Below are 72,089 nucleotides of genomic sequence, written 5' to 3'. Positions count from 1 at the left end.
CTTTGACCCCTTTTCCTTTCCAAAACAGAAGCTCTGCTAGGGTTTAGAGCTTCATCATCTGCAAGCTAGCCCAAATCCATTTTTCTGCTCCATGTAAGTATTTAACTAGCTCATACTAGTCCCCATTAATCACTCTTCGTATTCGAGTTAGGGTTTCATGGTAACCCACTTCTTAGTCTGTTCCATTATTTCTTTCAGCTCTTTAGTTCGTTCCTAGAGTTGTTGTGCTCTCTACGCTTGGTTGCCAAAGCCCCTTATTAACCCCTTTCCAGGTAACGAAAGCTAGGGTCCTTTGAGTTTTATAGCATATGACTGATTTTATTGGTGAGTTGCATTTAGAATGACTGATTGATGTTGTGTATGTATGAAATCTGAGTTGTGCATGTCCTTGTTGTGCTTCTGGAATGGTGCTCGCGAAAAAAAAGGGGAGAAACCTGTTAAACTCGCCTGGGCGAGTGTGTCTTTCGCCCAAATGACGAGCCCTCGCCTAAGCGAGGAGCATCTTGCCTAAGCGAGGTTAATAGTGGCTCGCCCCTTCTCGGTTTCGAGTTGGTCGCTTGAGCGAAGGCCTCTCGCCTGAGCGAGATGGGCTAGCCTGAGCGAGAGCTCAAAGTGCCCACTGCTCGAGAACTCGCCCAGGCGAGATCCTTTAGCTTGAGCGAGAGATCCCTCTCGCCTGAGCGAGAGTATCTGGCCTAAGCGAGATTGACAGTAGTGAGTTGGAAGGTTGTATATTTTCTTGTTACAATTGTTAATTTCGTGAATTGCTTGATTAGTTCCTCTCAAGGTATGAAACATATGGATATGCATGGAAGTCTCTATTTGTATGGACTGGATTCATGAGTTTTTGGTATGATTTTGGGTATGCTAGACGTATGGTTGGTTTCATGGATTGAAAATGATGGTTGGTATTAAAGTGGCTTGATATTGGTATGAGATGAGGTTCCATATTCATGGTTTTGGGAAGAATGAGTTGGTATGGATTCAACATGTGATAACGAATGAGGCTTGATTATAAAGGTTGGCATGAGATTGATATGTATGATAAATAATTTCTTGATTGATTGAGTATGATTGGTATGTGGTCAGTACGTAAACCCATGAGCCTCTAGATGAGACCTCATGGTAGTGCTTCAGTGCTAGGGACGTAATTCCATGACCCCTGTTAGTGGGAGTTCATGGTGGTGCCCTATCTATATAATTTGGTAAGGATTCAAGGTAAGGTTTCATCCTGACACTCTAAAGAGTCAGTTAGTCTCATTTAGAGTGGACTGACTCTTGTGGTGAGAGTAGCAGGAGGCCTTAAACTCATTAAGGGCTAACATTGTGTGGGGGGGATTGAGACATTGTAACACTTGTAACACTTAGGTTGGGGGTGAGCAGCTCGGGGGTGAGCAGGAAAATCCACCACAAGTGGAAGCATCCGCTGAATCCGACTAGATTATATGTAATCTGGATGAGTCGAGTCTGAGTCTAGTGTATTGTTTGAGAAGTCATAACATGATTGGTTGATATATACTGCTTGGATTGTGTAATAGCCTGTGACTGCATGATAAACGGTTTCTACTCTAGCTTACCCTGCTTGTTTGTTTGGTTGCCTTGTATGTGGTCATTCTCTTTTTGCGATGATCATCAATCTATTGATGTGAGCATATGCGAGAGGTTCTCGCGGTCAACATGGGAATGGTGACTCTACTACTTAGCCGCCTAGGCTGGTTCCTGCTTAGTGGATTTTCATTTAGGGCTAAGGCCCATGTATTGTCTTCTCTTGGAATTTACTTAAATTATTATCACTCTCACTCTCTTACATTACTTTGTATCTAGCATCGTGGTGTGCCTCCATTATCGTTCTTTAAGTACTTGGGATATCTGTAGGAGTGACATTTTACTCCATTGATCTTGTTTCTTTTAGTGTATAGCGTGACATTTCCTTTAATTAGCTTTATTAATTAAATTGGATGTTACAGATTTCCAATTAAATTAAATATATAGATACAAAGCTCATTTTTTTTAGTTTCTTATAACATAAAAACTTCTAATTTGCATAATAAACAAAACAAATTTTGATGACAAATATTTCACGTAATACAGTTGATGAAAAAATCAGTATTGAACATCAAATGTTAAGAAGAAATAAAAAAAGAGAGAAAACCCTTAATAAGAAAAACGATAAAAGATAGAAAATCCAATAGATACATTGCAAGATTAGTCATTTTATTGTGTGTAGAGAGCATTTGTATATATGTGAGCGTTTCATAAATGTGTTTTTAGTTTACAAGATGTTTATTGTATTTAACACTTCAAACATTTAAAACTTTCACAATTAATTCCTCAATTTATATCCAAGTTGTCTAACTATTCTTAATCCTGTGGTTCCTTTTAATTAACAATGACATTATAATTGCTTTTTTATCCATTCTACTTAATATATGCTTTGTTGATTTTGTTTAAATTCCTTGAGTCAAGGCTTTTTAGAGAAGGCTGATATCTCTTGAATTTGATTTGAAATTGACCTTTTTTTTTAAGTCTTTTTTTTTTCAAGATGTATTTAATCCTTTTATCCTAACATCTATCATCCTAACAAATCTATAAAACCTTAATATCATGTTATAATTCCGATTCATTTATATTTTTTTCGATTATATATAATATTTTACAACTCAAAATTGATTAATGTTCCGTATTATTTGTATCTAACAAATAAAGAAAAAAACAAGAGGGGATCCAAACATAAGAAAGAAGAAGTTGTTTGAATAGAAGGAAATGGAGTGAAAAGTTTCTAGTAGATGTGATTGATGTAATATAATAAATTTTTGACATATATTTAAAATAAAATTTAAATCAAAATAAAAATTATTATCAAATCTCAACAAACACAAAACTTATATATATATATATATATATATATATATATATATATATATATATATATATATATCAAATCAATAATATTTTAAAATAATAAAATTTTAAATTAAATTACTTTATAAAATATAAAAAACTTAGATTAGTTAATTCAATTTTATTTATTATTTATATTACTTATTTTGTTATAATATAAAGTATATATGCATAGTTATATATATATATATATATATATATATATATATATATATATATATATATATATATTTATATCAAAATCAATAATATTTTAAAACAATAAAATTTTAAATTAAATTACTTTATAAAATATAAAAAACTTAGATTAATTAATTCAATTTTATTTATTATTTATATTACTTATTTTGTTATAATATAAAGTATATATATATATATATATATATATATATATATATATATATATATATATATATATACACACACACATTAACAAATAATAAATTAATTTAATTTTTTTTTAATTTTTTTATTTGAATGATTTATTTTGTAATATAAAAGCATGTCTTAATAAATATTAAATTAATATATTAAAATTATTTTATTTTATTTTATTTTATTTATCATTCATTTATTTCTTTTATTATAATATCGAGACATATATTAATGAAATAATACTAGTATAATTATTAACATATTATAAATTACATTTATAATTTAGTTAATTATATAAATTTTAAAATGATAAAACATTTAAAATTAATGTATTAAGTTTTATAACATTATGTTAGAAATACTTTATTTTTATTATTATTATTATTATTATTATTATTATTTATATACATAATCAATTATGCTAAAAAAAGTACAATGTATTATTATTCACTCTGTTCATAATTGTTTAAAGAGTCCAAAAATATTATTAACTATCTTTCTTTTTTGTTTTCCGTAGTTCATGTTTAGTTTTTTCTACTTTCACTGCTCTTTGTATCCTCATAGACTATTTTACTTGATTTTGTATAAAGATGGTGAAACAATATTCAAAATGTTCAACACATGTAGATTTTAGGATTATAATAAGCAGTAGTTGTTAATAATCTATAAGCAGTAATTGTTCCTGATATTTTTGTAATCAACTTAACTGTGATATTTGGTTACTAATTATGTAAAGAACTACCATGTCAAACGTGTTAATGTTTCAATCAAAATTAAAATTTTATGTATAGAGACAACAGACATTTGAATATTTGGGTTTTAGTGTCTTAAAATAATATCGTTGCTATGGTATATTTATCACTTAGTTTTATCTTAATAATTTTAATAAATAATTAACAAGTTAAAGTGAACTCTACTAGTTATATTGAAAAAATTATTATATATAATAATAATAATAATAATAATAATAATATAAATGAGTATAAGTTTTATACGGAAGAAAAATGAGAAACAAAAACATGTAAACATATATTGCTTTAAAATTTCAAGTTAAAAATGAATTGAATTCATATTTTATTAATGTTATTTTTAAGTTAAATTAAAAAATACAAAAATTATGACCTAGATACACGTGGATTTCAAACATAAAAAAGATATAGTCTTATTACACAAATCATAATTTGAATTTCTCAGAATTAAAAATTTGAATTCCCGTCAAAACAAATGTTCATATATAATAGTATAAAAAGAAGATTCTTCTTTTTGTGTCCACATTTTAAAATACTGATTTTACCCTTTAAAATATAATTATTTATTAAATTTTTTAAAATTGACTATTACTTTTACAAATTTTTTATAAAATCGTTTATCTCTACTTCTTTTCTTCTTTATTTATTAATGATTATTCTCTCATATTTTCTAATATATTTCACTTTATTTTTAATATAATTTTATTTTATATATTAACTTAATAATCTTACAATATATCACATATTATAATATATAATATATTAACTTAATAACCTACTGATATAAAATAAATACACACAGGTGCGATATAAAATGAATACATACAGGTACGATAGCGCCTGTATTTACTCTAGCACGTGTAATTTGAATCCTACTACAAGCAAAATTCATGGTGTAAAGACATTGATAAATTTTATCATATAGTTGCCCCAAAAAAATGAATTAATTCGTTCAAGCTATTTTTCTTGTGTTGTTATTCAGGAAGCATATTATAAACTTAAACCTATAAAATTAGATTGTATATATTTAGATTTATTTGTACACTATATTTTAATTATATTTATTGTTGTTGTTGGCCTAGACTTTTCAACTAGAACTACCATAATTTTAGACCTAATAGCCCGTCTCTACTTATAATGACCTAAATTCGGAGGGGAAAAAATCTAATTTTTTCAATTTATTGAAAAAAACTTAAACGAAAATTTTCCCAGTAAATTTTAATCAAACCATAAAACTATAAACTTGAGTCAAACCAACAAAACTAGAATATTATCTGTATTTAGATTTATTTATACAATAGTATTTAATTATATTTATTGTTGGTGTTGGCATGGACTTTAAAACTAGAACTACCATAATTTTAAACCTAATAATAGTCCTTAGTCAGTCTCTTACAATTACAAAATTTTGAAGCATTTTGAATTTATTGAAAAAATTAAACGACCGTAGATTTGAAGATTTTAAGAAAGATGGTGAATAATAAAAGACAAAAGCATAGGAAAATACGAGAAAAAGAAATATCCATCAGAGGAAGTAAAGACGCAACGAGAAACCGTACATGACGACAGGGAGCAACGGACTGTCCCGATAGTGCCTCTGTCCAATCGAAGCTCGACAACGTTTTGACGAAACCACTCTGGTTTTTGAAAACCACCTTCCCATCAGGTTTTTTCCCACTTTCACTTTTTCTTTTCTTTTCCTCGAATATAATAATAATAGCCAATGATTTTCCCTCTGTCTAATTTTTATCTTATGTTTTGATGTTCACTTTATGAAAAAAAAAAAAAAAGAAAGAAGAAGAATGAATCACAGGGAGACTCGTGGTCAAGGCTCATATGTTAAATGTTCGTCTCCCCACACACACACACCACATACCTCTCACGTACGTGAATAAAGATGTTGATAGCATATTATAAATCACAGAATTCCACACGCAGAAACAAGAACACCGAGAGAGAACCATAGAGAAAAAACTTACCGATAGAGGGAAATCGAAGGGTGCTGTGCTGCTACGTCGTTTTTCTTGCGATCTGTTATTTGATGACTGGAATTGGTGTGGGAATTGTGTTGTTGGTGTGGTGGTGGTGATCGAGAGAGAGAGAGGGTAAAAAAAGCAGCAAAGTTTTGGAAGTAAGTGTTTGTGTGGTGGTAGAGTATGGGGAGAGGAAGGGTGCAGTTGAAGAGGATCGAGAACAAGATCAATAGGCAAGTCACGTTCTCAAAGAGAAGGTCTGGTTTGCTCAAGAAAGCTCATGAGATCTCTGTGCTTTGTGATGCTGAAGTCGCCCTCATAGTTTTCTCCACCAAAGGCAAACTCTTTGAGTACTCCAGCGATCCATGGTATGTGTGTGTGTTCTTTAACCTCACGTACCTTCAACCCTTTTTCATTTCTCTTACTATAATCTTTGCTTATGGATCTCTGTGATATATATGTTATGCCTCTTCTTGATGATTCTTTTATCCCCTTTCTGGTAAATGCTATTCTTCTGGTTTATTACTTTCTAATCCCCCTTTTGGTTTACCAGTAATTAGCCCTGTGATTAGATTAGACACTCAATTCTCAAGTTTTCATTTTGGTAAAACCCATTTCTCAGATTTTCATTATGGTATGATTATCTAGAACTAGCTATATGTTTATTTTTGTGGTTTGATGATTGGTTTTCTTTGACTGGAAAAAGAGTGTCATCATCATCATCATAATCATAATCATCATGCAGTAGCATATATATATACTTTTATTTTACTGTGTAGCGTAAGTTATTTAGCATGAGTTTATTACTATTACGGAGTAGTAGTTTGTGTGGTGTAAGTGAGAATTACATCACTCTCTCCGCATGGCCATATAAAGCGTACGTGATTCGCTATTTGAAAGAAGCAGCCTGATCTGACAAACTCAGCCTCAGACACAAATACGAGAAAGGAGGAACCACAAAAGTGACCGATCACTGTGACACTAGGGTCATCAAAACGCACACACACACAAAACAAACATAAAAATATATGTATAAGCAATTCGATTTTAAAATGGTGCTTCCTCCTAAAATTCAATATCACACTCGAGTGTGCACAACTTTTTACCTTGCTACCTAGTGCAGCAGGTTATAATCCTCTAGCCCGTACCCTTGTCGAATTTGTTACATATCATACGTTTGTTATAACCTGGTTCCTCTCTGGTCCCCAAAGAAGATTTTACTGACATTTTTTTTTCCAGATGAATTAATATAGGTGTAGTGTGGATCCTAGTTAGGTAGACTTCAGTAACACAGAAGTCTATATATGTAGTCCTATTTGCTATTGAATTTTTTTTTGTTTGCATAACATGGAGCATACACAAAATAAAATAAACTGTGCAGTTGTAGTCATTTTTGGTGTATATGATGTTTTGTAACTTACATTTTGAGTTAGAAAACAAAACTTAGCTGAAGCTCACAACTTGTGCTATATTTTGTGTTTGGATTAGAAACATTAGATTTAAGGCCTTGTACATAAATAAAATTATCAGATCTCTTAGATGAAAGGTTCCTATATAGTTTCAATGGTAGTGTTACTATGAAATCAAATTTTTATGTTGTAGTAATAGTTTTGTTGTGTTCATTTTGGATAAATATGTTGTTGCCACGCCTTTTTTTTTCTTTTTTTTATGTAGGACTGAAATCAGTGTCAGAATGTTTTTTAAAACCTTGTATGTGATGTACAAATCTTACCTATATATGGGTCCTTCAAGCGAGGGCTTGTTTAGATTTTATCTTTGATTAAGTGCAACTTGGTCGTTTACCAACATTATCTGAATCATTGTTGATATAATGGGAAAGGAAAGAAAAAAAATATATACAAATTTTGATTAGATGACTTTCTAAGTGAAAACCAAGATACATGTCATTTGATTTTTTCACCAACAGGAAACAAGTATTCCATTTCATATTGTTTATAAAATAATAGAATGAGTAATAACTTTTTAATTGTCATATCTTTATTTTAAATATTAAAACACTACTGATTAAGATAAAACTTAAGAAGATAAAATAGTCATTTTTTTTTTGTTTATTACTTTTTTCAGCAAGTAAATCTTAAATGTAAAGAAAAGAAAATTGAAACTAAATATGAAACATAATAGATTATGATCTATTTTTCTTCATTATATTTATTTCTATTTTTACGTGAAAGAATATTTCCTCCTCTCCATTTTTACCATTAAGCTAAAAAATTCAAATATAGTCTAAAGTTTGGAAGATGAAAAAGGTATTCAACATAATGAGATGATATTTAGCCATGTTCTTACTAGCTTGGTTAGTATTTTGGATCTTACGAAAATTATGGTCTTTATTATAGATTTCTTCTGACAAATGTGGATTCTTGTTCTTGTCCTGTACTTAAATGGACGCAAAAGCAAATTTGTATGCTATAAACATGATAAAGACCTTTTATATAAGGTTGGAGAATTCATTGTCCCATCTCATAATGTTATTTTGTTTTGTTTAATTAAATATATATATATATATATATATATATATATATATATATATATATATATATATATATATATATATATATATAGTTAGAACACACCCAAATTTCCCAAACCACCATGGGTTAAATACAAGTATTGAAAAATGTGATTTGATGAACGATCCTGGTTGGTACAATTTTCTTAAGACAAAGTTTGAATCTTTTACATGTTAATGGAATATGAAGTTCTTATTACTTTTCTGTGTCAACAGTATGGAAAGAATTCTTGAACGGTATGAGAGGTATTCATATGCTGAGAGGCAGCTTGTTGTAAGTGATCAGCCACAAAGTGTAAGCTATCTAACCTTATAATAATAACATAACCTCATTTTATTGATTCAATTTTAATTGATGATAATCTAAGATCAGAAAATTAAGGCTTAAATCCTTTTTTATCCTTTAGTTTCCCGATGTACAATTTTGATCCCTTTAAAATCTTAATTACAGAATTGGTATATATGTTTTATAAAATTAAGTACTTCAATTACCTCACTATTTTAAGGAGGACATGTTAACATCTTTTTATGAACAATTAAAAAAGATATGTTAATGGTAGATTAAAAGTTTAATTTTTAAAAACAAGAAAACTAAATATACAGCTAAAACTCTATAAGCATTGAAAGTATAGTCAAAAGTAGATTAAAATTTTTTATAGGAATTTAGAAAACTACATGATCAAAAGTAGATTTAAGCTAAAAATTCATTGATTATAATTTGATATCTTCCCTTTCTTTCTCTAAACCCAGCGTAGGATTTTTTATTTTTTTTTATCGATTTTACTTACTAAACAACTGATTTTTTTAATTGTATATCTGTTCATCAATTTTGTTTCAAGGGGAAATTTCAACTTACGAAATTCATGTATTTCCTTGTTTTTATCAGTCAGAAATAAAGTAGATATATCTTTTGCAACTTGACCTTGCTACACAGAACATTGCAAGAATCAGATAACACTAACTTTATTATAAACAATGCTAGGAAAATTGGACTCTAGAACATGCAAAGCTCAAAGCAAGGTTGGAAGTTCTACAGAAAAATCAAAGGTACTGAGATAGTTGGAGCAAGGGCTTTTGCGTTTTGTAATCACTAAAATATAAAACAGTAGAATTGTGTAATGGTTTTGCAGGAATTTTATGGGACAAGATTTGGATGGTCTAAGTATCAAAGAGCTTCAGAATTTGGAGCATCAGCTTGATAGTGCTCTCAAACACATTAGATCACGGAAGGTAAAATCATGCAGTAGTAGCATTTTTGTGATAAAGTTTGAACTGAATATGCTATATAGTTTTTCTAACTAGTTAATTATATAATTTGCAGAACCAACTCATGTATGAATCTATTTCAGAGCTTAATAAAAAGGTGAGTTTTCTTGTTTTCATCTTTTTCTTAAGTATATGTTGCAAAATAACCATTGCTCAACGAATCAACAAAAGGTGGAAAACTATTTCTGAAGAAGTTCACTCATGGTTATTTAATAGTCCCATATAAAAGAAGCATATGTTAATATATACATATTTAGTAGTGACATAAGCAACATAAATTTGGCTTTCTGCTGTTATTCCTCGCTCAACAACAACATTGTATTTGTTGTAAAACTCCATCTTTGTGGACATGTTTACGTTGAAAAACACAAATGTTACTTTCTCTCCGGAAGCATCAAACAATAAATCATAGGCTTTCCCTTTTATCTTTCCTTAAATTTTCCTTCCCTTAATTGTATTGTATTGGTAGTAATGATCCAATACAATATTTGTTTGACACTATAGATATTGACCCACCAAAAACAATTTTCCACATTGATTGGAAGAAAGGACAAATAAAGACCAAATGTTTAGTTGTTTCTTATTCCATCCGAATACACATACCTAATATCGTGTCTATTTGCCAACACCCCTTCTTACGAGATTGTCTTTAGTATGGTCTATTTCAAGATATCCTCTAATTAAAGAATGCTGCATTTGGTGGGACATCAACACTCCAGTAGTTCTTGTAGACTTGTCCCAATTGGCTATTAAAATTCAAATCTTGTTGAAAAATAGACAAATTTTACTGTGTATGTTCCACTAGGATCATGTTTCCACACCCACCTATTGTCTTTTAGTCCTTACATTTTGTAAGTAATTGCATCTTCTTTAATAATTCCTCCGCTCAAACAAAGAGTTCTTTATGTTTTTTGGTAGAGTTGTTAATACTGAACTTAGCAAAGAGAGAGACTTGTAGCAGAAAACAATTTACGTATCTAGGAGACCTTTTTTGTAGCATTTTTTAATAAACTAAAGGGAAGAGCAAAGTATTATCATTCAACAGTTAAGCATCAATTTGCACTGTTTTATTATCCAATTAAGCAAAGTATAACCAAAAGAGATGGATCTATCTCTTTTGGTATTACCTTTTGCAATCTCCTAGCGAAAACTTTTTCCACTGAATTGAAAAAAGTTGCATAAGAATTAACATGGAACTATGTTTCAAGTCATTCATTCATTTCAAGTCTTGATATTGTAAATTTTGTACTTATTTTTGTTAGAAATTTAAGTATAAATCTAAGTCTTACATTGACTAAAAATAAGAAAGTAGAACACTATATAAGAATAAAAACTCATAAATCTATTGTCTTAAAGTTTTAGGTTAAGAATGATGTCAATGCTTTATTTGATTGAACTCAAGTCTAATTGATATTGTAAAATGTAACTTCAATTATTACAATAATTAATTGTACTGAAAAGAATTAATTTTCTAACTAACATAACCGTGATATTTTTGAATCTATTGTACACATGGATGGATTTAACTTGGTTAGGTTCAAATGTTGTAGGATAAGGCCCTACAAGAGCAAAACAACACTCTCGCAAAGAAGGTACGGAATTAACGTTGATCATTTACTTCTGGTGATGAAACTCTTGTTGAATGTATCTGAGTATTATATTATTTATATCACTACATTGATTTGAGTGAAAACCAGATAAAGGAGAAAGAGAAGGCACTAGCAGCACAACAAGCGCAGTTTGAGCGACAAGCTGATGAAATGGATCTAGCCTCCTCTGTCCTCGTACCTCAACCATTGGAGACTTCCAATATTAGGTTTGTATATCAAATTTCAAAGTTTAACTAGTAAGATTATTTCTAAAATACCATTCATTTTATTGATGCTACTTATATAAATTTTAAAGGGTAATTTAGAAAATAAGTGTACTTTTAAATAATTTGTTGAGTAGACACCATCTTCTCATGTATTGTTTCACCTTAGATCCAATTTAAATCAATAGTGATAAAATTTGAATTTTCTACATAGGTTTTAGTGTTGTTCTTATAATATATCTTTAAAATATACTAATGTATACTGATCTTGATGTTTTAAAATATATGGTTAAATATATTTTTAGTTTTTAAATTTATTTACGAAATTAAAATTTGTTAATGTCTCAAACTTTGATACATGTTAAACGGTATTTCAAGTAGCATTTGAGCTGCAACGTGGTAAATTCTGTAAATAACTCAAATACGAATCTGAAACTTCATTTAACAAAAAAAAAAAAACTTAATATTATTGGGTTAAAATGATTATATTTATTCAATCTTAAAGTTTGAAAACAAAAATGTATCAAAGTTTGAAACAAGAACGAATTTCAATTTTACATTTAACTTTTAAAACTAAAAATATATTTAACCCTAAAATATATTAAAAACTTTTTTAATATATCATCAAGAGTGTATTTTAAAAACTCCTTAAGAAGAATGCAACAAAATCAGAAAAGAACCTGAACTCGAAAGTGATGCTAATTAAATAGGGTATTTGATGCAGAGGGTCCTCACAAGTAGGAGGTGATGTAGGAGATAATGATGGAATTGTAACTCCAACTCGAGCAAATGCCATTCTTCCACCGTGGATGCTTCGTCCTACAAATGAATAGAAGAGTATTAATAACATAAGAAAATGAAATATGAATATGGCAAATACAAAGCTTACCTTATTATAAGATGTGTGTTGATATGTGAACAACACCCGATGAATTCAGTTGGAATGTCATCGGTATGTAATATGTCTATGAATACAACATTTCAAGGATGCTCAGTAAATTATTATATGGTATGGCCTGTCTAGATACAGGCCTACAATACATATATAGTGGCAATTATGAATCTGTGCTTCTCACAAAAAGTTTAAGTTTCGACCTTTCTTTTGGATCAAAATATAGGATAATTAAAATAAATTATTTCAACTAGAAGATAAATAAATTTTTTTATAGGATTATTCTTGTTTAGGAAAACGATGCATTAAATCTAACATTAAAGAAATAAAAGTTAAATTCATTATACAAAGTAAATTTACTAAAAATGTTTTATTGTTTTTTCTAAAGATAGTATTTGGTTTAGAGTATAAAATAAATAAATTCCATGATATTTAAAATGAAAATTGAGCAAAAATAATAATGAATTGCATTTTATATATATATATATATATATTATTTTTAAGTTCATTGATTTAATGAGATGTCAAAGGAGAATAAAAACGATAATCTTAAATAAAAATGATGAAAATAATATTGGATAAAAAGTTATAATGGATAATCAAGGTATAATTCTTTCTACTTAAAAAAGTAACAACGCAATGATTAGGATTTGATTTTAATTTGATTCACCAGGTGTATGCATAGGACAATTAATGTCATCTATAAGAATTTCTCACTTTGTCCCTTTGGAACAATTAATGTCACCTATAACAATATTTACAAATATTTTTTAACACTAAGTCACTTCTAACTTTCTTAAGTATGTGATGTCACTAATGACTTGGAGATCTAAGTGTAAACATTGATAATGAGTTGATGATCAACAATCAAAATTATATCTCATGATACAGTACGTCTAATTCTTATGTTAACATCTTATAGACTTCATCTTATCTTTGCATAACATCTAGTCTCTACTTAGTGTTAGTCTAGTCTTTGGACACAACTACTCCTGGCTAAACAACTTTTTTACACATAGGGTATGATATAAAAGTTCACAAGTTGTTAAATAAAAGAGGGTAATATCCTAAGATAAATATAAGATGATAAACACTCTTTTAGATTACTCAAAAACACAAATAGTATTTTAGTCACACACAAAAGACTAAGGACTATTTAAGAGTTTTATGTTCTTGTGATTGTTGTAGATGTGTTTTCCATTCTTTCTTCATTAAAGAGATTTTCTTTAAAACAAATTGAGAAAGAAAATAGTTATTGCAAATTCTTTCGAATCGTTGTGAGATAAACACTAACACAAAAATTTAGTTTTCAATGTCACTGAATTTATGTCTAACATATGGCCAACAAATGTAAAAAAAAATGCACAGTTTGCATTTTTGTAAATAAATGATAAATATTTACGTTTGACCTGTAAAGGACAGACGTAAAATATGATTTTTATGTTTGACCCTTACAAGACAAACATAAATTTATATCTGGCAACAAATAGACGTAAATTTACGTTTGCTCTATAAAGGTGAGACATAAAATCCCTCTTTTACATTTGTCCTTTATAGATCAAATGTAAATTTGTTTAAAAGAACTTTCAGCATCTTTTCTCCCTAACTTTTCTCCTTGCACGAAGCTCTCTCTCGATGCCAACAAAGCTTTTTTGCGAGTTAGGGCTTCCATTGGTGATCAAAATTCATGTTTTTAGCCATTCTCGTTTGTGGTTCATTGGAAAACATACTTCCCTCCGATTATTTTTTGCATTGAGGTTAAGTTCATATACTTCTTGCCAGTCTATGCACGTGACTATTTTGTGGGAACTCAATCATAGTTATGCATGAATGACCTCCTTGTTTGTCTTGAATGTGAGTTTAATGATTTTGGACAATGATGACATTGTTTTGGCCAATGACGACAGTGATGTCTAGTGAAGAAATGTCAAGGAGGTGGCAGAGGGAGGGTGTGAGGCTGAGTTAAGGATCTTCGTTTCAGTTCGTAAAGTTTGGAAATGACGATGATGATTGTCACTTTAAAGTTGTGAAGAAGGACAAAGCACTTGGCGAGCTCAATGGTTAGGATGAGATGGCCCAGACCTAGACTTGAAACGAGAACCATGTGTGTGGGTTTTTGCATCTCCATGAAGAGATTCTGAGTAGCATTGAAAAAAAAACTCTAAAATGTATGTTTGTTCTCTCTTCAAGAGACGTAAATTTACATTTGTTATACCTTCAACAAACGTAAATTTTTGTCGGAGATTTTAAGACGTAAATTTATGTCGAGGATTTAACAAACATAAATTTATGTCTCCTAAAATTATGTCTGACCTACAACAGACGTAAAAAACCTAAAATAACAGACATATGAAGTCTTTTTTGTGTTAGTGAAACTAAAGTTTTTCTTTTTCTACTAATGTATGACCACACTTGGAGCTTAGTGACTCATTCATGTTCACATTTCTTCTTTAAGCAACACTTTAATACACATAACACTTATTAGGCCTAGGTAAGATAACCTTTTCCTAAATAGAGAAAATGAGGGAAACATGGATGATGAGAACCTTAATTCATTATTGTTTTGTGTTTTCTTTTATTAGTATTTTGTATTTAGGGTTTAACCTTGCTTAGTGGGACTTTCTTTTAGGTCAATTGACCTTCCATTATAAATAGGGAGTTGACCTTCATTATAAAGGGAGATTTAGAATATACATGGAGAGACATTGTTTAGTGATTCTCTTGTATACGTGCGTGTGTTTTATCTTGAACATGTGGCTCAAGTGGCAACTCCTCCACTTATCTCATTGGTTCTATTGAGTGGCGTGGAGAGAAGCATAAATTCCATTTCTTTGTGGCTTTCGTTCACTTATCTCACGAGTATGGTGAGTGGTGTGATGGTGAAGCTCTCACTTATCTTAATTGATCAATTAAGTGGCATGAAGAGTATCGTGTATCCACTTATCTTGGCGAGCACCCTAAGTGGCGAGGCAACTTCCATCTTCATTTTTCATTCCACAATTCATCCTTAATCGTGTCCTTCATCTTCCACTTAGCATAGTGTTTTCAGTTCAATAAGACATTTCATCGAACAAGTTATGTGTGTGTTGTCTTTCCTTGAAGCAGCTTGTATCAGAAAAATAAGACGATGCATGGCTGAAAGTCTTTTTAGAACAGTCTTCCTGATACACTACAGGCAAAAGTTGACTACCTTATGTTTAAAAGACACAATTATGGATGAAGTCTAATAAGCACATCTAGCCTAAACATCGTCTCTAGCAAAGGCTTTCAAATCATTGTCTACCTTGTCTTTACTTCATTAACTTTGGCTTTAGCTTATGCTTTTGTTGCTACCTTGGTTTTAGGTTATGCTTGAACATGTTTAACATTCAAATGAGCTTAATACCTTCAAGTTGATAATCTCCTAGGCACAAATCTTCCCAACCTTTTTATGGAAATCAAGGAGGATGTCTTGAACAAAGGTTTTGGTGAGAGCAAAGAAACCTTTTAATGGTAGCTATGTTGGGATATGTAAAACCTTAGAAAATGGTGTTTTAGAAGTGATAGTGGTTTAAAGATAGTGAGACTCAATTATATTAATATTAAAAGGTTTTAGTATAAATAGTTTTGTTATGAACAAATTTCATTATTTTAAAACACACCATGTCTATAGAAACCACTTTTCTAGAATTATCTAACTTCTCTCTAGGAGTTCTCGTTCTTTATTCACCTAATTGCAGATCTGAGATAGTAGGAGTGATCCTAGTGGCAAACTCTTCAATTTTGACCGATTAGTTTCTCCATCCGCATAAGTTAAGTTTCAGTCATTTTTTAGTCTTCTTTTGTTTATGTTTCATATGAGGCTTTTTCTGCTTGCATATGAGGTTTTCATCTTCTATATGAGTCTCTACTAATCAATAGTGATCATAACGGTATGTCTTGATCGCTCTTGTGATGTTTCTTTTCGTAGATAGAGCATCCCGTGGAGATAAAAGTGTTTTGGTGTTCTTAGAGTTGTTTGTGTATGTGGAGTACTTTATCAGGTAAGGGAAGCTAGTCCGAGTTCTTTAAATTTGGTGTTCTTTATTGTAATCTAAATAATGTATATGCGTGGTTAAAAATCTAATATCGTGTGCTATCGTGTTTGAATTTGTGATTGGGTGTGTTGAATTGATGAGTTATATGTTGAACTGTTTGATATTTGATTTGTGTTTGGTCTTAATTTGGGGAAAAGTCTGAATATGTATTTTGAGTGTTTGGGTATCAATTATTAACTCTCTAAAACCACTTGCAATCAATAAAACTAAGGGAAAGATGCCTAATTAGTCAATTGCACAAGATCAAGTTCCCCCAAATTGTTGTTTTTGATACACCATCGGGTGACATTACAATGTTGTCAAGCACTAGGCCATTGACTTGGTGTCCTTGGACGCTTCTGTTGGGTTGTCGGGCGCTACTATTGGATCGTCGGGGGCTAGAAGTCAATGGGTTACGGGGGCTGGGCGTCGGACACCACCCTATTTATCCAGTATGCGTTCTCTTGGTAAAATGCAAATTCTCACTTCGTTAACTATCAGATCGAGTTGAAATTTTGACAACTGATCCTAGACACGTGATTCTTCATTCTGACCAATGGAATCTTTGTTTTAAAGTCTGTGGTTAGAGAAATAATTTTCATCGTTTGGATGTACTTTATATATAACTCCATTTGTCTTCTTTTGCCTGTTTTTCCTGTTTAGCTGTTTTTTAATGTTCTATGATTGTTCTAAGTATGCTTATGATGTAGACTATTATTAATGGAAAAGATAATATGATTACGTATATGTATAATGTTTATTATTATTAATTGAAATGATGATGTGGTTGTGTACATGATGATTATGATGTTTAAGGAATTTCAAGGAGAAATTTGTGATGGTGATGGTTGTGGTGATATTGTTAGTGTATGCCTTGATATGCGAGAGTATTAGTAGGAGGTATTCTGAACTCTAATAATCATTCACACTCAAGTAGTGCAGAATGAGTTATGTGGTGAGAGTAGTAAGAGATCCCAGTCTTGGGATGCATTGAGCCCTAGGCATGAATGGGATTAACCCTGTGAGTGGTTGGGTAATAACTCCTCGAGGCTAGACTTTGCAAAGTTTAGGAACCATCACAGGTACACACCTCTTGTGTACCCTATATCAAGGGCATGTATATGAAAAATATAGTCTAGAAAAGTCTAGTGATATGTATGATTTTGTGTAATAATTGTAAATATATCTATTATGATAATATAATTTAGCGTAGTATGTTGTGAATATAAATACATGTTTACCTCTTTTCAGCTAGCTTAACCTTGCACTTGTAGGTTGTTGTGTTTTGTCCTTTTGTGATGATCACATATTCGGTTGGAGTAGACGAAGTTGCAGATTTAGAGGCACCTCTTGATTTTGAGGAGTTAGTTATCTGGGCGATGAGCGGTCTTAGGTTATTTTAGGTATAGCATTGTAATAGGATATTAGTATCCACTAGTGCAGAATTCCCATTTTACCTCGCCTTATATGCCTCGGTTGGCCAGGAACCGAAGTATATAATGGCGCGGTGGCATTTTTGCAATTAGAGCCAAGTTTTAGGCCTCGGTTCTCCAAATACCCGAAGCCAAAGAGGGGTATAGGCCCCGATTCACTCAAAACCGGTGCCAAACAGTGGTATAGGCCTCGGTCTAGTAAGACCCGAAGCCAAAAATTGACTGAACGTTAGCTGTTTGGCCTCGGTCCAAGGAGACCTGATGCCAAAATGGGGTCAATGGCTTCGGTTCCTCTAACAACTGAAGCCATAGGATTTATTTAGGGTTTGAATTTTGCGAACCCTTCTTCTTCCCTGCTACTGCACCTCCATTTCGCATCTCTCTCTCTCGCTCTCTCTCTCTCGCCAAAATGCAACGGTGACGAAGGAACCAACGCAATCGAAGAAGTGAGTGAAAGCAACAATGAACGACGATCACATGGTGAAGGGACATGTGCTAGCCAAGAAAGCGGAGAACAAGCTCCACGCTTGTTGCCCCTTGTTGGGTTCCAATGTCGAAGACGCTGCTCTGTTGTTCCACAAATCCGCTATTTCCTTCAAACTCGCCAAATCATGTCCCGTTCTCTCTCTCTCCACACAATCTCTTCCAAAACTTTTTCTTTTTCCTTTTCATGTTTTTCTCACACTTTTAACTGTTTCTTTGTTCCTTTAGGGTTTCGTGTTTGGCACAGTAAAACATGAATTGGAGGTGTGTGTGCAGGTTCAAGGATTGAGCATCAAGTGCGCTCGTGTTGGCGATATGGAGATTCCAAACAACAAGCGAATTGAGTATTCGTTGCAGTACATTCATGGAGTTGGGAGGAGCAGAGCGCGACATGTCCTGTGTTGGAAAACTGGGTATATGGCACCGGTTTTGAAACAACTGAGGCATAAAACTGGGTATGTGGCTTCGGGTGATAACCGAGGCCAAAAGGGGCTTTTGGCCTCGCCACAATATGCCTCGGTTCCAGACCTGAGGCAAAATATGAAAAATAACCGGGACAGAAAGCCCTTACTGTACTGGTGATTGTAACTTGAGAATGTATATTAATAATATTACTATACTCATTTACGATATATATTGATTTATCTGTTTTCTGAATATTGTTAATGAAATGTTTTATTTTAATAGTATTTAGTTATGAAAATGAGATGTTATAGGATATGTTCCTTGATAAGATTTATAATAACACAAGCATAATCTCTTAAGAAAGTTGTGTGTGTGTGTCATTGAAGTTCATTATGTGTGGTGATGGAGAACCATCCATGAAGAAAAATATATGTATTAGCCTATGACAAGATCCATGACTAAGAAGATTGAAAAAAAAAGATACAATAAAAAATATTCTACTTATTTGGAGAGTAAAATATTAAAAGTTTCTTCTTCTTACCTTTGTAAATAATTGTATAGGTTTAAAATTGTTTGTACTTTTAACTATTTATTTAATATAGTTGTAAATAAATTTGAGCTTCAAATTGGGTTAACCATGGGCCTGAATTTAGGCTACCATGACTAACCAAAGCACCTTCGTCCAAGATTAAGAAGGTGCCACATGTGATACACATGGAAGCAAAGAAGGCGCCACATACATAATAAAAGCTTTCATGGTGAGCTACATTAGAAAGTTGCCTTGCAAGCTATATTAGGAGTAGAGTATCTTGCAGGCTACATACACTTTACATTTAGATAACTTTTGAATTCGAGTTTCATTTAAAATTCGAGCTAAGTCTAGAAGTACAAAAAATATAAACCCATCTTAAAATCATCTCCAAGCAAACATGCATGTACGTTCCCCTTGAGCATTATAAAAAAAATAATAATAACAAGAACTGTACGACACAATATGTGAGAGAAAAAAAATTCAATCAAGTACACAATAACTGATTAAGCTCATGTCGTAATCGATTATCCCAAACAAAAATGTAATTCCATAAAACACAAATCTCTAAAAAACAAATAGATTATTTTATGCATGTTTAATATGTTATTTGGTAACTTAATCCATTATTTGTTATGTTAATTGATTAATTTGTAGTTTAAGATATTAAAACAAGAACTATAAGCACAAAATAAGTACTAAAATTGTTTAGCATAAAGATTGAAATTCACAAAAACAATTATTGAATTGAACAATTTTTTTAAACGTGAGCTGAAGAGAAAATTTTAATGTTCACGTGATTCTTCATTACTTTCAACATTAAGCCTCTTTAATTTCCTCTTGATGCTCTAAAGTGATAAATGACTATTTTACAATGTTTCATTACACTCTTCATTCTTCTTTATTAGTTGGTACTTGTATATCTTGTTCAGCTTAACTAGTAGAGTTGGTTCAAATGTTGAAATGGATTTTTCTAATTTTTTTGTGTTTCATCAATTTACATTTGTTCACGTTGTCCTTCCTTCATTCACATTTGTTATCCTTTTTTTAACCATTCTCATTTTGTTGGTAGAGAAAGGATGGAGATGGTGGAGCAGAGAAAGGAAGATGAAGATGAAGGTGTGAAAAGGGAGAATAAGGTGGCTGGAGGAGAGCAAAACATTTTTTGCGCATATGTATTTGTGATGTGTTGGGTTGTAATTTATGAATGGGAGGAGAGGAGAATTAATGGAGAAGATGAAAATTAGGGAGTATGAATCGTCGATTGGTTCTTCTGATAGTGAATGAAGGAATGAAGAAGATGATGGTCGGATGAAGGTGATAGGCATGCATGACAATATTTTTTATTACGTCAAAAACAAATTTAACATCGTTAGATAAAAATGATTATATCGATTGGTTCATTAAGTGACAAATCTGTAGTGGACTAAACCAGGTGAGACGAATGATTCATTTTTAAAGAACTCTAATTATATCTGTAATGTGTGAACCATAAAAGATCAAATTTTAAAAATAAAAACTAATTTCAAAATCACCTTATACTATTATTATTATTATTATAATAATATAATAATAATAATAATAGGTATATATTAAGATTTAGAATGAATAATAATAATAACATAGATAAAGTAAAATATAATAATTAATAACGTATTACAAATATTAAAAGTACATATAAATAATATTTTTTATAACTTTTGTATCGTCGTTATTATTAATATTATTATTATTTTGTTATTCCCTTGCTTAAAAATTTAGTTTACTTATATTATATAAATCCTCAAACATGTCATAGTAATGAATAAATAACTAAACCAATAGTTCTTATAAATATATTGAACATAAAAGATTATATATTTTTTTAATTGAATTTTAATGTTTAGTTTTTCTAAGAGTGATATTTTATATTTCATGTGTAAATAAAATAAATTATGTATAACATAGATAATCTGATTAGAGAAGACAAGAATAAGCAGTGAACTGAGAAGTGTTACAGATGAACCCAATAAAACTCACATGTCATGTCACCATGTGCCGGCTCTTCTCCTGAATATATTTATTTATTTGCAGGTCCTTTCAAGTTTATTAAATTTTAACCCAACCCAACCAAGGTGAATCCAAAGCAACTAACTTTCAACTTTCTCTGTTACTCTCCTTTCCCTTTGTCGGTCTCAATATTCTCCACTCCATTTTACTGTCACTCCACACAAACCAATAATAATTAATAATAATAATAATATTAGATCACTCATAGGATCAACTGGGTGCATTCCCTTCTTCTCATTCTCGCCCGGAGGCACGTGCATGTCACGTGGCGCGGAGTGACGGTGGCCATTGCTTTTGGTGCCCACGACAAGCTCGTGCCGCGATCCAATCCGAGAAATGGACGCCTCTGCTTCTCCGATTCGGTGGTGAAAAGTTGTTGTGAAAAATGCGGCGACGGGCCGCCGATTTTCGGCGCCCGGTTCGGCGGCGGTTCGCTTATTGGATCTGGTTGCTTCTCGGCGCCTTCTCTCTTGCCGGTCTTGTTTTGTTCTTCCTGCAACATCATCACCGCGAATATCACGTACATCGCCCCTTTCTGGTAAAACGACGTCGCACCCTCCCTCCCCTGTTTTCAACGAATCAATTGTGAATGGTTCTGTTTTTGTAATTATCTAAGTGTTTTATTTGCATTGACATTAGCTGCCGCGTGAAGATCTTAATTCTTTGTTTGAATATTTTTAAGGCAATTGTCAATGCGCGTCGTGTTTTATCTCGAATCTCAAAGCCGTGTCCTTTTTTTTATTCTTTACATGCACGGGTTTGATTTCTATTGAATTGAATGTGTCTATGTGTATGTGTCTACTGTTTTTTTCATTGCTTTTGTTCGTATGTTAATAATCTTCCTTGGACTCTGGTTGTAGGTTTCATGATTTTTCATATCAGTGGTGTTTGTTTCCCTTTTTAATTCTTTTGGGCGAGGAATTTTACGTCACGGTTACTGCTTGGGAAATTATTTCTTATTTCTGATCTTCTGTATAAGTGTATAAAACACAGTGAAGTAAATTTAGGTTGTTGCTTCCATAATTGAATTAATTTGGTGGTTACTTTTAGATGTGATTCATATGTGACAAATCACCTTTTTCTATTTGTTTTTCTGTTGAAGCTTAACCTGAGTTTAGATGGATCTTCCTGTGGTTTGTGATGTTATTGTATAAGGTTATGGTTGATACTGAGGTAATAGTCTAGTAGTTGGAGTGGCATTAAAGTAACTCCATTACAAGTAGTGCTATATAAGCTAAAGGAAGACTTCTTACTTGATTATCCCTCAATATGAATTATGATTTGGCTTATTTTTTGGCATATTAAGTTACGATTTTCCTATTTTACATTGTTATGAATGAGCTATTTTATTGGATGTTAGCCACCCTCTTAGACTCTTTCCCTATTGGAAAGGGAAACTGTTTTAATATTTCTTTTTGGCCTTAAATGAAAAAAATAACTGAAGAACAGATATTGACACAGTATAATAGAACTCATTTACTATTGGTAAGTATTTAGTGTGTGTCTATGGACAAATGTCTAATACACATAACAAAATGACATCCAATTTATTGATCTACGTAGAAATAATAGTTTATAGTGTCTTATCCATGCGCTTAAAGTGACCATTGAATCAATCATGCATTTAGTGTTTGATCTCACCATTCCATTGCAACTGTTCACTTGCGCACTGCCTCTTTTGCAGAAATTGTTTTAACATTGCCAATTCCTTGTAGAAGTCAGTCATCATTTCTTGTGTCATCAGTGATTGTGAATTTGTGACTAATTCCAATAGTCATTCTTCTCTTAAATAATAATCTAACACTCATTTAGTTCATTTCACCAGTTTCTAGTGATAGATCTAGCTATGTTTACGGACACTTTACCTTTAAACATTGAAGAAAACGTCTGAACATTTGCTTTTTGTGTGCAAGCTTCTTTATGATTATGGTGTTAATTAGACCAATAAATGGTATAAAAAAGAAAGCATTGTACTCCCTAGATTTTGGATGATATTATAAATAGAATTAAGTAATTTGTCGTCATGTGATGTGCAAAATGTTAAGTGTTAGACATGGTTACCTTGCTTGTGATTCTTCTTCTAATGTTTGAGAAAAACAATCCAAATATCTGTTGATATGCAGAACAGGGGATACAGGAAAACTATCCATTTTGTATAGACCATTCGGTGTGACGTAAATATAAATGTTAATCATAGAACAATTTCATATCCTTGTACAGCTATTTTTGTGCTCCATACTGCTGAAGAGATGTTATGCTTTAAGTGATATTACTATCTGTTGTTATAATTGTTTCCGTCCCTCACCCCCTCTGAGTACTTATTGAGCAAGCTACTTACGTGAATTGTAGGAGAGAAATGCTAAAGTAGAAAATTCTCCTAAGAGATTGAATTTTACTGAAGAAATTTTAAGTCCAGCATCGTTCTCACGGCAACTATCAGAGCAAATGGTTCTGGCCAAGGCTTATGTGATTATTGCCAAAGAGCACAATAATCTTCACCTTGCCTGGGAACTTAGCTCAAAAATTAGAAGTTGCCAGCTTTTGCTTTCAAAAGCTGCCATGACTGGGGAGGCTGTGACCATGGAGGAAGCTGGGCCAGTTATTAAAAGTTTGTCTTCTCTAATTTTCAAGGCACAGGATGTCCATTATGACATTGCAACCACTATAGTGACGATGAAATCATATATTCAAGCACTTGAAGAACGTGCAAATAAAGCAACAATTCAAAGCACTGTGTTTGCTCAACTATCAGCTGAAGCACTACCCAAGAGTCTTCATTGCTTAAATGTGAAACTTATGACTGATTGGCTAAAGATGACATCCTGGCAAAAATTTTCACATGAGAGTAGAATCTCTCCCCAGCTCACAGATAATAACCTATATCACTTCTGCATATTTTCAGATAATGTACTGGCAACATCTGTTGTTGTTAACTCAACAGTCATCAATGCAAATAATCCAAATCGCTTCGTCTTTCACATCGTTACCGATGGTATTATTTATGGAGCAATGAAAGAATGGTTCCATAGTAATGATTTAAAAGGGGCTACCATAGAGGTGCAGAATATTGAGGAATTTCATTGGTTGAATGAATCTTATGCTCCAATCATCAAACAGCTACACAGTCCAGAATCACGAACCTTTTATTTTGGACCTTATCAAGGTGTAAATGTTGAGCCAAAATTGCAGAATCCCAAGTTTGTGTCTTTGCTAAATCATCTTCGGTTTTATATCCCTGAGATTTATCCATTACTTGAGAAGATTGTTTTCCTTGATGATGATGTTGTTGTTCAGAAGGACCTAAGCCCACTTTTTTCACTGGATTTGCATGGAAATGTGAATGGTGCCGTTGAAACTTGTCTAGAAGCATTCCATAGGTACTACAAGTATCTCAACTTTTCAAATTCAATTATAAGCTCAAAGTTTGATCCACAGGCATGTGGATGGGCCTTTGGTCTGAATATTTTTGACCTGGGTGCATGGAGGAAAGCAAATGTCACCGCGAAGTATCATTATTGGCAAGAGCAGAATGCTGATGGGACACTCTGGAAGCTTGGTACACTTCCCCCTGCTCTTCTAAGTTTTTATGGCTTGACAGAACCACTTGACAGAAGATGGCATGTATTAGGATTGGGTTATGACCTAAATATTGACAACCGCCTGATTGAAAGTGCAGCAGTTATTCACTTCAATGGGAACATGAAACCATGGCTGAAGTTAGCTATAGGCAGGTATAAGCCATTATGGCACAGGTACATAAATGAAAGTCACCCTCATCTACAAGATTGTGCCACCAGTTAAAATGCACTACTTCTCAATTGTTAATGGATTATGCATTCTCAGATCATTTTGATCTATTGATCTGTGATTGCATTGGCCCTTATTGTAGAGTCAGAAGTAGAAAGTTTTGACTTTGCTAGAAATTTTGTTTTGTTTTTCATTTTTCCCATTTATATTTCAATCGGTGTATTGAAATAGAAAATGATTACTTTATACACTAAAGTTTAAAATGCGAATGCGATAGGTGAAGAGATGAGGAGTTCATTCTTAGCCTTTGGGCTATCTTTTCTCATTCTCAAAGTTGTAGATTTATTGGTTCTTTAGTAACTATTTGTAATAATTTTAAGCTCTTTCAAGTAGTGATGTAATGAATGGAAGCAATGTTTTACCATTCTTCTTCAAGTTATTTTTTTATTAGTAAAATGTTTGTAAATTTGGTTTTGACAGTCCTGTAGGAACTTTGCAACTTTGCATACTTAGGAAGAAACTAAAATGAGTATCCAACAGTATTTGTATCGTGCACTGTATTTTTTAAAATATAGTAAATAAATTTTGTTGACAAGGAATGAAATGTTTGTAAAAAAAATAATCATTTTTTTCTTATTAGTATAATAATTACAAATAATTGAATAGGATTTAAAAAGTATATTTATTATATAAATTTAAATTTATAAAAGTATAATTAAAATTTAATAACAAGTTACATTTTACAAAGTTAAATAATAATTTATTTTTATTGTAAAAATATATTAAAGTTATTCATATTTTCATTTAATAAAATATATCATATTATTATTTCAAATAATATATATTAATAAAATTAATGATAATGAAAATTTTAGATCCAATAAAACAGAACATATTCAATTAAGTTAGATATAGTTGTAGATGTATATAAGGAGGAGAAGACAAGTATATCAGTTACTTTCTTCTTGAACTTTTATATCAACATTCCAGATTCTTGTATAACCTGAAAAAGACAAGTATAAATATGTATTTTTGAATGTGCTAAAATTTAAAAAATACATCGTCATGTTAAAGTATAAATATGAATATAATGAAAATATTAAATCATCAATTTATCATTTAATTCCTCAAAGTATTTGTTTAATTGTGTAAACTTGTTAAAGTTTTCCAATTTGTTGAACACTGAAAGCTTTATGATAAATTAAAAAAAAATGCAGACTAGACTTTTCAATCCGCATTGAAAATGTGGTGCAGGCTAGCCCGACCTGCATTGCCACTCCTATATGCAAGCAGGGTCATATAATACAAAGTAGAACCGAATACTTTTGAAATTCGTAGGAGCATGATGTTTTACAATATCAAGATACACACTTCTAAACAATCTTATGTATGTCAAATTGGAAGAACCTATACTATATTAGGGTTGAAGGTGTCGAAAGTGAACAAAGCTAACATACATGTCGAACTAATGGTATAAACATGCATCATGTTTAGAGAGAGGTCTTGTGAAGCATTTGTTTCCATAGACTTGACTCTAGTCATAGGTGGTTAAAGGAATGAGAGACCTTTTAAGAGTGCTTTTGTGAGGTTTGGAAGTTAACATGACTCATTAATGTGTTCAATATCAGAAGAGAAGTAATCAAAGGTGCACACTTTCATAAGAACAAAGTAGATGTGGGACACTATAGTAATAACATATATAAGGGTTCCTAAGAGGTAAAAAGAAATAAGCTAAGTCTTTCTCACCCTTCAATATGAGTTGTTTAATATGAAACCAAATAAAAAGATACAAAATATGTTTAATAGATTTTATATCATACTAAACAAGCTTAGCTCTCTATGCAAGCATTACAATAATAATTCATATTGACAAAATATTACAAAGTTTGCCTAAGCTTTACATATCACACCTTTTAATTCTCAGAACTTCTAAGAGTTTGCACAACATGTTCAAATCATAATGTTAAAGGTGCATAAGTTAGAGTTGGAATAAAATGGAGTGATCAAGAAGAAAACATCTATAACACTCAAGACTAGGGATGTCAACAGGTCGGATCGGGTGTGGATAATGCATATTCGCAACTTGACCCACAACAAAAAAATTCACTCACTACTTGTCCCGTTATCCATGCGGATACCCATTTAAAAAATATCCATGAATTTTAAAAAGCTCGCGAGTAACCATAGATAACCGTAAATATTAAAAAAAAAGATAATTTATAAATTTTTAAAATAAAATTTAATTAAAATACAAAATAAAAACATGAAATAAAATATGAATTAAAATTTAATTTTAATTAAATTTAATCTAATAAAATATAAATTAAATTTAACTTGAAAATATAAATTAATTTTAATTTTAATTTTTTGCAGATAACATATACATGCGGGTACAAATAGTATGATACTCGCATTCAATCCATTTATAAACAAGTATTAAAATACTTGTTATCGGTAGATAATACTAATTATTCGTCACAAATTTTATCTATAGATACTCACATGCATATCATTTTTGTGATCCTTACTTAAAGACTTATCATTAGATACACATCCACCAAGATGTTAAATGTGGAAGAAGCGAAAAATGAATTTTTTTTAACGTAAATGACTTTAAAGTGGACTACAAGATTTCCTTCATCTCAAAAGAATCACTAAATATGAAAAAAAAAAAATGGAGGCAAACGACCTCAATCCCGGCAAAGTTGGGAGACAAAGTAAAAGAAAACCTAAATAATAAGCTACAAATGCAAGAAAGAATGGCATTTTTAAAAAATATGGAACCTCCTAAAAATGTAATTATTACTTATGAATTTTTAAATCAATAGGTAATTATTACCTATAAGAATGTTATTTATATAAATTTTTTTTTGTCTAAAACTCGTGTTTTACCTACATATGTTTTTTTATTATCTATAAATTTTGAAAAAAATATTATATAATGATTTTTCTTGTAATGTTTGTGTATTGACCATTTGGTTAATTGTGTTAGATTTTTTATTTTTATTTTTTTGTGTTTTTCCAGAAAACTAGTTGCTTAATAGAGAGGTAAATTACTGGTATTTGTGCTTGCATGTGATTGTATGTAGAAAATCTTTGACATGTACTATCCTTTTATGCATAATTGTCTAAAAGACATTTGGTGTGGACTTTGGCCATTTAGTATATAGTTTGTTCATGTGTTTCAAGCTTATGGTTTATGTGAACTCGTCTAAACTTGGTTTAAACCAAAAATTTTATTTAGTATATAGTATCATGTGTACTAAGTACATGTTAAATGATCAGCAACAACAATTTGGTTTAAACCAAAAATAACATCAACAACAATCAAAGTACTTTAATAAATTTTCACAAATTCAGTCTCTCTAAAAAGATATTATGTAAAAGAAATATTACATCATAAAATGTTAAATTATTTACAAAACCATCTACCATTTTTTCACCCGAACAAATTATTAAAGTTTGCATATGAGAAGTTTTCCATTTCCATTATATTAAAACTGTTAGTTGTTTGACTTCCTGAAAAAACTAATAGTATAGTTTAAGTTAGACATCGGTACTAAATTTTTTAAATAAAACTTCAATTCTAAGTAAACAACGTTACTCGAACAATTTCCATTCGAACCACACAATGAATGAGAGAACGATGATAGCATTCAAAATAGAGTACACATTATCAATGTTATCTGTTTGCCATTAAACAGAAAGATTGAAATATCGAACAAATGAATCATAGAAAAGAGTTAGGATTATGATACTATGATTCCGATTTTTTGACTTTGATTCTTTATTTCTTTATATAACTTATTGTGAATCATCGATTAATGTATTTTTTTTTATTTTTAAAAAAATCAATGATTCACACTAAATCATATCAGAAAGTAAAGAATGAGAGATAAAATATAATTTTTTATAGAATTAAAGACAAAAAAATCTAGGAATGAGACCAAATTGCAACCTCTGAATATCCATCTTCTGTTGCACATGCTCGGAACATGCCTGTGGTGTTGTAAGGCATGGCAACTTCTCCTGCAGCAGACACAGCAACCAAGCCCACAGTAGCTTTTGGTGTGCGTTCATGCACAACACAGTTAGCAGCTTCTTTCAGAGAAACCCCTTTGAATTCCATCAATGCAGCAACATCTCTTGCAACAGTGCTACGAAGTATTGCTTCACCTTTGCCTGTTGCAGACACTGCACAAAGCTCGTTCGCATATGTGCCACCACCTATGATGGGTGAGTCACCAATTCGACCAACCATTTTGTTCACTAGTCCACCCGTGGATGTAGCAGAGGCTAGCTTCCCATCACTATCAACAGCTACACACCCCACTGTTCCTAGTTGACTATCCCCATTAACCACATTTGGTGTTTCTTTTCCGGTACCATTTTGGAGTGGGTGTGTACTGTAATCGATCTATACATTGTGAAGCACAACAGATATTCATATCACAAGGTGGAAAATGAAACAAAAGGTTAATTATATTTTTAATCCGGTTAACATGAGATCGAAATTCGTTTATGTCTGAAACTTTGATGCATTTCTGTTTTTAAATTTTAAAAATTGGATATGATTTTTCTATTTTAATTGTACTAATCTTATAAAACGCGTTTGACATATCGAAGAAAATTTAATGTAATTGAGTTAAGAGAATTATATTTTTTATTTTTAACATTTGAAGACCAAAATAGGATTAAATATGTCTTTTATTCCTTGACTTTCAGTGAATTTTGAAATTAATTTATTTTAAAACTTTGAATCAATTTAGTCTTCCGAAATACGGGAATTTAGTTCTTTTAATCAAATTTTGTTAGGTTTATTTAATGTTTGATACGCATTTATTTGAGTTGTTTCTAATGTTTGACACATTTTTGCTTTAAATGTTAAGTCAAATACTATTATAAAACACACTTCAAATGCCAAATAAATTTAACTAAATTTGATTAAAATGATTAAATCCACGTATTTCGAAATATAAAGAACTAAATTGGTCCAAAATTTTGAAATGTACTAATTCCAAAATTCACTTAAAATTAAGAGATCGAAAACATATTTATAAATCAAAGTTTCAAATAGAAACTAATCTTAATTTTACATCTAAATTTAAGAATTAAAAACATATTTAGTCATAAATCCTAAGCCTACTTCTCAAGCATACAAACATACCTGGACTATGTTGGCTTTTTGTGCATGGTGTAGTCTCTCAACATTTTCTGCAGTAATAAAATGGGTTGGATCTACAGTCTCAACACCCTGAAAATAAGAATGTTGAGATGGTTGATTTATTATTTGTAAGAATCGTAAGATCCAATAACTAAAACCACACGCACTCTGGCTCTAAAAGTTTTCAATGATTGAACTCATCATAGTAATTAACATTCACACAGAACTTACTATCTATAATTTTTTTTCTTCTCTTGATAGAAACATAGTTTAAGACAATGTTAAAGTTTGAAAAAAGTTGAACCAAAGGAAAGAGTTTATAGATTGAAAGCATAAAGAAAACTGACTTGTTCTTTGGCAAATTCCTCTGCTCCATCAAAGCCCAGATATATGTGAGGAGTCTTCTCCATAACCAATCTAGCTAAAGAAATGGCATTGACAACTGTTTTGAGGCCAGAAACAGCCCCACATTTTTTGGTCCTTCCATCCATAATTGAAGCTTCCATTTCAATTGTACCTTTGTTGGTCAGCACCGATCCCTTACCCGCATTAAACTGTGGAATATTTTCTAATTCACGAACCTACAAAAGTACACAGCAACATACTTGAGAGTGAAAATCGAAGGAGTGCAATATTAGGAATCATAATCCATAAGAAACAAAAATAAAATAAGTGTAGTATTATTTTCACGCCAGAGACACTTTACACCCATTATTTTACCCTTCAATTTTCTTTACAAATATCCCTAAAAGTAGATTGTCAATTGATGCAAGTGGTGTCAAAAAATCATTTTCAATAAAATTATTGCTTTGTTAGCTAGTTCTTAAATTAGAATTAAAATAATGTTTTGGTTAAGTATGCTTTTAGTCACTGAACTTTGATGCGACACTAGAATTCGTCTATGTTTGAAACTTTGATATATTTTGATCTCTAAACTTTAAAAATTAATAAATATAGTCATTTCAACTCAATTACGTAAAATTTATTTGACGACTAAAAAAATGTTAAATTTATTTTACTTGTACAATGCGTTTTCTAATAGATATTAAAGCGAATTTTATGTTAAACGGTATAAAACGCGTTGAACACATCTAAAAATTTAATGTAATTGAATTAAAATGACAATATTCATACACTTTTAAGATTTGAAACTACAATGTATCAAAGTTTTGGACAGAAAAAAAAAATTCTAATATTACGTAAAAATCCAGATACTAAAAAATACTTAACCCAAACTCTTTCAACTTTTCTTGTCTAAAAGTCTAACTAAATAAATGTATTTAAAAAATCCTAAAATAACATGGGACATCCATTATTAAATTAATTACTAATAGTTCACTAACTGTGTTATTTTTATATCATGATAAAACATTTTCAATTTCATTTTATTATTTGAATATTTTTAAGTTTGGTTCACTTTATAGAAAACGAGCACATATCATTTTTCTGCCAATTTGACGAACAAGACATTACAAGAATGATAAGAAAGTGACATGAAAAAACAAAGAACATGTTATTTATCTGAAAAGGAAATGAAAAAAAGATAGAGTTTTGATCTTACCACAAGCTCTACTACATCCAATGGATGCATCTTGGCTTGAAGAGCCTGAACCCCGATTTGCAGGCAGTGGTGGAGGGCTTCTTCTCGAGGCTGGCGTTGCTCCGGCGGTAGCGAAAGTGGGATGTCGCCGGCGCCGCCGTGTATAGCTATAGCCCAACCCATCTCGACTCACTCTGCAAATAGTAGCTACGCAGTCACTCTTTTCCTTCAGCTCCAAAGCACCATTACTTGCAGGAAACGGATAGATTCACTTATTCATAATGATATTATAAAAAAATTGTGGTGTAATATTAAAATCACTTGCCACATGCATAATAAACACGCCACTTCTTGGTAGCCTTTTTTTTATACCTGCTACAGTATTTTTTGTTTTTCATAGTAGTTCTATTAAGCTTGAGTAAGATGATTCATTTAAAAAATTGTTTAATATTTATTTTAAAAATTACATTTTAAATATAGATATATAAAATCTGTATTAATACATACACATATATAATCAATAAAGAGTTTTACTGATATATGTCCTAAACAATTATAATTTCAATGGTTGAATTTTAAGTTTTTAAATTTGAACGTGAAATAACCTTAAATTTTGATATATTTTAATTTTAAATTTTAAAATTTAATAGATATAATTTTTTTAATTCAATAAAATTAACTCTTTTAGATTTATTAGTGTTGTTGAATGAGACAAATCTAAAACATCTTTAACAGGTAAAAAATATCTAACTGGTAAAAAAATTATATTTATTCATCTATTAATTTTAGAGACAAAAATTTAAGCAAAATAATTCACATCAAAATGTGTAATAAAAAAATATAACTAAGCCCTTGAAATTTGTACGAATTATATTTAGTTTTTGTTTGGATAAACTTTTTAGTATGAATTTTTAGAATGTCTCTTGTATCTCTTTCTAATACATTAATTTTGAGATATTAAAAAGGATTGTAATATATTTTAAAATATTAAAATCAATATATATATATATATATATATATATATATATATATTATTGTATTTTGGAGATCCGGTATAAGATACAAAAATTCAATAAAAAAATCCAAATACCGAAAGACTTATTAAAATTAACATACATAGGATAATTTACAGAAAACGTTTCTCATATGACTTTGTTAATATTTTGAAGTATGATATAAACTCTTTTACTATAAGAAAGTTGATTATTTTTCTCTCTTACAACTCTATCAAAAAGTTTATTCAGTTTTTTTAAATCATTACAATGAGGTATCAGTAAGTCTTGTGTTATTTAAATTTAATATTTTAAAATAAATAAAAGGTCTGCGTAAAATAAAAATTAAAATAAAATAAAAAGAAAAAAAACTGGAGTATGACTGTAATCCATGAAAAATTGATGTTAGTGTAATTTACTTTTTTATCTTTAAAATAAAAAATATATTAGCACAAATAATCCAAAAAACTTCAGCTTTTAATTTAAATGATTTTTTAAACTAATGTGGTGCTAATCAAACGATTTACACGAGAGTATAAGAAATAAACAAATAAAGATAAAACTAAATATTGTTTCCAACAGATCTACATGTGTAGACATGTGGCCTGGTATTGGGGTTATAAACTGGTGCAGACATAACTATTAATAATAAAAAAATAACAATTGTGTTTGTTTCAGATCTAGTAAAATATGTTTTAAGATAGATATACATCTGTATTTGATTTTATTTATTGTATATTTTTTATTATATTATATATTTGATAAATCTATTATTTTATTAGCAAATTATTGGACCAAATATTTATCTCTAAACTAAAAGTTATTGGTGATAATTCAAACAATTTTTTTCTACTTAGAGTGTGAAAATCTAAGCACTATTATTGAATTTTAATTTGACTCACGTGATCTTCAGTGGAGGTAATTAATTTCACTTGCAACAAACATGAAAGGTTGAACTTAAACTTTATATTTGTCTTAAGATGAAAATTCTCTTTTAATTACAAATATTGTGGTCTTTTAATCACTTCTCCTGTGATGAAGTGTTTTAACTAGAGTGATTGATATCCCAAAAATAGTTAGTGTCTTAGTCAAGAGTAACTCTTATTCTAAAGAATACTAAAGATCTTAGCTAGAAGTGTTTGTTATTTCAAAAAATACTCAATTATTTAGCTGGACCTATGTCATAGAACAATTGAGGGTGTAACCCTCAAAAACTATAAAAGAGTGAACTTGGAATTTATATTTGTCTTAGGATATTAAGTCTCTTTTAGTTACAAACCTTACGATCTTCTAATTATTTCTATTATAATAAAGTGTTTTAGTAAGGAGTGGTTGATGTTTGAAAATATACTCATTACTCATTGTCATTGTTCCAAAGAATACTCAATTTTTGTCTGAGTAGTAGAAGTTCAAAGAATAATTGATTTGTATCCTCTTGCGTTAATATGGTTAGTAAAACTTGATCGTATTAATCGATAATTAGACTTAATCTCAATTATAGAAGAACATGTATTAAAATTTGAAGTATAAAATTTTCCTTGTCTTTAACTCTTATATTTTACTTAATTGTTTTTTTAATTATATTCTCAATTATAATACTTTTATTATTTAATTGTTTTTTTAATTATATTGGTTATTATATTTTATAATGTTTTTAGAAAGTGGTACAATATCGTCACTGTTAGTTTGATTATTTATTTCACTAAAAAATTATTCTTTTTATATGGTATGATAATTTCTTGAGAAGATATGCTTCTTTCTCCAAATAAATGCAAAGAAATGTAGGAATAAAAGTTTAACATGTTATGTTTCATTTACTATAGGTTGCTATATCTGAGTATTGATCAAATGCGTTTTTATGAACTATTTGGTAACTTGATACGAATTGTTTTTTTCAAATTCACATTTTGTTTTACTTTTACATTATTTAATGACGGAAAGAAAGAATAGATGTTTAATAAAAGAAACAAATTTAGAATAAGAAATTAAAAGTTAAAAATTTGCAAACACCAATCCAAATAAAATCGCGAAAATTGGTTTAATTTAGTTAACATTTTTTATATTTAATTCGAATAACACCACAAACATCTCTAATTATATATATATATATATATATATATATATATATATATATATTCATTCGAATAACACAACAAAGCATTGTCATATTATTTTATAGTTCAATACAATACGTTATAATGAATCCCAGTAACAGCAAATTTCAATCATACCTAAAAATTAAATTTTATAATTGTTTAATTTTTTTAGGAGCTAACATCTTTCTTAACACCACATTTGGAATAGGCAATTTATTTATTTCTTAACATTTCACATTCAATGCAATTTATTTTAGCATAGGTACATTCAACTTTCCTAACCAACCAGACAATAAGAACAAGTTCTAAAGTAAAACTAGCTTAAAGCAAATAAAGGCATGTGTCGCCTTTAATTTATAGTGCTTTGTAATATTAATTTACTAAAATTGAAGAGTAAAACTTCATTGGTGGTTTTTCCCTAACATACCTTCAAATTAGCCAAGCACGTGTTTTGAATTACTAGTTTCCCGCATCCAGAATACCCTGAAAGGACAACTTTTTCCAATCATCAAGGTGGAAATTGGAATGAAATTATCCACTAAAATCATGATATGAAGTTCAATCAAGTAACCTTTATGATCATGATGGCTGCATCCTTGTGCAAAACCTCGTTATATTCATGGCAAACAAAGCTCTACAATATGCAAAAAATTTCAGGAACACTAGATGCCAAATTAGGATGCAATTTAAAAAGAAATATCAATCAACGGTCAAATAATTTTCTTCCGACCCAAAAATAGCTAACCGGAGCAAATTGAAAAAGAAAATGTGGAACTAATCATTGATAAAAAAAACGATTCAGACCTGAACACAATTAGGGCAACCCACTTCCGCTGAGCAGCAGCAACATGTGAGAAGCTCTAGTGCGGCTTCCAGGAACTTTGAAAAATAGGGTTGGACCTATAAAAAATTCCAAAAATATCATGAGGTGAAAGTCTGTTCATTGATTGGTACTTGGGAAAATTGTTAAACCAGAAACTAGTACGACAAATATATTAAGACAAGATAATTTAATAACCAAAACCAGAACAGATAAGTATTGTTTAAAATATAAGGCATCAGATAAGTACTGATGAAAATATAACGCAAGCTAAATATCATCTAAATGGTTAGACTGGTCAAGTTATTCACCCGCACTGAAATTCCACATCCTCCGGGATGTTGATCATATATTAGAATTCTTTCGGGGTAAAATCGGGCATCATGAGGGTTTGGACACTCAGGAGCCAAGTCAGACAAGTTGCAAGTGATGTGTCTGCAAGCAAATGCATGTAATAATATTACACATAAATTAATAGGAATTACACAAGATGAAAAAGAGTAACAGTATAATGCAGTAGAAAGAGAATAAGGTTTTAATGTCTATGTATGCCAGACTAGCAAATTTTCACTTTTCATGTTAAGTTTCAATAATACAGGGTCCAGAGTGCATAAAAAGTAAACTCCAACATCTCAGTTAAGAGAAATTCATAGTCACATCATTCCTAACTTCAAAAACATGCATAAACTCAAAAAGAGAAGCATCTGAATAGAAACTGACAATCAATTATATAATGATTATCTTTTATGAGCAAACTCAAGAGGGAATTAATGAGCAACAAACAACTTGCTAAGATGAAAAGTGGCACTAAAATGATAAGTTCTCCTTTACCAATAGTTTTATATATTTCGATACAGATCTTAAAAGATTGGGAGCTTTTCTTGAGAACTTTAACAAAACTTTATATCTGCTGAAAAATATTAGTAATAACAACAAAGAACATCTTTAGATATGTCTTTATTTCTTTCAAAAATTACACTAACTTCCCATATTTGTCAGACACCTTGTTTAGCATTGTAAATATGAAAAATCCCCATAGTAGCTTTACATACTGGTTAAAGATAAAGGGAGATCACTACATGAAAAATTGATGAACTGAGTGCAATTGAGGACAAAAAACCCAGCAGAATTGGTGTGACTGACTCTATCAATGATAGTGTCAATGGTAATTCATGTGAATGTGTTAGAAGGAAAATGATAAAAATCTAAATGTACGATATCTAAAGCAAAAACAAATAAAATAGAGCTCAGCATATGCAGCCACATGCAACAAAGTTCATGATTAACGGTACATAGAACTTGGATGGAAGGAATAGGACTTCTGTATATCATGCTGATGCCAAAGCTTAAAGATTAACACAAGAAACTTACAAAGGCACTACGTGTAAAATTGCATGTGAAGCAGCATGCAGACCTCCACGGAAATCATAATTTTGCTTGACTACTGCTTCTTTTATAGACGGAGGCACAGGAACCCAAACTGCCTACTTAGAGGCATAGAACATATTGATGTCAAAACAAAAACACATGCCACATGAGAATAATTAAAGTCATTAAAAAAAAAAAAAAACACCTAAAAGTGCTCAAATTACCTGTGACTCGTATGAGTAATGAGGAAGTGCGAGGTCAACAGCATCAAAGATTTGATTGCTTCCTCTCCAAATACGATAAAATCCAAACCAAGTAGTTGTTACTTTGCATATATCAGCCCGAGCATTTGATTTTGGAAACTTGTTAGTTTCTACTTTGAGCGGATAAGCCTGCAAGACAAATGACCTTTCTACATGATCGGATAAAAGACCTAAATATCCCTGTTCCTAATTTCTGGAATTATGTAAAGTATATATTATTCTACATGATTTAGCAGTACATTCAGCTTGTAGGTTTTTACTTTGCTGAAATTAGATACATATAATTCTTACTTGATGCAGTCAGGCCTGAGCAAGAAGTTAACAATAAATCACGGTTTTCTAAAGAATTAGTGAACATGATCTAGCACAAGTCTAAAGAACAAGAATCAATAATGTGCAAATATTAACAATAGTCATACACATAAAACTCATGAAGATAATCCAAAGGATCTCAAGCAAGCAGGAGAATACATACAACATTACCCCCAATGACATGAATATCAGTGTAATCACGAGTCTTTGTATAATACTTTAGATCAGCCTCTTTGCAGAAAGCAGTTTTATTAGACAGATCTAATTTTTCAACCAAATAGGTTTTCCCCTGGCACATATACACAGCACCTTCATATACCTGAATCAAGTTATATACACTTGATGAGACATGGATAAGAAAAAGAAGCCAAATTACTCTTTTCATCTAGGAAGTAGAAGTCAACCTGAAAGAATGCCTTGCTTTCCTCTATCTCTTCAAGGACTTCATTTTTTTTCTGATCTATGACACTGTACCTTACAGTTTCTATTGCTCGGATATTGACTGCATGTGAGGGTAATTTCTGGAACATAGAAGGAACCACAAACAAACAAGAAAAAATAGTAATCTTACAATCTGCAAATATTTTATAGAGCTAAAAAATTATTAAATCAACTAGAAAAGACAGACATGAAGCCTAATTTTTTCAAAAAATAAATCACAAATACCTCAGGACCAATGTAGTTCCATATTCTAGAAGAATCCGATGATAGAATAGAACTCATGTATCCTCTAGCTTTTAGAGAAATTATAACACTTTCCAAGAAAGGACCAAAATATTGTTCATCGTAGTTCACACTTAGAGGGTGTTCATGAGCAGCACAGACCAAATGTTGCTCAAGAATCTGAACAAAGTCTGCCATAATTAGCATAAACGCTTCCATTTGTTCAAACTCAAAATAGTAAATCCAGAAAAAAAAAGGCCAAAGCTAAGAACCTTTTTGTTTTGAGAATCAACATGACAGCATTCAATTGGTCTTTCAAAAAGTTTATTGGGATGTCTCATGAAGTATTGATCAAGAGGCCCCCCAAATGCAATATAGACAGCAAGGGATGGTTTATCTCTCCTCCCACCTCTACCAGCTTGTTGCCATAAGCTAAAAGTATAATTGAATAAAGTACATAAATCCACACATATAAAGCTATTAAAAATGTTTAATAAGTCATCGATGTTAAAACAACTGGGCAAATACCTTGCAATACTACCAGGAAATCCTAGATGCAGAGTGGCATCAATTTCTCCAACATCAATGCCCAACTCAAGAGCATTAGTTGCAGCAACACCACATATTGTACCACCAAAAAATGAACTCTCTATTTTTCTTCTTTGCTGTAAAAGTGAAGCAACCAGTATTGAGTTTAGGAGAACCATATGATGTCCAAAAAATGATCAGCACATTAATTAAGAAAAACAAGAGTTAGCCTGCAAATAAATTAAAATGAGAAATGGACCAAAAAAGAATCAGATGCATGTGGAGAGGTTCATTACTTTTCTACAAAACTTCATTAGTGCCACTTCTCTCTATATATAGACATATATATAAATAAATAGAATTAAGGGCAAACATAGAATCTGATCAACAATACTAAGTTTCAAATTTAAAATATAAAATAAACGGTAACCATGAAAGAAAGATAATAATAAGCTGATAGTCTAAAAGGGTAGAAATCCTTTCAACAAGAACCAAGTCCAAATAGTCAGACCCAGTTAGACTCAATAACTCAAGCGATAGGCTCTATCAAATAACCAAAATTTCAGTTACAGTTTCTATCTAACTTTTGTCCTTTATATTATATTTTCCAACAGGTAAATATCATCATTTTAATCTTCACCAAATATACATTTTGATCTGATTTCAAATCAGAAAAAAAGGAGACCTCTGCAATGTAGCCGCCACGATATGCACATATGGAATCAACCAGATGCGGGGCCGTCTCATGAAGAATCTCACGGCTGCCATTTACAGAAATTCAAATTGCATGAGCATCTGCCTTTAAAACCCACAGAATAACCATTAACTTTAATATGAAAACAGATATCAAATAACAAAATCATAATGTAAGAAAAGTAAATTATCAAATCACAATATTGATTATACTAAACTACACAAGAACATGAAATTGATTTGACATACGTGTAGGATAAAACAAGCTCACAAAGTTTCCGTGATTTACAAAATGCAATACAGCGAAGACCATGCTGAACCATTTCTGCAAAAAGTCGTGAAGCATCCACAATTGGACTGCAAAAAAGAACAAGAGGACACACAAAAAGCATTCAAATTAAAGATACTTTAGAATTCTGCAAATCCTGATATTTATACAAATCATAAAAATATTAACTATTCAAGACTCATCATTTTATACAGAGCATAAGGTTGCTTGCATACATCAAAAGCAATGGTTGCATAGTTTTTTCCATACATATTAGGATTATCACCTTGAACGAACAAAATTAGCACTTTCATCATCCAACTCATCAGTTCCCATGGCAAACTGAGCTTTTTTAATGAACTGTAGTCATGTAGCAACATAATTTATCTCATAAATATGTCTTTAGTTAACAATATACGAACTATTAAACTTCATAAATACATTAAAATTTCAACTTACAGGTTTTGGACGCAGAGCAGGATTCCAAAGGACAAAAAGTTTCCTTGTAGATGGACTTCCATCATTCTGAAATAGCTCCAGTGTAGATAAATTTGCAAGTTCCTAGGGCGCAGACAATTCATGGCTTAATCAAAGTATGGTAGTAAAGCAATTCCAAGAAGAATACCAAATAACCATAGAATTCTAAAAAAGTCAGGTCCGTCTGAGACAACATGCTAAAGAAAAATGTAAAACCAAGTGTATAAAAATGTAACTACTTCCAAGAATTATTTACCATAGAATGCTCCCGAGGATTTGCAGAAGTTGCAGTAGAAAATACGAAAGAAGGAACAGATCCATATACTGCAAGTAGAAGCAAATTGTTGATTCACATTTCCATTTAAAATTTAAATACACAAGTTTATATGGAAATGGTTTGCAAAGCTCTAAACCATGTGAACAGAGTCGTTTTAGCCTCCTCAAAATAAGGGCAGTGTGACTTCCAAACGTTCCCTTGTAAGTATGAGTCTCATCAATTACCACAAACCTATTTGATTAAGATAGAATAAACCTCAACACACCATTAGGAAATATTCCATATAAATACCAAATCAATATGGTTGATCATATATTCCATATACCTTAGGTTTGATAAAATCCGACTAAACTGTTGATGATGGGGCAAGATTGATATGTGTAACATATCTGGATTTGTGATCAACTGCATCGGTATAACTATAAAATGAGGACATTTTACTGGAATCTGCTTGGTCAAGAGAAAAAATTAGTTAATAAATTACCAATCTAGAATTATCACGGAGCAGCATCCTCTCACTCATAGAGGTATCACCATCGTATATACCGATATTAAAGTCATTATCAAATCCTTTTGTCATGTGTAACAAAGCTCTTAGTTGATCTTGAGCTAATGCCTGCATAATGAAATATTTTAGCTATCTAAACAACAATCCCCACAAAACAGAAAAAGAGATATTATGATTATGTGGAGGCATTTAGACTTTAGAATTCAGAAATAAATGATAGACTGCAACAACCTTCGTGGGAAATATGTACAAAGCACATGAAGATGAATTCGTAGACAAAACTTCTAGAACTGGTAGATTATAGCAAAGGGATTTGCCACTAGATGTCATTGTAGCCACAACAACATTTTCACCATGAAGGGAAGCTTGTATAGACTCTGCCTATGTAAACCACACAGCAGAAAATTTTGATTCTGAGTGAGAAACTACTAGTATGGAAAATGCAGTTCCACATATTCATTTTGTACCTGGTGACTGTAAAATTTGGAAACTCCAATACACTTCAGTGCAGATCTCATTTTCTCTGATAGATCAATAGGGATCCCACTGTAAATTGCTTTCCTGGCACATATGTCTTCAATATGCACAATCTGCATCAATCAAACATTCATAATGCAGCATTCAGTACTAGTATGAACTGTTGGGTAGAAGGAATTTTTCTTTTCATGAATCCCGAGAATTAAGATTCCCTGGAATTACTAAATATTGTTTGGTAGGTGAATTGTATTTCCTAGGAATATTTACAGAAAGCTTTTTGAAATCAAAATGTAATGTGTTATTTTTATCAAAATCTTTAATTTTTTTCATCACTTTAAATGATTCAATAATAGTAACATGGTATGTTTTTCAGTAAAAAAAAATTATTTTAATTCAGGAAAGTTAGTTTCCCACCTCTCCTATAGGAATGTCTTTGTGGGAAACTTGGTTAAAATCCGTTCCCGGGAAACCTTTCTATCCGGTTTCCCAACTTCAAATTCCTGGGAAACTAAAATCTTTCCAATTGCCAAACAACATCGTACATATTTATGAGCAAAAAACGAACATTAAATTTATCTATAAATATTATTGTTGTTGAGTATTTGACACATTGCAGTTGTCAGTATGCAAATCATGGTTTGAAGATTTCATGTTATAGTTCCAAAAGCCCAAAAAACTATTGCAACAAAATAGAAAAGACCTGCCCTTCTGATCCAATTCCTTTCTTAAGATGATCAATCATCTCCACAGCCAGTAATGACTTTGTGTCCTGCCAAACCGAGAACAAGTGATGTAAAGCACCGCTATATGATCTACCCTAATAGTAGAATTTTCAGCTATATATAAAAATATTTTTCATCAATATATTTGAAGATACAATAATTGCTAGTAACCATCTCTTTAAAAAAATCAAACCAAAATTCTATTGAAAATTTCAGCTTCAGACACACACCAAATGAAAACATGCGTTTTATTTTCCTCTATTTCTACTATCGTTATCACCTTGCATCAGGTAAATTTTGGATATACGCAGAAGACTAGAAGTTAAAAATAAATATGTAACATGGATTAATGCGTACATGACACCCAATATGGTTTGAGTTAGATTTTGAGGTAGTTTTGCTTCTCTTTACACGTTTGGATTCGTCTTCTTTTTTGACAAAATCATTGTCCTTGACTGCTGCAAGCAACTCTTCCAAGGAAATCCCCATAGTCATCTCATCCCCAAATTCATACTGCAAATAAGAATGCACATTTTTCAGCTCTTCAATACTACTGACGCATTGTGCCTTATGCAGGAGTAACTTAAAAATGTTCATTTACAATTTCTGTTTGTCTGTTTTATTTTGACTTTAAAGTGCTATTCATACTAAGTCATCACACAACTAGCATATGTGACTTTTCAATAAGGCTTAGACTCCAGATTACGGGTGAATTACTTTGTACTTATATTTTTGAAAAACAAAATGCTTTTTTAATAAAAGAAAGCAAATTTATGTTTTTGTGTTTGTCTAATCTGCTTATTTTAAAAATAAAAAGCTTTATGCTTTTATAATAAGCAAGTCCTATCTACTTCTTAAGTAAGTGATTATCTTTAAGATGGAAACGTTTATTTTAAGTTTAAACAACCTGACCTGACCCTATAGAGACTCTGAAATATTGAGCTAAACAGAGTATAAGCCTAGAATATACAATCCTAGAAACCTTTATTTATCATCTTTGGTCATCATGTTACAGTTGTAAATTGAAAGGTTTATACTCACTAGAACCCCTCGTTTTTTGGTTCCACTTGAATCTAACCTACTTCTCTTCCCAAACTCATAGCATTTTAGTCACTGCCTATATATACCATTTTGACTGCATCAATTCCTTCAACTAAGAAAGTTGCATGCCTTACCTACCTAATAACTAGCACTTTATGAATTATAACCATTCTAACATAATCCTAACGCAATGCCCTGTTAAAAAAGCCAACTATTTGTGAGTGTGATTTGTGAATTTAGATTGGGAAAAAGAGTTCCACACTACTAAGTGAAATATCAGTCAAAGTATACGCAGGTGGATGTATAGGATACAATCCAAATTCTATGATACGATGCAAATTCTATGATACTTATACAATCAAAGTTTGGTTCCAGGAGTAAATTTCTATCTATTAAGCAACTTTCACTAAACATAATTGGGTCCACAGTGGATCATTTGTGAAGAATAATGTAACAGAGACATACCCGCAGCTGTTCAAAAGCCCATCCTAAAATTTTACGGAAAGAACTGTCCCTTCTCTTCAATGTACTGACAGTCTTTGAAATATACAACCACTTGCGCACTATTAAAGAAGACATGTCAAGCAAAATTGAAAAACATAAAAGCTATTCTGATAAAATAGAAGAATATCAGTAAATAACAGCAACAAAACAACAGTTCACATCTTCAGTATACCTCTTTTAGGATTTTCTTCAACTAGATCTTTATTGCCTGTTGAATGATTGAGGACAACAATGGTATCACCAAAACTTGTCTTATCTACATCATCCCTGAAACATACCAGCTGCAATGGATTCAATCCAAAATTTAGAACAGGAAAGAGCAACACACAATAACCATTTCCTTGTTGCATACAAAGCATAACAAAAACTATGCATTGAACACGGAATAGTCACTTTAAGGAACACTCCTTATTCCTACAACCTCACCATAACAAGAATAAAAAATAAACAACGAACTTCGAAATACCACCACAAAACTAAAAAGGAGAAACAAAATCAATCAAAATTTACATGAGGACAAAGAAGCGAAAGATTCTTGATGTCGCCGATGCCAAGTTTAACCCCAAACTTAGCAAGCTCACTAAGCGCCTCCTCCAGCAGACTCAAGGTCAAATCTCTAAGCTGCAAATAAATAAACGCGGAAAAAATGTTCACAAATGCAAACGCCTTCACCACTATCTTCAACCACGGTGGACACAAACATATAACACCGTCACTGACACGGTTTCTCAGGCCGCCGCCGCCACCTCCTTTCGAACGAGCTCGTTTCAGCAACTTGCAGTGTCCGAGTGGCAGTTCCGATAAACAATTCACTGACTCCAAAACCTTCGCGAAAACCTCGCAATTGTGCTCGCCAAAAGGACCACCCTCGCAACCATCTCGCAATGTGTTCAGTATGAGATGATAGGGAAGCTCCATCTGCTTCTCACGACCTAAACCCCCTTCGGTTGATGTCTCCAACGGTTTTTCTTTTCCCGACTCGGAATTACACGCATCACTCTCAGTAGCATCACGTAAAAGTGATAAATCCTCCTTTATGGAGGACCACGTAGAATCCGCGAGAACAGAAGTCGAAGTTGAAGCATTGGTAGTGTGAGGAACATCAGGCTGAAGAGAGTGGGATGTTGTAGAAGGTTCCTTTTCCTTTTTGGTGAAGGGAATGAGGACGAGAAATTCGTGGCGTTGGATGGGGTAAGAGGCAATATGAGTCTGCAATCGCAATTTCTCACCCTGAAACAAGCAATGGTGTTAGTTAGTTAGTAAAAGACGTTATGTCACTGATTGTAGAAAAGAAAAGTAAGTGCGACGGTGGGTGAAAGAGAAATGGGAGGAGGGAAATAGTGTGGTGGTGCCTTGAAGAAGAGGTGGAAGTTGGGGGAGGTGGTGGCGGGGGAGAATGAACGGCGGAGGAGAAGCTTGAGGTGGTGGAGGGTTGTGGTGGGAGTGACGGGAAGAGTGATTGATTCGCCGGTTAGGGCACGGATTTGGATTTCCTTGTGGTTGCTCTCTGACATTGTCCTTCTGTTGTAAAACCGCGGGAACTTGGGCCAGACCTCTCTCGCCTGTACTATATGCCGTTGTGTTTTCCAATGGGAAGCCAAAACTTTAGCGGATTACGGCAACCGCTATGCGAATTCATTTACTTTACCGATAACTAACCTGACGTAATTTTTAAATATACGATATTATATTAATAAGTAATAATATTATAATGTTATTAAATTAATATATAAATTAAAATTATATTTATTAAAAATAAAGTAAAATATATCAGAACAGATAAAAGAATAATCATTGATAAATAAAGGAAAAAAAAAATAGAAACATCCGATTTTATAAAAATTTTGTAAAAATAACGTCAATTTTTAAAAATTTAATAAATTACTATATTTAAATAATAAAATTAGTATTTTTAAAAGTAGACACAAAAAGAAGAATCTCCTTTATATATTGTTATTGATATACCAATGTATATAAAAGAATTGTGATATTCACAATTATTTTTCAATTATATATTTTAAATTAAATTAATTATTTTATTAATTTTATTTCTTACATAACTGTTTTTCTTAAATTTAACCTTTTTTATTTTACCATATTTTAAACTTAACGGTTGTTTTAATTATAAAATTACCTATATAATAAATAAAAATTATTTACATAAAATTATGAAAATTATTTAAATTTGATTTTATAGTTATAATAATAATAATAATTTTACTATTTTTCTATTATCATAAAAAAAGTGAAGACACGTGTAATGTGTTTTCACATATTATCATTTATTTTCACTAGTTATTATCTGTCTATTAAATAAAGAAGATTTCTCAATAACAGATAACATCTTCTAATTCAATATAAGAAGAATTTGACGAAGAGTTTTTGCAATTTAAAGAACAAAAAGACATGAAGAGTAATTGTCGTTGAGCGAAGAGTCTCCGTCTATTTTTTGAATTTTTAGTTATTTTCGCAACAAAACATTTTTGGACTTTCTTTTAAAATTTTCAATGGTTACTTAAACATTTGTGGTCTATGTATACTTAGACCAAAAACATATGTAAATAACTTATTTTAATTTAAATTTATTAAAGAGAGGATTATGTTCTTATCTTAGGATAACTGAAAATTTGGCAAATCTTCTATTTATCGATATGTTAGATTATGACGTCTCCATTTTTGTATAATTCTGCATTCTTTCTCTAAATTATCTTTAATTATTTTTACCGAAAGATTCAAAGTAAAAAACAATCATATCTTTACTATAATTATTCAAATGTTAATGGTTTGATTTATGTTAATGCTTGAATGAACTAGCTACTCATCTTATTTCATCAACTTGGATTGGATTGAAAAACTGGTCTAAGTTAAGATCCAATCAGATCATCTACTATAGTTAGATAATAAGAATATATATATATATATATATATATATATATATATATATATATATATATACTAGCGTAAACACAGGCGCTATCGCGTCTTTGTGTACGCATTTTTTGAATTATATTAATAATTGTTGATATCGTAATGTTATTAAGTTAATGAACAAAATAAAAGTATATTTATAAAAATTAAAGTGAAATGTATGAAGAAAATATGAGAAAAATAACTGTTGATGAATAGTATGAGAAAAAAGAAGAAAGAGATAAGTAAATAGTTTTATAAAAACTTGTAAAAGTAACCGTTAATTTTTTAAAATTTAATAAATAATTAAATTGTAAGGAGTAAAGTTGAAATTATGAAATGTGGACACAAAAAAGGAAATCCCCTTTATATATATATATATATATATATATATATATATATATATATATATATATATATATATTTTAACGGGTTACAAAGTTTTGTTCTTAATGTAAATATTCATTCAATCAAAAGTGGAGTTCCTACAAGAGATATATGTCTCACTATTTCTCATGGGAAACTCAAATAAGAGATGAGGTAAAAACTTCCAACGATCAAGGTAAATATTATAATCCTCTTACTCATCTTCTAAACATGTTGAAACATGCATCCCTCTTATTTTCATCATAATACACATGATGCAAATAGGGTTGATTATTAAAGATAGAGATGCAAAAGGAAAAGGAAAAATAGAAGAACATTGAAAATGATTTCAAGAAAGATTCTTAATACACATACTCAAAAAGATGGAAGAAAAAATAAATAAGCATATCAATTTGGAAGTCTTTTAGATTATAGAGTATTTTAAAAGAATCAAATAATATTTGTGATTCTAAAAGACATGTATGGGGTGTTCTTCAAAGAGTTCAAGAGACATATGAAGAGTTTATACATATGCTTATGTAATTACTTGCATGTCACTTCCAAGTGATATGAAAGTTATAACTACTTCACATTGCTCTTTCCTAATTCAAGAGTCACCCATGTGACTCCTCAAATATTGATCTCCTTCATTCAGGGATTATACACGAAACGAGATTATTAAGATTATAAATTAACTAGAATTAAAACATAGGATTAGTGAAACAAAGTGTAATCATTAGTTTAATTAGACTTGTGTTGGTACTATGTGTCATCAATATTTGTGTGTTCACACTTAGGATTTATTTTCTTGTACTAACATTGCTTGTAACCAACTTCAGAATACTTCCTTCTCTTCTTTAGTCGAACCATTCAACTATAAATAACATTTGAAGCCTATTATAAATACACTTTAATTTGTGAGCAGCTTTTAAGTGTCTTAAAATTCTTCTATTTTTTTTATTACAATCTTGGGAAACTTTTTCATTTAGTAAATCATCGTTGCATTTATCATTTATAATTCCATTTCAAAAGTTTGTTATTCATATTTCTTTCCTTAATCCACACCACAGTTTTATACTACTTATTCTTATTTCAACTATATTTTCTTGAAAGCCACACCATGGGTTTGATCCATCTACCACATTTCTATGATCATCCACATCCACATCTTGAACAAATATTTTGGAGGTATCCAAATCTTTATACATACTAGCATAAGCACAAACATTATCACACTTGTGAATACGTATTTTTAAATATCTATAATATATTATATTATGAATTAATATTTTTAGTAATTTTAAGATAATATGGATTTTGAAGAAATATAAGTAACTTTTTGAGTTAGAAATAAGTAATGTGTGTTTGTATTTACGATAAGTTGAACATATCTTTTAAGTTGGTTAAATTAATAATATTTATAATTTTATAGCAATATGAAATTTAAAGAAATATATGCCAGTTTTGAGTTAAAACATAAATATCTTTTAAGAATAAAGTAGAGCACTATATAAGAATAAAGACTCATAAACCCATTGCCTTAAGGTTTTTGGATTGAGAGTGGTGTCAATATCTTTTATGTACAAAGATCTATTTTGTTCACTCCAATAGTATCAGAAATCAAATCGATGCATAAGAAATGAATGCGTTGTCATACTATATAAAATTCAGACTATATCACATCACTTCTTTTACTGGATCTTATGGAGCCTGTTGATGCAGAATAAAATCGAGTTTGATCATAGAAAAGATTCTCTTCAAGTAAAACCAGCTTACCCTTGGACTCAGGTCTCATTGGTGTTGTATCGGTTAAAACTGGCTTAGACGAGTGCAGTGTGTGAGAAAGTAGAGCACTATATAAGAATAAAGACCCATAAACCCATTGCCTTAAGGTTTTTGGTTGAGAGTGGTGTCAATATCTTATGTGGTTGGACTCAGGTCTCATTAGTACTGTGTCTCCCCAGTGAAACTCCCTCTGTAAAACCTAACAAATTTAAACATGTAAAGAAAAAAAATTGCGAGCCAAGGCCCTTTCAACCCCCTCAAGAAGAGTCGCATTAGATCATCAATGGGTTCTTTATTTTTCCAACACCTCTTATCCTTCTAAGAATTACCTCAAATTTCAGGAAATGACAAATGAACAAATTGTTTGAAATATTTGGATTTTAGATATATTGTACCCGAATGCCCAAACAAAAGATTTTGATGTTAGCATACAATAGTGAGGTATGTTATAATATTCTTCATATCTCTGTCTTCTTCAAGTGAATGTAGCTCAAGTAATAAACAATCTAAATTATTTTAATTGAAGAAGATTTATAAACGATTAGACACGTACTTAAACATGTTAAAAATATTTTTAAGAAAATAATATTTATATTCTACTCGTATTATATTAGGAAAAAGATGGAAAGTAACATTATAAATTCCCTAAAATATGATAACAAAACTATCATCAAACTAAATTATTTTAAACGGTATTAAAAGGTTGTTTCACTTACCTATTTCCTAAACTATTGATAGCTAAGTAGTAAAGGAATAGGTCTCGGGGAAATGTGATATACTTTTAGATATTAAGTGAATGAATAAAATAAAAGATAATCAAATGATGGATCGATGATGATATCACCAAAGATATGAATTAAAAGTACTAATATATATATAAAAGCGTGTACGCATAAATTAGAAGCAACTTAGAGAAACAAATCATAGATTATGGTAATACCTAATAGTATGAAACAGAGAGAAAATATAGAAACTAGTGATAACATTTTAACTAGATGTAATAAATGTTATTTAATATTATAAAGAAATGGTCTTTAATTAATTAATATTTTTAAGGTACTTGTTTATAGTGTCTTGTTGACTAATAAACGTGAAATCAATCTTCGTGTCATATATGTTTATTATTTTGTACTGTGATTAAATGGCAACATAAAGAAATACTTAATATGATTATTTGATTACTATAACTACTTGGAAAAAAAATCATGTAATATTAGTTTTTTATTGTAATGAAACTAACATTTGTTTTCATTGTAATTAATTGTATATTTAAATATTTACTAGTAATTTGAATATTTATTAATTTTAGAATAAATAATTATATTTATTTTGACCTTTTAGGAAAATAATATGACGGTCAAATTTCCTTTGAATTTTGAGAAATACTTTATTGTGTCCCAATTCAAAATAAAATACTATTTTATGTTTCTTCTGAAACAAGGAAAAAAATGACAATAATAAGTATGGTCGATGACAGACAAGAAGAGAGAGGCAAACCCATTGAATGAAAGCTGAAACCTTCACCCTTCAAACAATGTATTATGGAAGGTTAATCAATGTCTCAAACAAATTCTAAGTATCAAAATTTTCTAATTCTGATATGAATAACCATCATCATTATTCAGTGCAAAGCATCACATTCAAAAAAAAAAATCTTTCACATTATTTGACCATCATTTAATAATTCTTATAACAATAAAATAATTTTAATAAAAATTAAATTTTATATTTATAGAAAAAAGGAATGAATACTTATAAACAATAATGTTAAATTATAGTAGAAATAAATATATGATGTCAAAATTACAATGTCATACAACAAAAATCTAACAGAAAAACACAACAACTATTTATAACAATATATAAAGAGAATTTCCTTTTTTTATCTACATTTCAAAATATTAATTTTACTTTTTAAAATATAATTATTTATTAAATTTTTTAATTGACCATTACTTTTACAAGATTTTTATAAAATTGTCTTTTTTGATATATTTTACTTTATTTTTAATAAATATAATTTTATTTTATATATTAACTTAATAACATTACACTATCATTACCTACTAATATAATATCACACATATTTACAAAATACGTACAGACATCACGTATGTGTTTTTGCTAATGTGAGATAATTCTAAAACACAGTATATATGTGGGGGTAATCTTTCCCTCACAAGATGATTTAACAGAGGTAAGTTAAATCTAAATCCACTTTCTATAATATGTATACTCATGTATTGAAATTATTCACTTTGTTGTGTTCGCATGCGAATTTCATGGTCACCAAACAGCAAGAGCGTGTTTAAGAGGAATGGACAGAAGAGAATGATAGGAAACTACGAAACGCATGACTTTTGTGAAACATGTTAGAGGATGTGCAAGCAAACAACATTTGTGTTGTCAATCTGGCTGTTTGGTGTTTGTTTTAAGGATATTAAATATTCTGAACCGTCCATTTATTATTATTTTCACTTTCCATTTTTTATTTTTCCTTTTATGTTTTTCTGCCAACCGTTTCTATTGAAACTAGAGTGACATAACTCTGCGTTTCTTGTGCTAAATGGAGTTGCAAATGATCCACAAACCAAGAATGTGATACTGAGGAGCAATTTTTACCTCTGAGTTGTTTCGAACATCACATATCGGTAATTCAAATTGGATTCATATCATTCTCATCATCACTTTTTTCTCGATTCCTTCCTTTGTGCACTGTTTCTGTTCCTGGATCATTTCATTTTCAGAATGAGAAGGGACGCAATTTCATTCTTGTGTTGAGATTTAGAGGGAAAAAACAACAACACAGAAAGTGTAACTTTCAATATCTGCATTTGGGCCATGGGTAAAGTATGCTTCTTTCATCAGTGATAGATATGATTTCGGCGATTTTTTATATTTTTTACTCATTTATTTTCATGCCCCGCAAATTTAGGCTATCTATGTTTTTCTTGCTTCACGTTACAGACATGGATTCTCTAAAACATTGTATTGATCATTATTCTGTCTGAGAACTTGGTATTCTTACCTTTGTGATCTGTATTCAGATGTTGTAGTTTGCACAGATTGCATTCTTGTTTATCAGAAACTTTTCAAAATCTCCCTTTTCTTCATATATCCATTTCATCACTTTCAAACAAGATAAACAGTCAGTGTAATTTGGCAGATTTATGCAAAAACAGAAATTATTGCCCTCAAAACTGAATGTGATTGCCAATCCTTTGGCCCCTTGACTTGGACAATTACAGGTACGTGGTCATTGTCTCCTACAGTTTCTTTCTCCTTAAAATTATTCATAATTTTTTGCAGAATTTATTTAGATTTAAAACGATTTTCATATATAAATTCATCCCTGAATTTCCCACCGGTCGTTTTAAAGGAATCCAAACTAGCGTAGGGTCTAGTGTAAATAAAGTTATTTTCTTCAGTCCTCTCCTCTGTAATGGACTGCATTAATTCTTTGTATGTAAGTGGCACCAACAGAGACAAGGTATAGAGCCTAAACATTATTATTTTAGATACATATTTAATTTCTCTTCATTATTCATATTTAATGTCCTAGGACACGGATAAAAGTAGAAAATACTAGCTGGTTGCTTTACACCAAAATATATATAATATTAATCTAATTACTTTTATTCAACCTCATCAATTATGTTTGCCCCAAATTTTCTGTGATTTCAAGGATAGTGAACTGTAATTGAACTGTGAACTGTGAACTGTTGTTTTCTAATCAAATTCATTCTGCAAATCTCACTGCCAATTTTTCCAATGCAGTGACGTGGTGACAATTTTGGCAAGATGAGAAGTTCAAAAGGACGCAGCATGAAACATGCACATTTGTTTCATCGTGAGGATCAAAGAAGCCAAGAAGAAAAGAACATTGTGTGGGAGAGACTGGAGGGTGATGGTGATAATAGTTTTAGGACAAGGGAGATTCCAGTGAAGAGGTTGTTGAATGTAGGGCATTTTACTAATGCTTCAGGGGAGTTGTCAAAGTTCAGCAAGGGAAAGAACTTTTCAGCAGGAATGAATGTCATGGACTATGATGTTCCTGAACTGGTTGTTTTTATTCAAGAGGATAATGAGAAGTTTGTGAAGGACAGTTGCAGTGGTAGGGGAGTGTCACCAGAGGGCAAGTGCCTCTCAGAAGGTCATGATATAAAGTCATGTCACTTTGAGTCTGACATGATGAATAGAAGAAGAGACTCAAATCTAAGGACTATGGAAGCATTCTCAATCAATTCAAATAGACTAGAATATGCCTCTAAACCTCTTTCCCTTAAGGAAGCAATGGAATTTTATGACTCCAGAGCTTTAGTGATTGATGTTGAAGGGGATTCAGGATACAAGATTTCCACTGATCACCCCAAAAAGAAGACAACACCAGAGACCCTTAGAGAGGTAAGACAATTTAATCTCACACTATTTAGGCATAATCGTGAAGAACAATTGTATTCTATTATAACAAGCTCATTCCAAAATTTGCATTGAAATATTGTATCTTCAACGATCTATAGGCATTAGCAACGGAAGCAGAGTTTTCAAGATCTCTGAGGAATTGGCAAATAAATTCATTTTTGGGTACAGTTGGCAGAAGGGTGGAGTTTCCATGTTGTGCAGATTGTGTGCAAGTTGCTGACACAATCATGTGTAGGTCTGAGATGTGTAACTCACGAAGTCCAACAGGTTCAGGAAAAAGACAAGACAATGATCCTCAAGACACTTGTTTATGTGGTGAGGGCCCTCTATCTGGTGGTCCAACATCATATGCTGTTCCTGCAACAACATCTAGCAATGCCTCCCATCACTCTAATGACAGCATAAGCAGCACACATTCATTTGCCTTTCCCATGTAAGTTTCTTACACTTTAAATTCTGTGTCTCTTTCGGCAATCTATGGTCATAACTATTTAGGCATAATCGTGTTTGATTTGCAGATTACCTGAAGAATGGAATGGAAGCCCGGTGAGAATGTTGGAAGCTGATAAAAGCCAATTAAGAAAGGACCTATGGCAGAAGATAATGGTATTATTCTTTTGCTGCAAAAGTTGATTGCTAAAATTTTGCAGTTCTATGTTTATGCAGAAAAGTTATTATATCGGGTTTAAGTTGATCGTGATGATATCAAATTATTTTGGTATCGATTTTAATGGTTCGTTTGTTCAATGATGTGTTTGTTTATATTTATATTTGTTGTTCTACACCTCCCTCTTTTATAGTTGTATATTACAAACAACTGTGAAAATTTCTCTCCAAGATGTGATTTTACTCAGGCAGATACAGTGCTATGAAGCAGGACAAATTCCATCATGCTAATATTTGAAAGCCTATAAATGATTGCCAATTTTAATTAATCTATTAATCTTCAGAGACCAATGGGTTTATTAGAAGGGAATTTGGAGATAGTGATAATACATAAAAAAATGATTAAAAAAAATATTAGACCCCCGGTTACTATGACTTGACAATACTTTACCGGGATAAAAATATTCTAATAAGTAATATTTTGAATTTCTAAAAAAAAAAAAAAAAGAGAAAATGGTAATATCAAATGGGAATTAAAAAAAAAATGGTGTCAAAAGTAGCATTGTTCTAATTTATATGTATCACTAATAATTCGATGTTGATTAATATTTAAACTTACAAATTAGTTAAGAAATGCCATTTATTTTTCTATCATCCTTTCCGTCTTCTAAGGAAATGTGATACTCCCAAATTGTCGTGATAACAAATTTGAGGAAGAAGTAACTTTTTCACAGTGTAAATAATTATCGTCTATCCTTTAATTATCTGTCATCGAAGAAGACAAAAAGAGTAGAAAATTTTGACTATGACCAGACCTCACTACGGTTGAACCCATTCCGTGTAGATTTGGTTAGGGTTCTCAAATCTCTGGTGTATGAACAATCTAATAAAATGATGTCCATATCTTTATTTATTTTGTTGAAAAATCATCGGTAATTCTTGTATAATCAAGACTTTTTAAAACATTTATTGCATGATGCTTCATTTGTTCTATATCAAGTTGGTTAAGTCAAAATTGAATTGTGTAAATTGAACCATTACTTTTTTAAATGAAAAAAATTATGTTTTAACTATTAAATATAACTTCTAATTTCGTTTTTAATGTGATATCTAATAATTAGTATCAAAACCAAAAATTGTAGAGTATATGATTCTTAGTATGAATTTTGTTCATCAAATATAATTTCTAATTTTGTTGTTAATGTCTTATCTAATAATCGGTGTCAAAACCAAAATCATAGAATATGATTCTTAGTGATAATGTTATTTTCTATCTTTTATTGGTGTTAAGTTTCATGAATAAAATCAACTTCTTCATAGTTTTTATTTTGTTTAATTCTCAAATTTATGTTGTTTTTGCATTGTTTTGTATTTTAGTTGTTTTATGTTTTTTTAATTCTAATCTTTATTATAAGTGTGTAAAATAAAATAATAATAAGTTGAAACTCAAGGAAGCATGATTGAACAAGAAAGATTGATTTTTAGCCAAATATCCATGTCGGAGGGGCACCGAAATTAAACCTAGAACTGCAAACATGGAGAAAGGATTTACCTATAGGTATATACCACCTTGGACCACCCCTGAAAGGCCAAAAAATTATCATTGGGTGCCAAGCTGACTCGCTAGGCGAGCTAGTGGCTCGCTGAGCGAAAATGACAACACATAACTGCAATATTTGAGTCTCTAGGCGAAAATATGACTCGCCCAACGAGTTACTTGTATGAAAGCGTCAATTTTAGGCCTCGTTGGACGAGAATGAAGCCACTGGGCGAGAATATCGATTCCAATACGCGAATATGGTTATTTAATCATGTTTCTACGAAAGTTTTAGGGGATTCCTCATTTTTCACGAATAGAAACACCTCGGATGCTTGAGAGAGGCTCTTGGAGGCTGCTAAGGGTGTTGGGAAACTCTCCTTTCTCCTTCTTGAGTCTTCTTTTTCATCCATAGAGGTTTTACCCCTTTTAGGTTGGAGAGGATGATGGGCTACGAAATTGGAGGCGGAGATGCGAATGGGAGGTGCAATTGGAGCATGGAGCAATATTCAAGAATCTTGGGAGAGGGATTGCTTCTACTTTATGGTTCCAATTTCTTCAATTTTGTAAAACCCTAGATTCTCCACCATGGAGAACAATTTCTATTTTTTGAGATTATATGTAAAACATTGAATTATTGTGTAAAATTATGTATTTAATTTATATGTTTTTCCAATTCAAGTTAGTGTTTGAATTATGCGCTTAATGCTTGTTGTGGTTTGATCACCCATGGCTTGTTTGTGTTTCTTGAGTTGTTGGAAAATGTCTTTTGAACCTAGAACTGAAATTGAATACCTAGTGGAGCTTGTATCTAGGGATAGAACATGATTCATTAGTAATCTAAAGACTCTTGAACCTAATGCATGATTTCACTTGTTGAGGATTCAAGGAATTGGAACTTGATAAGTTATTATAAGCTCAAAGTCACTTGGAATAGGATTTGAGTAATCTTGTGAGTTGATTTTGACTTGAATATGGAACTGAGATGTTTGTGAATTCATGAGAATGAAGTGAATGAAATCTAATCTTGAAAAATTGTAAATACTCTATGTTAATTTTCTTTTTGCACGCCAAGTGTTTGATAAAACTACAAAAAAAGAGTTTTTTAGTGTTTTTGTGAACTTTGTGTCTAATAGAGTTGTGAATTGCGAGAGTTATCATGCGTGCACAAGTTCTTTAGGAGAGAACGATACAATACTTATTACTTTATGTGTGACTCGTGCATTTGTCGTGTTGGTTTTTCACTAACACTTAATATGAATTTTGTTCACCAAAAAAAGTTAGTAACATTATTTTCAATAAATAGAGTTATACCAAAATTATTTAATACTTAGTAAAAAAAATTATATTCCACTCTAATATGAATACCTAACATTATTCATTATACATGTATAAGGGAAGTTATAAATATGGACAATATTACAAAATGAATCTAATTGAACCTATAATAAATAAAACTCACACGCATATTTCAATTCTTTTTAGAAAATACATCAGGTCCTGCATGCTTTTGCTCAAGTGCTCTTGAAACAACAAAGTTTAAAACATAAATGTTTTGTTTGTAAGATGAAGGGATTACAATAGGTCATGTGAGACAAAATGAGTAATATATTCATCAGAATCAGCAGGGTCTTCATGGTCTGGAATTGGGTTGGGTTGCACTTGGTTGGGGTGCACTTGGTCGGGCTGCTTAGTGCTTGGTTGGATTGTTGTAGGCTGAGCAGGTGTAGGTTATGTTAGGTTGGATACAGCTTATCGAAGGACTTGTTGGTCAGAAGGCAGAAGTGTGAGGAGTATGTTCTTTAACGACTGAAATTGACCTTTCAATTCTGCATAAGCCTGATCATTTTCTTACAATCGTTGATTAGTTGATTTTAGTTTTTCATCAGTTTCTTGCGGTCGTTGTTTGACAAAGGTAACTTCTTCAGCACTGGAAGTGGATGTAGTAGATTGGGGCTTCATGCCACTGCTTCCACCTGCAAGTTGTCCTGTCCCATATATTCTTCCTTTATTCTTACACCCGACAACCTCAACCCAACACTTTGTCCTAATCGTATCATCTGCAATAGGATCATCAATGATATCTTATGATCCACCAGCACATGAGCCTTGTTCAGATTTGACCTGTGCAAGTCTATTCTCAAATTGTTCCTATATTAAATAAAATAATGAGAAATTAGTTAAATAAGATAAAAATTAAAGTTTTCTTATAATAAATTTAAAGTGTTTGCTTACATATATCCTCCGAGATCTTTCATCAACAAATTAGTCAGTTTCATAAACAAATTAGTTAACACATGAAGGTTCACAACTCCACCTGATCCAACAATAATCTATACCATTCAGAATTAAGACTAAAATATACATTAAGGAATAAGATTGCTAAAATCGACTTTCCTATTGTCAAGCGTCAAAACATCATTGTTTCAACAATTCAAACCATTAAAACTCAACTTGTCATTAATAATCACGTATATCTTTCTAATACATTATTGTCACTAAAAAAACATTAATAAACCATTTACTTATGCACAAAATTTTAATTAAAATTAAAATTTATTTTATTAGTTTTTTTTTATTTAGTTTTACTTAAGTCCTTATGCATATTGTCACTTTTAATTAATGACGAAATTATTATAACTTTGTTATACATTTGCACTATTTTTCAAAATATAAATTTGAATCTTCCACTATTAAACATAAATTTCATTTATCCGCTATTAAACATAAATAATTACTCTTTATTTCAAAATTTATAAATTTTCTTCCCTTTACTTAAAAAACAAAGTTATATCAGTTCAGAATATGGTGTTCTGAAAATCAAATTTCGACAAGTACGTAGAGGAAAGAAAATCACTAAATATCTTCAATATTTAATTTTCTAAAAATTAAATCATAAACTTTTATAATAAAGTGTGTTATTAAATAATTATTTGAGCCTTAAAAAACAACAAATTCTAATCAAATGACGAAGAAGATAAGTTTAATTGGGTAAAAAAAATCAAGGAGTTTTTTTTTTTTCAGAAAAAAGTTCAACTACCACTATAAAATAATTTTATAATAGTATAGGTAAATGTTATGTACGGAGAAGATTGGTATAGAAAAATTGGTAGAAGAAACGGACAAGAGGAGCAGTTACGGAGTCGTACATTATTTAGCTGTGCTGTTCCCATTTTTAAAAATAAAATAAAATTAGACATTTTGAAAACCTTCCACGTGGCAGCTTCTGCACCACATATCACATATACTTTAGATTGAGATGTTATCACAAAAACTAAAAATTTTAAATGAAAACTTGTTTTACATAATTACATTACATATAAAAGTTAATATAGTATTTTTAATTTAATAAAACTATAAAATTTGAATTTTTCAATAGTAATTACTCAGTTTTTAAATCATTGATGTTAAGAGTTGATGTATATAAATCAACAAAAAATAATTAGTGTTATCTTCAATAAAATAGTTCAATTAATTTATATGATGTTGTTAATAAAAGAAAATATATTTTTGATGAAGGAAGGTGATAAGAAATGTGTTATCAAGTGAGGCCATAGAAATTTGATCAATTCTTGAATTTTTAGAGCTTGAACAAGGTGATAAAAAAGCTTTAAAACAAATTTTAGTGGACTATATATTATTATTATTTTGTTAATAAATGAAGCATTAAACGAAATATTAATGCCCGTTTATTTTATTTTTTAAAAATAAATAAATATTTTTATATACTATTTATGAAATTAATAGAAAATGCAAACTCATTTGTCCAGAAAAAGTATATGCTATCTAACATAGACTTAAATTGCACAAAATTAAATTCTTATCTTATGGAAACAACCGTGTAAAACACACCGTTAACCGAAGAATATATTAACAAAATAATATTTTAATTAATTTAAAAGTACCTTGAATAATATGTAACTTTTTTTATTAATAAAATAATATTTTAATATAGATCATTAAATATGAGTTCCTTCATATTAAAAACAAACTTGTTAAATAGGTGTTATTTTGTTTATGTTGAAAAATTACTTAAGTAAAAATAACTCGTCAAAACAATTATATGCTAGGAATGTAATGTTATTGTATTGAATTATATGTTTCTAATGTAGATGATATTACGTATAAATGTCATAACAATATTTTTCATAATTAATTTTTTTAATTATTGTAAAATGTTTTCTTCAAATTATCTATTCTTTAATATTTCATAGTATATATTAACTTTACAGTAATAACAATTTATTATTACGATAAATTGATTGATCATCAAAATCGAATTAAAATACTTATAAGTATTGATTAATACTGAATAATAGATATTTTAATAATGTATATTTATTGAAGTCCATGGTCAATTACATCCTTTGTGATCTTTTAATGAATATTAGTATTTTAACATTATTATTTTTTTAATTTGACATTATTTCTGATAATTATTTACTTTTTTTAATATAAAAATTAATTTTTATTAAGATTTAAAAAATGTCAAATAATCTTTTATTTCTTTTTTAATATCTCAAAAATAGAAACGTGAATACGTTTGAACACCTACAAAAATCCCTATTAAATCCTACATTTTAGGCATACAAAGAATCTTCTTATTTTTATTATTTCTGATATTATTTTTTATATGCATAATTTTTCTAATTATTTATAATCAGGATAAAACAACAACAAAAATAAAATAAAAACATTTTAATATTGTGTGTTGAGGAGCGTGGCCGACAACTCGACAACGGATTTCATGAGGTTCACCTCTCTCCACCTGCTTTCATTCCCTCTTCAACTCACCAACTGCACATTTTGTTTCCATGCTAAAACAAATGTATAAAAGAAAAACTTAAATATTAAAATAAATAATTTTACTGTTCAGATAAACATAAATATTTAAATAAAAAATTATTATTGATTTTTTTTTTCTTAAATACAATCTCCAACGTATTTAAATTTATTAAAATATTTTGTAGTTTATAACTTCTCAAATCTAAATTGATCATAGTGTATTAAATTTAGTAGAATGTATGACCAATTAAAACTTCAGAAATCTAGAAAGTAAAATAAATTTTAATCGAGTTGGTTTTAAATAAATATAACCGGTTTACTTGTACATACAAGTTGAATATATACTACATAATAAAAGGATTCATTCTCAATATAATACATTTTTTTTAAATCATCTTATGCAATTTTCTTTTTCGTTTATAAAACAATATACACCATTTGACCTACATGGTAAGATTTATTTATATCAAAAAATTAATTAAATTCAAAATATTTTTTTTATCAAGTGATTCAAATATTCTTAAATATTGTCTGATGATTAAGATAATTGATCTATTGTATATTATAAATATATGTTAACAAATGAATGTAGAGGAACATCTTATCTTAGTTTAAGTAGCATAAGTAATATATGAATAAATAAAATATTTAAGAAGTGAAAAAGTATTTTTAAAAAATTCTATAAACAATTTAATTGATTATTTTAAGATAAATAATGATTTTTTCGATTAAAATAAAATATTTTAAATAGATTTGCATGACATTGATAATCAATTATATTTCTGAATAATTTATTACTCTTATATTTATATTTTTGGTTGTTTTCAGAAATAACTTCAAATAAAACGGTTAGTTAACTTTTTATATGATTAATTAAGTTATAATTGAAATATTTTTTAGAAAAGTACATTTGGGATTATTTTAGAATATTAATATTTTTTCAAAATATATCATTTACAAACATATATGAACCTCTCCAAGAATATCTAATGTTTGAAAATATTTTTCTTGTCGATAGATCAAAATCAAGATTGTTTCCTTTAATCTGTGTGATTCATTAGAATCAACTTAGGTGATAACTTTCATAATGTGGTACATTTTATTGATTGGTTGCAAAATGTACATGCAATTGTTTGTAATTCTTTGAAAGAATGCTTAAAAGATTTTAAGTGCATTATCTTAAGTGTGATTCATGTTTCACATGTGCAATATGATTATAATTTAGGTATTTTAAGATAGTAGAAAGAATCACTCTAAAGTTTAGTTAATCGATATTTGATGTTGAATCATTCTAAAAATCTGGCATGTAATATTTTGATGTTACTTCTCCTACACTCTAATGTCCCTTGTTTCTGTACTCTCGTGAGAATCTTAATTCTTGAATCAAGTGACTTTAAAGTTTGTTTTAACAATCTTTCAAAAAGAAAAACATCTTAGAATTGTTAGTCAAAATCAAACTTTAGGTGCAGTTGAATCTATTAATGGATCATCTTTATATTTTTTAGAGAAAAATATCCTTAAAAAAAGTCGGCATGAAAATCATTATTCTTACAAAAAGTCGGCATGAAAATCTTAATTAATTTAGTTGACAAAAGAGTATCAAATATTATTGTTAAATACATTTTTTAGACCTCTTTAAATAATTGAAAATAGGCATGTTACAAAAGATTTATCCGCTAGGAGAATAGAAAAAAAATATATACAAACTCAATATGATGTTATAACAAATAACATATACTTGGCCTGACTTTTAATAAAACTTCTAAAGAGTGTTAATATGTAAGAATGTCAGAGAGATGCAACATGTTTTAAAGATAATTTATAAGGACACAAAAAATGTTAAGAGAGTTATGAAGAACATTTCCATACAATATTTAAAATTTTTCAAAGAAAAAACATAAAAAATATTCACTCATATAGTGATTCATCTTGGTGGTAATAAAAACAAGGTTGACATAAAAAGATATAAACATCAAGATTTTGAAGTCCTTGATCAATAATTGACAACTTAAGATATCAAAGGACATTACCTCCATGAACATGGCATCTTTGTTTGAAAAGTTGAGGAAACACAAAATTAAGTTGAAGAGACTAAAGAAAGAAAAATACAAAAATATTGAAAAGAAAAGAAAAAACTTGTCACTTAAGACTACAATGTATAAGAGAGATCTAGAAGAAAATTGAATCTTATATTATGATCAATAAGATTAAAAAAAAAAAAACCTTTTTCAATACCAACGTTCATCTTTAATGAGAATAATGAAGAAATAAACTTGTATCTAATTTAACATTATAAACTAATTTTTGAGTTTCAAAGTTGATTAATAGTAAATGTTGATCGAATAATTTAAAATCTCTTTAAATTTTTAAATTTTTTCAATCTGAATCTCCGTTATACTTAAATATAGTTTATTTATTTATTCTTTAAATGATTTTGTAATATTATTTTATACCAATTAAATTAATATGTGAACATTCCCAATTTTTGACAATTTTTGACAATATGAACATAAATATTTTCGTGAAGATTTTTGTTATAGGAGAGAGAGTTTAGTATTTTGGTATCGTGTGTGGTGGCCTACCCACCTGTGGCGAAGGTCGTTTGGGTCAATTGCCCTGAAAAATATTAGAAAAATGGAAGATAGCGATACGAGACGAGCAGTGCAGTGCTCTGCAGGGATATTTGTCAGTCCAAACACTCTTTCTTTCTCTTCTTCTCTTTCACACTATTCCCCATACCTTCTTCACAAACTGACACACCTTCTCCCAAAACATAGTACACTCTCACACAAACAAAACAATCTCTCTTTTCTTTCTTTCCTTCTCCACCACACCGCAAACAACTATTTCCAAAATTTCACCTTCCATTTCTGGCCGGAAATGCAGGATATACATTCCATCTGCGGCGGCGACCGCAGGCTCAGACAGCACCACCACCACCACCACCAGCCGCTCAAGTGCCCTCGCTGTGACTCCCTCAACACCAAGTTCTGTTACTACAACAACTACAACCTCTCCCAGCCACGCCATTTCTGCAAGAACTGCCGCCGCTACTGGACCAAAGGCGGCGTCCTTCGCAATGTCCCCGTCGGCGGTGGCTGCCGCAAGTCCAAACGCTCCAACAAACCCAAAACTACTACCGCCACCACCACCAACAACAACAACAATCCTTCCTCTTCCTCGCAGATCGCTCCGGCAACCGCGTCCACCACGCCGTCGGCTGCGGAGCCGGAGCGCAACTCGAACTCCCACTCTAGCAGCGAAAGCTCCACGCTCACCGTCACGGAGGCGATGTCGGCGCCGACATCAAACACGTTGTCCAGCAACGCTTTGTTCCTGGACAACGTTCGCGAGTCGAAGTTGTTTAACGCTAGTAACCCCTCTTTGGATGGCGGTGCCGTTTTCTCTGAGATAGGAAACTTCTCTAGCCTCATTGCTTCAAATAACGAAGCATTGGGGTTTGGGTTTGGGAATTGCAGTAATAACAACAGCAACGGCAACAGCAACATCCTCGATGCGACGCCGTTTCGGTTCGGTGTTACTCATCCGCAGGGGAATAATAATGATCAGGTGCAAGGAGCAGCAGGTGGAGAGCAACAGCAGAATCATCAGGAGTTCGGTACGGCGTCGTTTCTCGATCTGACGGCGCCGCTGGAGTTTTCCTCGTTGCCGCAGAAGAGTGGTGGTCATCATCATGGAGGGTTTGGATCGTTGGATTGGCAACCCGGTGCGGATCAAGGTTTGTTCGATCTTCCTAACACCGTTGATCAACCGTACTGGACCCACAGTCATTGGTCTGATCAAGATAATCCCTCTCTCTTTCACCTTCCTTGAGAGAGCTCAAGAAATTTGTTTTTTTTTTTTTTGTGAAAGAGAATGAAAAAAAAATGTGCAAGGATGTTAGAATTAATTAGCATATGTAAATTTTGGTTTTACTTGGTTTTGGAGGGGTGATTATGAGAGTCATGTGCATGTGCAACTAACAAAGACCATGTTAGTTTTCTTTTGTTCTGTGTATTTTGATGTATGATGTATGAACAGGGGATGGATAAACATAGGAATGGTGTTTAAATATATATATATATAATGGGGATTGGTGGTGTAAGTATTGATGTTTGTTAGGATTGAAAAGTTGTTTTGGCGTGTTTGGGATGGTATTTCATCCGCACTATTAATGGCTTATAACGACGCATGATAACACTTTGTGTATAATGTGCCACGTCACGATGCATGTTGATAATGACGATAATCATGGCCTGATTTAAGGCTATGTGATGATGATGATGATGAAGAAGAGGAAGAGGATGATATATGATGATGGGATGTTGGAAAAGGAATATGAAGAGCATGGGGTATGGATGGTAGGGAGAGGTCACATCGAGGATGATGACTCCACGTGGCGGGAGTGATGAGGGGTCTAAGTGGTGTAGGATGGCATGGGTGACAAGACATGGTGAATGTGATGGAATGTGGCAGTGATAATGAAGGAGATTAAAAAGATTATTTGATTAAATCAGAAATTGAGATCAGAAGGGTGGAGAAACCGTGGGTGTGGCGGGTGCAGGTGAGTGGGTCCTGCAGGTGATACTGCCCCAGGTAAGCAAACATTTGTTGTACCTTTACCTGAACAAAATATGTTACAACTTCTGAATACTATTATCCTGCACACAAAATTTTGCTCATTTTCATCTCACATCATAAACTCCTCCCTAACTATAATTTTATTAATATATTTTAGGTTTAAATTGTAGGAGTAGAAAAATTAGAGGGTTTGTAGTTAGGTTGGGTATGATTGAGGCAAAATCATTACTCAATTTATTAAAAAAAAAGTTATGAGGTTGAGTTGTAAGTATAAGAATAAGTTAATTTAAGTCGTATAAATATGAGTTAAGTTTAATCAAATTCAACCATGAATGGAAAATTTAATATAACCTAAAATCATAAGTGGAAAATTTAATATAATCTAATTAGGTTGGATGAGTCTTAGTTGACTTAAATAAAGCACAATCCTAACAAAATGCCAATTCTGTGTGTAAACTTGAGAAAACAGATTGGAAATAAATTTATAACTTTAGAAAAAGTTAAATTTTTAATATTAGTAATTATTATTACTATTTAATTTTAATTGACTAAAAATTATTAGATTTAAACTTTAATGTAGTAATTCCTAATCTCTATTTTAAAACAAATTACTATGAAATGTTGTTACTAAAATTCATTTGTATTAAACTTATTAACAGTATCAATGAAGTTTTTTTTTTATATATATGTATAAAAAGTAATACAAAAACCTTACGGGTAATAGTAATTATTATTAACTATTCATCTAAAGTATTAAAGTAGACTTATTTTTGTTATAAAAGCATTTGTATAAATTAGTATTGATAATATGATTTTTATTATTATTAAAAGAAGTTAATTTGTTAATTTATTATTTATTATAGAAGAAAAACTGAAATATATTGTTAATAATTGAAATATGTATCTAACATAAATAAAGTTAAAAGGAAATAGATAATAAAGGAGATAATTGGACTATGGATATCATAATTAATTATTTTTTGTAGTTTAAGTCCGTGAGTATATCATCCATTTTTGTTATGTGTAAATCCTTACTAATACTATCCCATTACTAAGGATTCTTAAATATTTTGTATCCTAACTTAGAGACTCTAAAATCAAGTTACATCATCGTATTAATTCGAGAATGACCTTGTAATTGTAAAATAGAAAGAGTGGCCATCACAATATTTTGTTATCCAATAAAACTTAACCTAAAAGTATGGCATTACACTTTCACAAGGTTATTGAACAATAAGGTTGTTGAACAATGAAGACATTGACTCTATTTTTGACATATGAGTCAAATACAATTCAACCACTTATTTTATTAGGTTGTATGCTATTTTTCAACTTCATTGTTCTAATTACAATCTTTACTCTCTTCAACATCATCATTATATTAACTAAAAGTCTACAACCACAACATAGTTTATACGAACAACAAATCTTATATGAGCAACAACCTTCACATCAATTACTTTACGAACCCATATTTAAGAGTAGAATAAGAACAAAACATAAAAAAATATGAACACAAGAACACAAGAAAGAAAATAGAATATTAAAAGCTTAATATATCACAAGTGTAATAATGCATAAGATCATACAAGTTTGAACGCTTACTTCTAAGATCATGTACATGAAACAATACATGAAATGAAACACGACCATAAAGAAACAAATATAATTTTACAAAAATGAAGAACAAATGAAAAGAATGAAAGAAATGAACTTATGGATTATTATGGATTAATAGAGCTTAAGCCATGCATTGATGATTTTTAGGAAATAAAGTCCTAAACAAATTGTTTCTATTATCGCACACATGGACACTAGAAATAAGTGTTCCAACAATTTTTTAGCATCAACTTCAACAAGTTCATTGTCTTCCATATATCATGTTTTATATTATTTTATTGCTGCAATTCATATTATTTTGCAATTTTTATGATATATGTTTAACATTTATCTACTAATTATTGATGTCTAAATGATACTATTAGAAAAAAAATATGTAAATACTACATAGAACGATTAATCTTCACAAAAATTTGACTATTAATATCTGAATGACTCTATTAAAAAAATTATGTAAGTATTACATAAAACAGTTACCCTTCATCAAAATTTAACGAACTATAATTGGTAGAAGAATTTAAAAGGGTTTCCTTTTTCAAAGACATTTACCAAACCTAAGAAGCACCATCATACCTTAGTAATAATGAGTTATAAGATGATTTAGTGGTAAAGTTGGAAGAAAGATCGAAAAAAATGTGGGTTCAAATTTCTTTACTAACATTTAAGAGTTATAAAATTATAAAATTAGTACAAAAAATTTGAAAAGAAGAGGATAAGAGAGGTTTGGATTCAACTTTCTTCACTAACAAAATACTAATAGTTAACCGATAAACAAAATAAAAAACATACGTTAGTAATCACCATTGTATTCATGGTCTTATTGTTCCCTCTGTGAATCATGTTTGAGTTATAAAAATGTGTTTCGTTTTTCTGAAAAGATAAATCTAAAATATTTGTTGTCTTTTATTCGATAAAAAACAATGATAATAATATTGATAATTGAAATTTTAATTTAAGTATACAACATATTTATTTTATATGTATTTTAATATTATTTAATTTTTATTGATACTGGTTGGATCACGATTAATCTATAAGACATTTCAATGATTGGTCCAATTTTAATAATATAACCTAGAAGTGCAAACTAATATAATTTAGTATTTTAAAAAGATTATTTACTCCTTAAATATGTAAAAATGTGACACTGTTAAATTTCATAGAACCATCTTATTATTAAATTGGAATGTTTAATACCATTTTGACATTAAGTTGGTGTGAACACACCAAAGTAATATATAAAGAAGAAAAATAAAATAAAAAAGTACTCTTTAAGGTAAAGAGAATTGATGTCAGTGTTTGTTCTCACAAGGTAATAAGTGTCTTGGGTGTATGCAAGAAGGTATACAATTTTTTCATAAAAATAAAATAAAATTTAGAATGTCTGTAACTTTTACACTACAAACAATTTTTTTTAATAATATTAATGATAAAAAATTATAATTAATTTTTAAATTAATATTTTCATTAATTATTAATGTTTTCATTATTAAAACAATTAACTTTTTACATTGGTTTTTAATTAATTAATTTATTATCGAAAATGTAAAATAAATGTAAAACTTAAGCGGTTAAATCACATTTAATTTATTATATATTTTTATTTAAATTTATATTCATATTTGTGAGTGTAAAATATTATATTTTCATTATACGATGTCGACCATTTGTAAAATTAAGAGATAAATTTATATTTTTATTCGTATATAGGGACTAAATAGTTTCTTCTTTCATTCAAGAATTAAATTATTGTCTTGTTAACAATGTGAGGATCTTGTTAGTTTGAGTTGATCATGATACTATTCCTGTTAGTTTAAATTTGTTAACAATGGAAAACCTTGTTAGTTTTGGGTTTTGGAATCTAATTCATCTAAGCTTTTTTTTTCTTTACAGAAAAACAGAAAAAAAAAATAGAGATACTAATAGAATAATAGGGCCAAAATTGAAGCATGCACTGAGACAAAATTGGGGTGACAATGTTGCCAAGTGATTGTGATGGGTTGAGTGAAGAGGTAAATTGGATAGGAACATGTTCACATGCACATGGGACACAGGGGGCTAAGGCCCTCCCATTACATCATTTGCTACTTCTCCACAACTTACTTTCTCTTTCTTTCTCTCTCCATAACAATTTTCAAGGTTTCTATTAGGCAAATAAAGTTGTATATTTCTATCCGTAAATAAAATTCGTAACTGATAGGAAACGAATATTATAAATGAATAGGTGTAAGTAATATATACAAATATTTTTTATACCTACATATTAATAGAATGAGTATGAATAACATAGCATTTATATATGTGAGTACTTGTACCCGCTATATTATAATTTAAATTAAAAAAATTAAGAAAACATGATTAAAACATTAATACATTGATTTTGAATGATTTATTTTTTATCAATTGGTTTTAAAAAAATTTATTTTTGTAAATTGTCATTCAACACTATTTAAATGAGTTTTATTTAGACTTTGTTTGAAATTTATGAATATTATACATTGTATTTTTATTTGAATTAATGGTTAAAATATGTTGTTAAATATTAAATTTTTCTTTTATAAATATTTGCAGGTACATATTGGATATCCGCAAGCAGAGATATGTGTACGAGTACGAAACATATATTTATCTAATAGATAGAATACGGGAAAGTTACTACCCGTATCCTATCTGTCCTATTGACGTCCATAGTTTGCATATGCAAATTTTTGTGGTTAGTTTTTGTTAATTAATGTTGAACTCACAATTTCTTTCGTTCTCTCCCTTGATTTTCTGAAATTGTTAGTTTGGGATCGAATCCAAGATCTTTTCCTTTCTTCTCTTCTATGGAGATGGAAACTTTGGAACAAGAGAAGTTCTGAAGAGGAAACAAATCAGGTTATGTTTGAGTGGAATCCTTGTACATATGGAGTTTTTTTCAGAATTTTGCAGCTTTCTCAATCCAGAAGATTGGAAAAGATATGGTGTTAGATGGTTGTTGTTGGAAGCACTAGCACCCTTGTTCTTGAAATGGATGTCACTATCGATCCAAAGCCACCAACTATGGGCTTAACACATTGGGCCCAGTTGGTCGGAGTGAAGGCTTCCCTTCCTCTGAGGGCCCACGCAATTGGTTGTGCTTTCATTGGACCACATCACACCATTCTCTACAGTGAGTAAACCAATCACTACCTGGTTGCAATTGCATGACAAGATTTTCTACTCTCTTTTGTTTTTGGTGCTTTGGCTTCTCCTCTGTGTTTACTAATTTTGTATCTTGCTTTTGTTTTCTCTTTCTGTTACCATTCCTATACCAACTTTGATTTGTTCTTTGGACGATATATGAGACAATTGTTTGGATTTTCCTTTGGAACTTTTTAAATCGGAACTTGGGTAAATAAATTTGACTCCTTTGGAAAGTTTTAAATCGTGGTTTAAGTCACAGTTTTGGAAGAGTTTGTTGCAACTTTCATTTAATTAAGCTTTATAACTTTTCATTTAATGAGAGACATAATAACACTTATATTGGTTGTATAACAAATGTTGTTTTGTCTCTTATAATAACTGTTTAGAGGGTTAAATATGTTTTTGGTTCCTTAACTCTCAGTAAATCTTGAAATTAATTCATTTCGAAACTTTAGACCAATTTAGTCATTCATCTTTCGAAATATATGGATTTAGTTATTTTAATCAAATTTTGTTAGGTTTATTTGATATTTCGTACGCATTTCAGGATTGTATTCGAGTTGTTTATCCTGTTTGACATATTTTTCGCTTTAATGTTAAGTTAAATACTATTATGAAATGCACTTAAAATATCAGATAAATTTAACAAAATTTGATTAAAATGACTAAATTCACGTATTTCGAAAGATGAATGACTAAATTGATTTAAAGTTTCATAATGAACTAATTCTAAAATTCACTTAAAGTTAGGGACTAAAAACGTATGATTGTTTTTATTATAAAAAAATTTTGAATAATGCAAAATACTTTATGGGAATGAAAGATGACATTATAAATAGGTCATTTCAATATTGAATTCCGCGATATACTTATAAGCCACTATGCCTGCATTGAGCTATACGATTAGTTGGTTTTCCCTATCGTCAAGGTTAGGTTATATTTATTGAGACAAAGAAATTTAAATTTATTTTTCTATTAGTTTTTTTTTTTTTTTGAGTTAGTTTTTCTTCTACTATAATTGTCTTAGTAGATAAAGTAACTCAAGTAACAACACATTCATTTTTGTTAGTATCTCGGATGGTGATATGAGTGATGACATACTTTAGCCAAATGGATTCATTCTTCAACGTATTTTGTAAGAGTACCAATGGAGTTTGGAATTCATAATAGTGAAAGAAACTTCATACACATTTAACAAAATAGACATACATTCTTGTCAAGATTGGAAATTTTAACAAGTGAAAACTTTAATACTGAAAATGTTTGGGAGAATACATATACACACATTTATAACTTTGACATTTACTCGATGCTTTGGTCTATGTAGATATTATTTTTGAATGATTTAAGTTGCATTAAATTCTAGATTCCATAGCTTCAAAATGTATATATGAATTTTTGGATTTGGAGTTCTATGCTATATTTTACATACATATTTGCTAAAATTTTGTAAAGAAACTTATGAGGAGTAAATTTTTTATTTATTAACTTAAAACTTCTTTAAATCTACGTTTACTTTAGTTTTAAGAGTCTCTACAATATTTAAATATCCTAAAGGTTAAGAGACAAAAATCATTGGCTAAATTTAAGAGTTTTAATTTTTTTTTTTGCTTTTCTCTCTTTCTCTTTCATTTTAGATTTTGTCTTTTCCACTTTTTTTTCTTTGCATTTTCTTACTATTCGAAGATGGAGAACTATAATCTTTGAAGATTAATTCATAAAATTAAGATCAAACAAGTTAAATTGAGTTTTACATCGAGTATTCTTTATTCTAGATTTGTTTTTCACTTATCTAATTTTGGTTTTGTTCGTTGTGATATCAAATTGTATTTGTAATTTTAAAATTCAAATTAAGAATTGATTGAATCTCGATTTGATAACTGATATATATCAATTAAATTAAATGATACTTTGATTTTATATATATATATATATATATAACCATTTTAGTTGATTAATTGAATCAATTCGTAAACCAATGCTCTAGTGTTCACATGTCCACAATTTAGGAAAATTAGGATAAGCTTAGGGTTCATATTAACTAAAGGCAAAAGTAAGATACATAAATAAATAAACCAAATGGTAAAAAAAACTAGATCTCATGTCGCATGCACCGGGGGAGGGAGATAGGGAAGATTTGAACTAAATCATATATTGAAGGGTTAGAAGAGGCTTATAATTTTCATTTAATTATGAATAAAAAATTATAATTGATTATTAAATTGGTTATTAATTAATTAGAGACTAATTTAAAAATTAATTTCTTTGTTACGATAAATTTTGATAGCTAATATTTAGTGACAAATTTTTTTTGGTAGCTAAATTTTAAAAATCGATTATGATTTTTTATTCATTATAATTACTCTTTTAGTAACCAATAATTTTTTATTTTGTAAATTGAT

The 72,089-nt window shown here is 30.3% G+C and overlaps 6 protein-coding genes across 12 annotated transcripts; 4 read left to right on the top strand and 2 right to left on the bottom strand.

Moving 5' to 3' along the window:
• Positions 1-5,830: 5,830 nt before the first annotated feature.
• On the top strand, positions 5,831-12,671 carry LOC114196050 (truncated transcription factor CAULIFLOWER A). The gene is made up of 8 exons (XM_028086547.1): positions 5,831-6,366; positions 8,745-8,823; positions 9,511-9,575; positions 9,659-9,758; positions 9,850-9,891; positions 11,345-11,386; positions 11,492-11,610; positions 12,332-12,671. The coding sequence occupies exons 1-8, from the start codon at positions 6,182-6,184 to the stop codon at positions 12,438-12,440; spliced, it is 741 nt and encodes a 246-aa protein (XP_027942348.1). The 5' UTR covers positions 5,831-6,181; the 3' UTR covers positions 12,441-12,671.
• Positions 12,672-21,404: 8,733 nt separating this feature from the next.
• LOC114164005 (probable galacturonosyltransferase 11) lies at positions 21,405-25,635 on the top strand. Its single transcript, XM_028048455.1, has 2 exons — positions 21,405-21,991; positions 23,803-25,635. The coding sequence occupies exons 1-2, from the start codon at positions 21,839-21,841 to the stop codon at positions 25,252-25,254; spliced, it is 1,605 nt and encodes a 534-aa protein (XP_027904256.1). The 5' UTR covers positions 21,405-21,838; the 3' UTR covers positions 25,255-25,635.
• Positions 25,636-28,867: 3,232 nt separating this feature from the next.
• On the bottom strand, positions 28,868-32,169 carry LOC114164388 (isoaspartyl peptidase/L-asparaginase-like). The gene is made up of 4 exons (XM_028049040.1): positions 31,926-32,169; positions 30,712-30,945; positions 30,368-30,454; positions 28,868-29,617 (listed from the first exon to the last, which is right to left on the bottom strand). The coding sequence occupies exons 1-4, from the start codon at positions 32,085-32,087 to the stop codon at positions 29,135-29,137; spliced, it is 966 nt and encodes a 321-aa protein (XP_027904841.1). The 5' UTR covers positions 32,088-32,169; the 3' UTR covers positions 28,868-29,134.
• A 3,010-nt stretch (positions 32,170-35,179) lies between these two features.
• Positions 35,180-45,511, bottom strand: LOC114162192 (uncharacterized ATP-dependent helicase YprA). 3 transcript variants are annotated; one of them, XM_028045997.1, is made up of 27 exons: positions 45,266-45,511; positions 44,424-45,143; positions 44,086-44,194; positions 43,875-43,972; positions 42,726-42,881; positions 42,347-42,415; positions 41,637-41,759; positions 41,401-41,550; positions 41,146-41,277; positions 40,987-41,066; positions 40,798-40,892; positions 40,641-40,708; positions 40,367-40,468; positions 40,194-40,267; positions 39,889-39,996; positions 39,632-39,707; positions 38,947-39,083; positions 38,691-38,850; positions 38,422-38,598; positions 38,160-38,276; positions 37,919-38,074; positions 37,405-37,572; positions 37,184-37,296; positions 36,124-36,247; positions 35,797-35,892; positions 35,564-35,626; positions 35,180-35,475 (listed from the first exon to the last, which is right to left on the bottom strand). In XM_028045997.1, exons 1-27 carry the CDS (start codon positions 45,425-45,427, stop codon positions 35,452-35,454), a joined length of 3,657 nt encoding a protein of 1,218 aa, XP_027901798.1. In that variant the 5' UTR covers positions 45,428-45,511; the 3' UTR covers positions 35,180-35,451. The 3 variants fall into 3 exon arrangements, 2 of the variants coding, with proteins under 2 accessions (XP_027901798.1, XP_027901799.1); XR_003599153.1 differs by lacking the exons at positions 35,180-35,475; positions 35,564-35,626; positions 35,797-35,892 and having other exon boundaries at positions 36,126-36,247; positions 37,927-38,074; XM_028045998.1 differs by lacking the exons at positions 35,180-35,475; positions 35,564-35,626; positions 35,797-35,892; positions 36,124-36,247 and having other exon boundaries at positions 37,226-37,299.
• Positions 45,512-51,210: 5,699 nt separating this feature from the next.
• LOC114162926 lies at positions 51,211-54,290 on the top strand. 5 transcript variants are annotated; one of them, XM_028046940.1, is made up of 6 exons: positions 51,211-51,622; positions 51,719-51,816; positions 52,138-52,219; positions 52,749-53,375; positions 53,492-53,826; positions 53,912-54,290. In XM_028046940.1, the coding sequence occupies exons 4-6, from the start codon at positions 52,773-52,775 to the stop codon at positions 54,024-54,026; spliced, it is 1,053 nt and encodes a 350-aa protein (XP_027902741.1). In that variant the 5' UTR covers positions 51,211-51,622; positions 51,719-51,816; positions 52,138-52,219; positions 52,749-52,772; the 3' UTR covers positions 54,027-54,290. The 5 variants fall into 5 exon arrangements, with proteins under 5 accessions (XP_027902741.1, XP_027902737.1, XP_027902738.1 ...); XM_028046936.1 differs by having other exon boundaries at positions 51,719-51,821; XM_028046937.1 differs by having other exon boundaries at positions 51,212-51,622; positions 51,719-52,219.
• An 8,558-nt stretch (positions 54,291-62,848) lies between these two features.
• LOC114196340 (dof zinc finger protein DOF5.4-like) lies at positions 62,849-64,476 on the top strand. The gene has a single exon (XM_028086952.1). It carries the CDS (start codon positions 62,956-62,958, stop codon positions 64,153-64,155), a length of 1,200 nt encoding a protein of 399 aa, XP_027942753.1. The 5' UTR covers positions 62,849-62,955; the 3' UTR covers positions 64,156-64,476.
• The last annotated feature ends 7,613 nt before the right edge of the window (positions 64,477-72,089 follow it).

The sequence above is a fragment of the Vigna unguiculata genome, chromosome 9, assembly GCF_004118075.2.
Source record: "Vigna unguiculata cultivar IT97K-499-35 chromosome 9, ASM411807v1, whole genome shotgun sequence".
NCBI lineage: Eukaryota > Viridiplantae > Streptophyta > Magnoliopsida > Fabales > Fabaceae > Vigna > Vigna unguiculata.
This window is presented reverse-complemented; position numbering and strand designations above follow the sequence as displayed.

Coding starts and splice junctions, on each gene's coding strand:
- LOC114196050 (XM_028086547.1), top strand. CDS start 6,182: ATGGGGAGAGGAAGGGTGCAGTTGAAGAGGATCGAGAACAAGATCAAT. Junction 6,367..8,744: donor GAGTACTCCAGCGATCCATG/GTATGTGTGTGT, acceptor CTGTGTCAACAG/TATGGAAAGAATTCTTGAAC. Junction 11,611..12,331: donor TTGGAGACTTCCAATATTAG/GTTTGTATATCA, acceptor TATTTGATGCAG/AGGGTCCTCACAAGTAGGAG.
- LOC114164005 (XM_028048455.1), top strand. CDS start 21,839: ATGCGGCGACGGGCCGCCGATTTTCGGCGCCCGGTTCGGCGGCGGTTC. Junction 21,992..23,802: donor ACGTACATCGCCCCTTTCTG/GTAAAACGACGT, acceptor CGTGAATTGTAG/GAGAGAAATGCTAAAGTAGA.
- LOC114164388 (XM_028049040.1), bottom strand. CDS start 32,087: ATGGGTTGGGCTATAGCTATACACGGCGGCGCCGGCGACATCCCACTT. Junction 30,946..31,925: donor TGGATGTAGTAGAGCTTGTG/GTAAGATCAAAA, acceptor GTACTTTTGTAG/GTTCGTGAATTAGAAAATAT. Junction 30,455..30,711: donor AGGAATTTGCCAAAGAACAA/GTCAGTTTTCTT, acceptor TCTTATTTTCAG/GGTGTTGAGACTGTAGATCC.
- LOC114162192 (XM_028045997.1), bottom strand. CDS start 45,427: ATGTCAGAGAGCAACCACAAGGAAATCCAAATCCGTGCCCTAACCGGC. Junction 35,893..36,123: donor GATGTGGAATTTCAGTGCGG/GTGAATAACTTG, acceptor AATTTTTTATAG/GTCCAACCCTATTTTTCAAA. Junction 35,476..35,563: donor CAGCCATCATGATCATAAAG/GTTACTTGATTG, acceptor TTGTCCTTTCAG/GGTATTCTGGATGCGGGAAA.
- LOC114162926 (XM_028046940.1), top strand. CDS start 52,773: ATGAGAAGTTCAAAAGGACGCAGCATGAAACATGCACATTTGTTTCAT. Junction 53,376..53,491: donor CACCAGAGACCCTTAGAGAG/GTAAGACAATTT, acceptor AACGATCTATAG/GCATTAGCAACGGAAGCAGA. Junction 53,827..53,911: donor CATTCATTTGCCTTTCCCAT/GTAAGTTTCTTA, acceptor TTTGATTTGCAG/ATTACCTGAAGAATGGAATG.
- LOC114196340 (XM_028086952.1), top strand. CDS start 62,956: ATGGAAGATAGCGATACGAGACGAGCAGTGCAGTGCTCTGCAGGGATA.